General features: G+C 44.3%; 1 protein-coding gene across 1 annotated transcript; it reads left to right on the forward strand.

Annotated features, from left to right (window-relative positions):
- Positions 1–4568: 4568 nt before the first annotated feature.
- On the forward strand, positions 4569–38801 carry LOC122925174 (gastrula zinc finger protein XlCGF26.1-like). Its single transcript, XM_044276684.1, has 5 exons — positions 4569–4617; positions 22458–22600; positions 22731–22910; positions 22994–23117; positions 36406–38801. Exons 2-5 carry the CDS (start codon positions 22529–22531, stop codon positions 38022–38024), a joined length of 1995 nt encoding a protein of 664 aa, XP_044132619.1. The 5' UTR covers positions 4569–4617; positions 22458–22528; the 3' UTR covers positions 38025–38801.
- The last annotated feature ends 33288 nt before the right edge of the window (positions 38802–72089 follow it).

Here is a 72089-nt window from a genome sequence, read left to right on the forward strand (position 1 = left end):
AGTGTGTCTGTTGCAGGTAAGTGTGTTATTGGTTTCACTTACCTGCCATCTTCTTATGCTGTATGTGTTCCCCTCTCCTTGCAGCCTGGCCTCAGATAGAGACTCCTGTTCCTCCATGACTGGGATGAACAGGTCATCTCTTCCCTGCTCCTTGGTGAGATACTTAGGGTCTCTAGGAATCCAGAGTATGAGCCGTCCTACCATCGGGGTCCGCTCATACGGTGAGGAGTCAGGGAGAGGATTAGGGACGCTGTAGGAGGTGACCTGCTCCCTTATTACTCCTTTTGGCCAGGCTGATCCCCTTTTACCCCCCATCGTGACAGCTGCATGTTGTACCGTTTAAGCTGAACATAAGTTGATAAATCAGGCGTAATATACGCCAATTTGGTAGCCCCACCCACTTTACACCAGAAAAGTGTTTTGAATGTCATTTCATTCATTCTGGAGAAAAATAAGGAGAAAACAGTTTGTATACAGTGACGTACCACCAATGGAGCCTGCTATGGGGCGCGTGGGGGAAAGGGGCCCGGCCAGGTTCAATGGCCCGGTACCTTTGTGACCGGCTAGACCAGGTCTGAGAGGTGAGCAGCGCTGCGCAGTGAGGTGCACAAACATAATCTCTTCTAATGGAGGATGCTCTGTGCGGGCAGGAACAACGCTGGAGACATTAGTCTCTTTGCTAACTCAGACTCCCATCTTTTAGCCCCACCCCTGTCTGCTAGCTCCGCCTCCCGTCTCCATAGGCACAAAAAACATGCTGAATCTGACCACTGACCATGTGTCCTCAGAAGAGTCTTGTTTTCTGAGCTCTTAAAGGATAACTGTCGTTTGGGACTTGAACTTTTGGGGGTATATTCCTTTACAATGCATTCCAATACTTCTGTATTGGAATGCATTGGCTGTATGAGTAATACAGTGATTATTACTCATACAGCTTCCGGGCTGTGAGATCCAGGGGGCTGGATCTCACAGGCTCGTCACCGGAAGGCGGCGCTGATGCCTAAGGAAGGCCTTGCGCTGCCTTCCATGCCATCGGGTCCCCCACACAGCCCCTTGGGAACCCGATGACACCTAAAAGCCGCAAACCGCAGGTCTGAATTGACCTGCGGTTTGCGACGATCGCCGACACGGCGCATTTAGCCGAGGTGCCTGTTCAATGATTTGAGCAGGCACCTTGTTCCGATCACCGCCCCCCTGACACTAGCAATGCCCAGATGTGCCCCCTCACAGTAATATGCCCAGATATATGCCCCCTCACAGTAATATGCCCAAATATGTGCCCCCTCACAGTAATATGCCCAGCTGTGCCGCCAGTATTATGCCCAGTTATGTGCTCCCAGTAATATGCCCAGATATATGCCCCCTCACAGTAATATGCCCAGATATGAGCCCCCTCACAGCAATATGCCCAGCTGTGCCCCCAGTATTATGCCCAGTTATGTGCTCCCAGTAATATGCCCAGTTATGTGCTCCCAGTAATATGCCCAGCTGTGCCGCCAGTAATATGCCCAGTTATGTGCCCCCTCACAGAATTATGTCCAGCTGTGCCGCCAGTAATATGCCCAGTTATGTGCCCCCTCACAGAATTATGTCCAGCTGTGCCCCCAGTATTATGCCCAGTTATGTGCTCCCAGTAATATGCCCAGTTATGTGCTCCCAGTAATATGCCCAGCTGTGCCGCCAGTAATATGCCCAGTTATGTGCCCCCTCACAGAATTATGTCCAGCTGTGCCGCCAGTAATATGCCCAGTTATGTGCCCCCTCACAGAATTATGTCCAGCTGTGCCGCCAGTAATATGCCTAGTTATGTGCCCCCTCACAGAATTATGTCCAGCTGTGCACCCAGAAATATGCCCAGTTATGTGCCCCTCACAGAAAGTAAAAAAATAAATAAACTCCACATACTTACCTTGTTTCTAGCAGCAGCAGCAGCAGGACTAACTGCCGGCCGGTCCTGCCCCTCACACAGACTAGAGGCGTAGAGAGCCGGCAGGGGTGAGGAATGATGAAGCCATTAGCGGATCCGGGGGGGGGGGCAACAGGGCAATTGCCCTGATCCGAGAATATCGTTTCCCGCTGGCTGATTCCCCTTTAGCGCTGGCCGCCGCCGCAGTCGTACTTTAAATTACAATACCTGCGGGGCGGCTGCCGGCGGCTAAGTTCACATAGGGGGGCAGACCCTGCGGGGCCGTCTGGGCGGCACAGTTGGAGGAAGGAAGAAGAGCCTGAAGTTGCTGCGTGCCGGCCCGCGCACCTGCTAGTGAGGTGAGGGCTGCCAGCGGCGGCGCGATAGTGTTCGTGCCCAGCTGCTCCCCTAACTACAAGAACTGTCTCTGTTCTGCCCTGGCTGAGACCCTCTGTATAGGTTATATATAACAGTAAACGCATATAAAGTATGTACCCTGCTAGGCTCCTACCCCTCCTCGGTTCTATTACCCCTGTATAATGTACCCTGATACCCCTCCTCAGGTATATAATCTAACTAAGGGGTATTAGGGGATATTATACAGGGGGTAATATAACTGGGGGGTATCAGGGGAGATTATACAGGGGGTAATATAACTGGGGGGTATCAGGGGACATTATACAGGGGGTAATATAACTGGGGGGTAGCAGGGGAGATTATACAGGGGGTAATATAACTGGGGGGTATCAGGGGACATTATACAGGGGGTAATATAACTGGGGGGGTATCAGGGGACATTATATAGGGGCAATATAACTGAGGAGGGCTATCAGGGAGATTATACAGGGGGTAATATAACTGGGGGTATCAGGGGACATTATACAGGGGTAATATAACTGGGGGGTAGCAGGGACATTATACAGGGGGTAATATAACTGGGGGGTAGTAGGGACATTATACAGGGGGTAATATAACTGGGGGGTATCAGGGGACATTATACAGGGGTAATATAACTGGGGGGTAGCAGGGACATTATACAGGGGGTAATATAACTGGGGGGTATCAGGGGACATTATACAGGGGGTAATATAACTGGGGGGTAGTAGGGACATTATACAGGGGGTAATATAACTGGGGGGTATCAGGGGACATTATATAGGGGTAATATAACTGAGAAGGGCTATCAGGGGACATATATAACTTATATTACCCCTGTATAATGTCCAGGATAGCCCTCAGTTATATTACCCCTGTATAATGTCCAGGATAGCCCTCAGTTATATTACCCCTGTATAATGTCCAGGATAGCCCTCAGTTATATTACCCCTGTATAATGTCCAGGATAGCCCTCAGTTAGAGCTGTACCATAGTCTGTTCTATAAGCACCACATTATTTTCTGTCCGCCGCCAGAAAACAATCTGGAAGTGCCCGTCCTGAGACCAGGCTCTGGACCCGCCACTGGATGAAGCAGCTGCCCGAGAGCGAGACATACCTCCCCGTACCGGGACAGCCACTGAAATCACGGACTGTCCTGCTTTTTCCGGTACGGTTAGGAGTTAGGCATACAGATCTATACATGCGCATTACACATACACAGCTCTGCTGTACACAGACAGCATAACTACATGTACATTACACATACACAGCTCTGCTGTATACAGACATCACAGCTACATGTACATTACACATACACAGCTCTACTGTATACAGACAGCACAACTACATGTACATTACACACACACAGCTCTGCTGTATACAGACAGCACAACTACGTGTACATTACACATACACAGATCTTCTGTACAGCACAACATATACAGCTCTGCTGTATACAGACAGCACAACTACATGTACATTACACACACACAGATCTGCTGTATACAGACAGCACAACTACATGTACATTACACATACACAGCTCTGCTGTATACAGACAGCACAACTACATGTACATTACACATACACAGCTCTGCTGTATACAGACAGCACAACTACATGTACATTACACACACACAGCTCTGCTGTATACAGACAGCACAACTACATGTACATTACACACACACAGCTCTGCTGTATACAGACAGCACAACTACATGTACATTACACATACACAGCTCTGCTGTATACAGACATCACAGCTACATGTACATTACACACACACAGATCTGCTGTATACAGACAGCACAACTACATGTACATTACACATACACAGCTCTGCTGTACACAGACAGCACGACTACATGTACATTACACATACACAGCTCTACTGTATACAGACAGCACAACTACATGTACATTACACATACACAGCTCTGCTGTATACAGACAGCACAACTACATGTACATTACACATACACAGCACTGCTGTATACAGACAGCACAACTACATGTACATTACACACACACAGCTCTGCTGTATACAGACAGCACAACTACGTGTACATTACACATACACAGATCTTCTGTACAGCACAACATATACAGCTCTGCTGTGTACACAGACAGCACAACTACATGTACAGCTCTGCCGCATTCATCCTGACACATGACTTCAGCTTATCCAGCACAGCAGAGTCCTGTATATACACACACACACACACACACAGAGAGCTGGACACGTGACTCTTGACTCCTCCCACACACGTGACTGATCACATGACAGTGACATCACCACAGTTCCTGTCACCACACCGCTCCTCTACAGGTGGAGGTGAGTGGTCCCGATTACTGGGGCAGATTTACTATTAACCCCTTCACAACTTCCTGATGCTCTCCTCATTGTCAGTCATACTGTGTGTGGGCTCTAGGGGGCGCCATGCTGTGGAGTCAGTGAGTCAAAGTTCTGACTCCGACTCCTTCAGAAATGGCCAATGATTTGGTGATGGAAAAAAAAAATGTCCTGTAGTAAAATGGTGACATTGGGCTAAAATGGAACTTGAACCATATCGGTCGGAATACACTCTCTGGGCTTCCTGTAGATGACTGTGTGCGGTGGATTTAATCGCGGTGATGCTTAATAACTGGAAGAAATCTAGGAATCTGTTCTCGAAAGGTTCAGAACAGGCGCGCTCAACCTGCGGCCCTCCAGCTGGTGTAAAACTACAACTCCCACGATGCACTGCTGTAGGCGGTTTGGGCATGCTGGGAGTTGTAGTTTTGCAACAGCTGGAGGGCCGCAGTTTGAGCGCGCCTGGTTTAGAACATCTCTAAATGTATCTGCTGGTGAGAGGCCTCATTACTGCCTAGTGGAGACCGCCCGGATCCGTCATGCCGCCCATAGGCTTCTATCATCCCTGCTCATTACTGGTGTTGAGCGAACTTGTGTTTTAAAGTTTGGCGTACAAGGTCCGGGTTATCTAAGAATTCCGTTACCACGGACCATACCTTATGCTCCGTGGTAGCGGAATCCATAACGGATTTCTTAGATACGCCAAACTTGAAAACACAAGTTCACTCAACACTCATCCCTGCTCATTAGCGCTCCACTTGTTTCTGTATTGTGTGAGGGTCTTCGATAGAAACTCGTTCATGCTCGTTTCCTTTGGAATATATGGGATTATATGTATCATGTGTTTATCTGTGTGTATATATGTGTCCGTGTGTCACTATGTGAGTGTTTGTGTATCTATGTCAACATCTGCTTATTGTGTCTATAGGAGATATCTGGATATGGGTAGCAGTGTGTGTGTAGATATAGGAAGAATTAGAGAACTACTACTCCTATCCAGATATTTAGGACACTGATACTGAGACAATATGACTATTGATGACCTGTCCTCAGGATAGATCATCAGTATCAAGGGAGGGGGAAGGGGGCCTGTAGAAAATGAGCTGTGGGGCCCAGTCAGTTCTAGCTACGCCCCTGTATGTATGTCATTGTATCTATGTATGTAATTGTATGTATGCATACCTCCCAACTGTCCCGGATTGCAGTGGCTATCCCGCTGTCCCGGTACGGGGGAGGTATGTCCCGCTTTCTGGCAGCTGTCTCTGCGTCCATAGGAAGCAGAGACAGTTGCCTGTAATGATGAAGCAGAGAGCCGGCATCGGCTCCCTGCTTCATCATCCCTCCCCCCTGCCGGCTCTCCACTCCTCTGGTCTGTGCGGGGAGCGGGGCCGGCCAGCACTCAGCCTCGGGCACAATGTGGGCATATTACTGGGGGCACAATGTGGGCATCTTACTGGGGGGCATAGCTGGGCATATTACTGGGGGCACGTAACTGGACATATTACTGGGGGAGGGGTACAGCTGAACATATTACTGGGGTCACAGCTGGGCATATTACTGGGGGCACAATGTGGGCATATTACTGAGGGGCACAATGTTAGCATATTACTGGGGGGCACAATGTGGGCATATTACAGGGGGCACAGCTGGGCATAATTCTGTGTAGACACAATGTGGGCATAAATACTGTGCGGTGGCATGAAGGGGGAATAATTACAATGTGGGGGCATTAAGGGGTCTGGATGGGATTAGGTGTATAGTTATGTATTGGGTGGAGTTAGAGGCGTGGCCTAGTGCGGAATAAATCTGTCCCTCTTTATTCATTTACAAAGTTGGGAGGTATGATGTATGTGATTATACTCATGTTTTCCGCTCCTTGCCTGCTACGATGAAGGTCAATGACTATGAAACTACCTCGGTAAGGTTCGGCGCGCATCACTTCCTGTGATGTAAGGGTTTTGCACATGTGACCTGTGCGACCAATCCCAGCCATCCTGCACCTATTTTAGTGGTCCAGCCCCCTTCCCAGGTGCCTGAGCGTCAAAGGTCCTTGTGTCCTGCAAAGGTTGCTGTTGTCTGTGCTTGTGTTCCTGTATACCTGACCCGTCACTCCGCCCGCTACCTGTTTGATCACTGCACTGTTTCTCCTGGTTACGACTCGGCCTGCTGACTACGTCTGTACCTCTGGTACCCCCTGGTCCATCTGGACCAGCTGCCTCGTGTGCCAGTCCTCCTCAAGAGGTTGCGAACTGGTGTTCCCCTCGGGTAAGTCTATCCCCACCATCAGGGGTACTGCGAAGAACGAGGGGTTCATTTAATCAACGCCTTTAGAGGAGATTGGCCATGTGGCACAGTAGGTTGACACCCGCAGGTTCGTGACACTTTTACATGAGTTCCATCATCATCCGTCTTACACACGACTCTCCGAGACAACGATTAACCCCTTTTTCACGCGGCCTTACTTTCGTCACTGTGTTCAGTAAAGTTGGAATCAACTGTTGTGTTGTGCTTTGATTCTCCGAGTGGCTCAAACTCACATGATTGCTTCATTTTGAATCTGGGTTACATAGAAGGGGCTGATTTCATCTACAGTGAAAATGCAGAGAATCATGTGCAAGTGAAAAGAATCTAAGTGGGAATAAAATAAAAATGGAAAAACTGCAGCTTCTTTTTTAGTGCTTCACTTAAAGGGGTTGTCTGGGAATAAATGGCTTTTCACATGAGCCCACAGCCTGTCTCCCCTATGGAAAGAATCATACTTGCCTGCTACCCACAGTTCTGGCTCCGGTGTGTCCATCTTCCTCTCCGACACAAGCAGGATCATTTGCTCCTCTGCAGCCCATGACCGGATTCAGCGGTAACATCACTGCTGAAGCCAGTCATTGGCTGCAGAGAAGCAGGTGACCATGACAGACACATGAGAGCCAGCAAGCAAAACCGGAGAGGCAGGCTGCGGGCTCCTGTGAAACGTTACCTATTCTCCGACAACACCTTTAACAATGTCCTACCATTCTGTCTAGCAGTTCTGAGATGACTGCAGACAGGCCCAGTAGTAAATTTAAAGAGAATCTTTCATGGGTCCAGACTTTATAAGATAAGTAGCACGTTAGGTAGGGCATAAAGCCAGGATCCTATAGTGCTTACTATTATTCCTGGGCACCGCTCCGTTTGCCCGCTATGCCCTCCGGTATTTTTCCCGCTCAGTATGCTAATTACTAGCATCGGAACAGGGAGGAAGAGACAACAGGGTTTCACAATGGGTGTCTCCTTCTCCCTGGCTGTATCGTTGTCCAATTGCAGTGCAGAGCGTCACAGCCAGGGAGAAAAAAAACTTCCTGGCTGTGACGCTCTGCGCTGCGATTGGACAGGAGAAGGAGACGCCCACTGAGAGAGACTCAGTCTCCTCCTCATTGTTCCAATACTCCTCATTATAATACAAGGCGCCAAAATCAACAGGGGGCCACAGCGGACGAACGGGGGGGGGGTCTTTTGAAAAAATATTCAGCCCAGTTTCAGGCATTGTATCTAAGGGCCTTGGAGCAGCACTTAGAAACCTAGTATAAGGACAGGAGAGGGGAGAACTGATTATCTATCACCACTAGAACACCCTGCTTATGACTGTATATAAGGGAAAGGAAAGGAAACAGGAGAGGGAGAAATGATCTTTACCACTAAAACAACCTGCTTATTACTGTTTAAAGTATAAGGACAGAGGAGAACACAGGAGAGGTGAGAACTGATTATCTATCATCACTAGAGCACCCTGCTTATCACTGTGTATAGTATAAGGACAGGAGAAACCTCAGGAGACGTGAGAACTGATTATCTATCATCACTAGAACACCCTGCTTATCACTGTGTATAGTATAAGGACAGGAGAGAACACAGGAGATGTGAGAACTGATTATCTATCACCACTAGAACACCCTGCTTATCACTGTGTATAGTATAGGGACAGGAGGGAACACAGGAGAGGTGAGAACTGATTATCTATCACCACTAGAACACCCTGCTTATCACTGTGTATAGTATAAGGACAGGAGAGAACACAGGAGAGGTGAGAACTGATTATCTATCACCACTAGAACACCCTGCTTATCACTGTATATAGTATAAGGACAGGAGAGAACACAGGAGACGTGAGAACTGATTATCTATCATCACTAGAGCACCCTGCTTATCACTGTGTATAGTATAAGGACAGGAGAAACCTCAGGAGACGTGAGAACTGATTATCTATCATCACTAGAACACCCTGCTTATCACTGTGTATAGTATAAGGACAGGAGAAACCTCAGGAGACGTGAGAACTGATTATCTATCATCACTAGAACACCCTGCTTATCACTGTGTATAGTATAAGGACAGGAGAGAACACAGGAGACGTGAGAACTGATTATCTATCACCACTAGAACACCCTGCTTATCACTGTATATAGTATAGGGACAGGAGATGTGAGAACTGATTATCTATCACCACTAGAACACCCTGCTTATCACTGTGTATAGTATAAGGACAGGAGAAACCTCAGGAGACGTGAGAACTGATTATCTATCATCACTAGAACACCCTGCTTTTCACTGTGTATAGTATAAGGACAGGAGAGAACACCGGAGACGTGAGAACTGATTATCTATCACCACTAGAACACCCTGCTTATCACTGTGTATAGTATAAGGACAGGAGAGAACACAGGAGAGGTGAGAACTGATTATCTATCACCACTAGAACACCCTGCTTATCACTGTATATAGTATAAGGACAGGAGAGAACACAGGAGACGTGAGAACTGATTATCTATCATCACTAGAGCACCCTGCTTATCACTGTGTATAGTATAAGGACAGGAGAAACCTCAGGAGACGTGAGAACTGATTATCTATCATCACTAGAACACCCTGCTTATCACTGTGTATAGTATAAGGACAGGAGAAACCTCAGGAGACGTGAGAACTGATTATCTATCATCACTAGAACACCCTGCTTATCACTGTGTATAGTATAAGGACAGGAGAGAACACAGGAGACGTGAGAACTGATTATCTATCACCACTAGAACACCCTGCTTATCACTGTATATAGTATAGGGACAGGAGATGTGAGAACTGATTATCTATCACCACTAGAACACCCTGCTTATCACTGTGTATAGTATAGGGACAGGAGAGAACACAGGAGAGGTGAGAACTGATTATCTATCACCACTAGAACACCCTGCTTATCACTGTGTATAGTATAGGGACAGGAGGGAACACAGGAGAGGTGAGAACTGATTATCTATCACCACTAGAACACCCTGCTTATCACTGTGTATAGTATAAGGAACAGGAGAGAACACAGGAGACGTGAGAACTGATTATCTATCACCACTAGAACACCCTGCTTATCACTGTGTATAGTATAAGGACAGGAGAGAACACAGGAGAGGTGAGAACTGATTATCTATCACCACTAGAACAACCTGCTTATCACTGTATATAATATAAGGACAGGAGAGAACACAGGAGACGTGAGAACTGATTATCTATCACCACTAGAACACCCTGCTTATCACTGTGTATAGTATAAGGACAGGAGAGAACACAGGAGAGGTGAGAACTGATTATCTATCACCACTAGAACAACCTGCTTATCACTGTATATAGTATAGGGACAGGAGAAGTGACCACCCCCTGCTTATCACTGATTGTAGAATAAGGACAGGAGGGAACACAGGAGAAGTGAGAACTGATTCTCCATCACTACTACAACTCCCTACTTATCACTGCTTGTGATAAAAAGGAGACTTATGGTGGATATACACTGTACAATTGTGACGACAATTGTCAGGAAACAACATTAGTACGAGCATTCTTTCCCATAATAGCCCTATGTAAATTTGCTGCTGATCAACTGATAAACAAGCTAAACGCTCATTCATCGAGGGAGTTCATCTTTTATGGACAGCACATTAAATCCTCACATCTGGGCAGCAGATTGTGCTTTAGTGATTCTCTGTCCAAGAACAATTAATCTGTATGAGGATGAGTGATTGCAGGGGAAATATGGAGGAGATTGCTGCATGTATGAGGAACAGTCCCCTCCCAATAATTACCTTCTTTGTCTGCACATGTAAATGCACCTTTATATTGATAGAAAATAGAATACATACTGTATATGATCAGCATTTCTATACTGTTCTAAATTCCTATAAAGCTTAATAAATGAATTACACAAAATTAATAGATAATTTTTCAAAGCTGAAGTTGGAGTCAATACTTTTCTTTCAACTCCACCCAAAACTAGCTTCGACTCCACAGCCCTCTGTGTGGGGTCACTAAGGAGGTATCATACTAGGACAGCGGCACAGTACTGTGCCAAAAACACTAATGGGGCATCATACTATGTAAGTGACACATAAGGGGTATCACCACTGTTTGGTGGCACTAAAGGGGCATCATACTGTGTCATGGGCACATAAGGGGACACCATACTGGTTCTTTGGTCACTTTCAGCATCTTTCCAGCAGCCTCGGTTTCTATTATTGCCTGGCTAAGGCTGAGTTCACACTTCAGTTATTTGGTCAGTTTTTCCATCAGTTACTGCGAGCCAAAACCAGGTGCGGGTCAAAAGCACAGAACAGAAGGAAATATTTCCATTATATCTGATCTCACTGGAGGCTTCACTGCTGGCTTTAGCTTACAATCACTGATGGAAATATCTGACCAAATAACTGAAGTGTGAACTCAGCCTTAGGCCTCTTGCACACGACCGTATGTATTTTGTGGTCCGCAAAAAACGGATCCGCAAAAAATACAGATGACGTCCGTGTGCATTCTGTATTTTGCGGAACGGAACAGATGGCCGCTAATAGAACAGTACCATCCTTGTCCGTTATGCGGACAATAATAGGACAAGTTCTATCTTTTAGCGGAATGGAAATACAGAAACGGAATGCACACGGAGTACCTTCCGTTTTTTGTTTTTTTTAGGACCCATTTAAATTAATGGTTCCGCATACAGTCCGCAAAAAAAACAGAACGGGTCAAGGAAAGAAAATACGTTCGTGTGCACTTAAGGTGGATTCTTGTACCCAAGTTCTACTGATTCTCAGTAAATCAGCACCAGTTTATTATGGCACCCTGGCTTTCGTGGATCTTCAGGGTACATCATATATCTGGTTGGGAACCAATGTGTTAGCATTGATAAGACGTCTGTGTTGATGAGGTCAGATTGTCCAGCAGTCCGAAAAAATTAATGTGTGCTGAATCCTCCACCACTAAAGCTCCAATACTGGTGGCCTCCACAGCAGGGGTATCGCCCTCCACCACTAAAGGACCAATGCTGGTGGTCTTCCACAGCAGGGGCATTGCTTGGCATCTCAAATGATCAGGGGTGCAATCCTAAAAGCATATGTGCCCCCCCCCTTTAGGGTACTTTCACACTTGCGTTTTTCTTTTCCGGCATTGAGTTCCGTCATAGGGGCTCTATACCAGAAAAGAACTGATCAGGATTATCCGAATGCATTCTAAATGGAGAGCAATCCGTTCAGGATGCATCAGGATGTCTTCAGTTCAGTCTTTTTGACAGATCAGGACAAAGAGACTAAGATAAAACCGCAGCATGCTACGGTTTTATCTGCGGCCCAAAAAACTGAAGATTTTTTCCCATAGAAATGTATTAGTCCTGGATCCGGCATTCAAAATATCAGACCGAACAAAAGGTGAAAAAAATAAATGCTGGATCCGTTTTTCTGGATGACACCGGAAAGACGGATCCGGCATTTCAATGCATTTTTCTGACTGATCAGTCTTACAAATGCCATCAGTTGGCATACGTTTTGCCGGATCCAGCAGGCAGTTCCGGCGACAGAACTGCTTGCCGGATCACTCTGCCGCAAGTGTGAAAGTAGCCTTACACTCCCAAAAATGTATTGAAAACAGTATAGCTATAAAACAACGTGACCAGAAATCATGGGGACAAGTCATCGCTGTGGCCAGTCTTTGGCTGCAGCAGCACATGTGACCCCCGTCAAACAGAAATGTGGCAGCGGGGGACCAGAGGGCATCAGTGGCAAAAGGGGATCAAAGAGGCCGTAGCCCAGCTGTGGGAAGCAGGTAAGTATGTTTCCATCTGCAGGTCCAGCAAGGTGGGGCAGAATGGCTCCCAAAGGTGGACAACCCCTTTAAAGGTTTTTTCTGAGTTAAAATTTGCAGGGAGGTTCAGCAGGGAGCCCCAAAGAATCGAACTCAGAACACCTCTTCAAGCTCAATACATAGATACACTAATAGAGGTATTAGGTATTATAGAGGTAGAGGTATTGCCATGTTTGAAAATGTGTCGCAATTTTTTGGTCTTGTGCCCCCCCCCAAAAAAAAATCGAATAACGGTGATCAAAAAGTCGTACATGACACGAAAATGGTATCAATAAAAACTACAGTTCGTTATACAAAAAACAAGTCATACAGCTCTCTAAACCGAAAAAAAAAATGTTATGTCTGTCAGAATATGGCGATGCAAAGAAAATTTTGATTTTTTTAATCAAAGGTTTTTATTTTTTTTAAGTAATGAAAAAACTAAAATAAAAAATATACAAGTTAGGTATTGCCGCATTTGTATTGAGCCGCAGAATAAGGACGTCAGGTCATGGTCAACGCCGTGATATCAAAACCCCAAAAACCTAGGCGCAGTTCTTCTTTATTTTTTTTTCAATACAAGACATAGTAAATTAAATGGTGGCATTAAAAAACGCATCTTATCCCGCAAAAAATAAGCCATCATATGGCTATTTGAATGGAAAAATAAAAAAGTTATGGCTATTGGAGGCTATGTCGGGAGGAAAAAATGAAATTGCAAAAATGAAAATATGCCTGGTCTTTAACCCCTTAGGGACCCATGACGTACCGGTACGGCATGGATCCCGAGTCCTTAAGGACCCATGACGTACCGGTACGTCATGAGTTTAAATTGAGATTGTGGCGCCCCAGGGGTTAATCCGCACAGGATGCCGGCTGAAATCATTCAGCCGGCATCCTGTCACAACGCCTAGGGGGGTCATATGACCCCCCCGTATCGGCGATCGCAGCAAACCGCAGGTCAATTCAGACCTGCGGTTTGTTGCGATTTCTGCTGTTTCTGATCGCCGCGGTCCCTGACTGCGGCGATCAGAAACCTTAGTGTGGCACAAATCTATAGTTATCACCCCCCCCCCCCTGCACCCCTGCATGATTTTAGCCTGGTGGGAGGTGCAGGGGGGGGTGTTGCGGGCGGTGTGGGCGGTGCGTGAGGCGGGCGGTGCGGCAGGCGGGATCGCGATCCCCCGCCCGCCTCCCGCCGAATAATCGTTGGCTTCTAGTGGGTATAGCAGGGTGCCAGCACATTGCTGGCACCCTGGTATAAACGGCTGACATCTGTGAATGGATGTCAGCCGTTTAACCCTTTCCATACAGCGGTCCGTACGGACCGCTGTATGGAAAGAGTTAACAGTAAGATGCGGCTCCCTCCCTCTCCCATCGGGGGGCTGCTGTGCCTTTGCAGCCCCCCGATGGAGAGGGAGAGAGCCCCCCGAAGCCCCAGTCCTTACCCTTCCCCGTCTGCGAAGTTGTGGCAGACGGGGAAGGTTCCCATGGCTGTCCATGGTGCTGTCCATGGTGCTGAACAGATCTATGCTGAAAGCATAGATCTGTTCAGTGTAAGTAAAATACAGTACAGAAACCTATATAGGTTCTGTACTGTATTTTACAGACACCAGACCCACTGGATCTTCAAGAACCAAGTGGGTCTGGGTCAAAAAAAAGTAAGAAAAAGTGAAAAAAATGTGAAAATCAAAAAACACATTTATCACTAATTAAAAATGAAAAAAATTAAATTCCCTACACATGTTTGGTATCGCCGCGTCCGTAACAACCTGATCTATAAAACGGTCATGTTACTTTCCCCGCACGGTGAACGCCATAAAAATAAAAAAATAAAAACTATGAGAAAATTTAAATTTTGCCCACCTTACTTCCCAAAAAAGGTAATAAAAGTGATCAAAAAAGTCGCATGTACGTCAAAATAGTGCCAATCAAACCGTCATCTCATCCCGCAAAAAAATGAGACCCTACCCAAGATTATCGCCCAAAAACTGAAAAAACTATGGCTCTTAGACTATGGAAACACTAAAACATCATTTTTTTTGTTTCAAAAATTAAATCATTGTGTAAAACTTACATAAATAAAAAAAAGTATACATATTAGGTATCGCCGTGTCCGTATCGACCGGCTCTATAAAAATATCACATGAGTTAACCCCTCAGATGACCACCGTAAAAAAATAAAAATAAAAACGGTTTAAAAAAAGCTATTTTTTGTCATCTTACGTCACAAAAAGTGCAATAGCAAGCGATCAAAAAGTCATATGCACCCCAAAATAGTGCCAATAAAACAGCCATTTCATCCCGCAAAAAATGAGACCCTACATAAGATAATCGCCCAAAAACTGAAAAAACAATGGCTCTTAGACTATGGAGACACAAAAACTTTTTTGTTTTAACAATGAAATCATTGTGTAAAACTTACATAAATAAATAAAAAGTATACATATTAGGTATCGCCGCGTCCGTGACAACCTGCTCTATAAAATTACCACATGATCTAACCTGTCAGATGAATGTTGTAAATAACAAAAAAAAAAAACTGTGCCAAAAAAGCTATTTCTTGTTACCTTGTCGCACAAAAAGTGTAATATAGAGCAACCAAAAATCATATGTACCCTAAACTAGTACCAATAAAACTGCCACCTTATCCCGTAGTTTCTAAAATGGGGTCACTTTTTTGGAGTTTCTACTCTAGGGGTGCATCAGGGGGGCTTCAAATGGGACATGGTGTAAATAAACCAGTCCAGCAAAATCTGCCTTCCAAAAACCGTATGGCATTCCTTTCCTTCTGCGCCCTGCCGTGTGCCCATACAGCAGTTTACGACCACATATGGGGTGTTTCTGTAAACTACAGAATTAGGGCCATAAATAATGAGTTTTGTTTGGCTGTTAACCCTTGCTTTGTTACTTGAAAAAAGATATTAAAATGGAAAATCTGCCAAAAAAGTGAAATTTTGAAATTGTATCTCTATTTTCCATTATATCTTGTGCAACACCTAAAGGGTTAACAAAGTTAAAATCAGTTTTGAATACCTTGAGGGGTGTAGTTTCTTAGATGGGGTCACTTTTAGGGAGTTTCTACTCTAGGGGTGCATCAGGGGGCTTCAAATGGGACATGGTGTCAAAAAACCAGTCCAGCAAAATCTGGCTTCCAAAAACCATACGGCGCACCTTTCACTCTACGCCCCGCTGTGTGGCCGTACAGTAGTTTACGGCCACATATGGGGTGTTTCTGTAAACGGCAGAGTCAGGGCAATAAAGATACAGTCTTGTTTGGCTGTTAACCCTTGCTTTGTTAGTGGAAAAAATGGGTTAAAATGGAAAATTAGGCAAAAAAATGAAATTCTCAAATTTATCCCCATTTGCCAATAACTCTTGTGCAACACCTAAAGGGTTAACAAAGTTTGTAAAATCAGTTTTGAATACCTTGAGGGTGTAGTTTATAGAATGGGGTCATTTTTGGGTGGTTTCTATTATGTAAGCCTCGCAAAGTGACTTCAGAGCTGTAGTGGTCCCTAAAAATTGGGTTTTTGTAAATTTCTGAAACATTTCAATATTTGCTTCTAAAGTTCTAAACCTTGTAACATCCCCAAAAAATAAAATATCATTCCCAAAATAATTCAAACCTGAAGTAGACATATGGGGAATGTAAAGTCATCACAATTTTTGGGGGTATTTCTATGTATTACAGAAGTAGAGAAACTGAAACTTTGAAAATTTGCAAATTTTTCAAAATTCTTTGTAAATTAGGTATTTTTTTATGCAAAAAAAAATAAAAAATTTTTTACTTCATTTTACCAGTGTCATGAAGTAGTGTCATGAAGTACAATATGTGACGAAAAAAACAATCTCAGAATGGCCTGGATAAGTCAAAGTGTTTTAAAGTTATGAGCACTTAAAGGGACACTGGTCAGATTTGCAAAAAATGGCCAAGTCCTTAAGGTGAAATAGGGCTGAGTCCTTAAGGGGTTAAGGGGTTAAACACATACAGTAATAGTAGCCATCAAATGAATCTGCAAGGTGCACTACAATCATATACGGTAATAGCATTGATATGATATTTGAGCAGTGCACTGCTCATTTACATTATATTAGATTGGCTAGGTGACTCTAGTCAGTTGTGGCCAGGAATAAACAATTGTTTATAGCAATAAAGGTTCATTTAACACTTTCTACAACTATAGTTCTACATATGCAGGCAGTCTTTTACACTCATACTTCTACACAAGCAGGCAGTCTTTTACACTCATACTTCTACACAGGCAGGCAGGCTTTTACACACATACTTCTACACAAGCAGGCAGTCTTTTACACTCATACTTCTACACAGGCAGGCAGGCTTTTACACACATACTTCTACACAAGCAGGTAGTCTTTTACACTCATACTTCTACACAAGCTGGCAGTCTTTTACACTCATACTTCTACACAAGCAGGTAGTCTTTTACACACATACTTCTACACATGCAGGCAGGCTTTTACACACATACTTCTACACAAGCAGGTAGTCTTTTACACTCATACTTCTACACAAGCAGGCAGTCTTTTACACTCATACTTCTACACAAGCAGGCAGTCTTTTACACTCATACTTCTACACAAGCAGGCAGTCTTTTACACTCATACTTCTACACAAGCAGGCAGTCTTTTACACTCATACTTCTACACAAGCAGGTAGTCTTTTACACTCATACTTCTACACAAGCAGGTAGTCTTTTACACTCATACTTCTACACAAGCAGGTAGTCTTTTACCCTCATACTTCTACACAAGCAGGCAGTCTTTTACACTCATACTTCTACACAAGCAGGCAGTCTTTTACACTCATACTTCTACACAAGCAGGTAGTCTTTTACACTCATACTTCTACACAAGCAGGTAGTCTTTTACACTCATACTTCTACACAAGCAGGTAGTCTTTTACCCTCATACTTCTACACAAGCAGGCAGTCTTTTACACTCATACTTCTACACAAGCAGGCAGTCTTTTACACTCATACTTCTACACAAGCAGGTAGTCTTTTACACTCATACTTCTACACAAGCAGGTAGTCTTTTACACTCATACTTCTACACAAGCAGGTAGTCTTTTACACTCATACTTCTACACAAGCAGGTAGTCTTTTACCCTCATACTTCTACACAAGCAGGCAGTCTTTTACACTCATACTTCTACACAAGCAGGTAGTCTTTTATTTTAGTAATCAATTTTTCTATCGATTTATCCAACGATGAATTGAGTACTCTAATAAGAAAAAAAACTAATTAAAAATAATGTTTTCCTTTATAAAAACTCATCAGACATCAGCAGATCCTCCTGTCATCAGTCCTCAGCACCCTCCATGCCATCGATTTCCCCCTATGCCATCAACTCCCCCCAGTGCCATCAGTCCTCTGTGCCATCAGCTGCCCCCATGCCATCAGTCCTCTGTGCCATCAGCTCCCCCATGCCATTAGTCCTCCGTTCCATCATCACCCATGCCATCAGTACTCTGTGCCATCACCCCCATGCCATCAGTACTGTGTCATCAGCCCCCATGCCATCAGTACTCTGTGCCATCAGTCCTCTATGCCAGTGGTCCCCAACCTTTTTTGCACCAAGGACCGGTTTCATGCAAGACAATTTTCCCAGGGACCGGGTGGGGGGGGGGAAAGGGGGAGGGGGTTCTGGGGCGGGGCTTAGGGGGTGGGCGGGGCTGACCGATTCACGCGCATAACAAAACACAAGGTGCATATTAAAATATATAACACTATATAAACTGACTATGGTCTGTGCTGCACTGGTCTCTGCTGCACTGTACCGTATTTTTCGCCCTATAAGATGCACCTAGTTTTAGAGGAGAACAATAAGAAAAACATTTTTTTCATTACACCTCAGGTCAGACCAGCAATCAGACCCCCAATGTTAATCAGACCTCAGATCAGACCCCCAAACCTTTAGCCATCTATTAGCCCCCAATGTCAGCCATAAACCCCCCAATGTCAGCCATAAACCCCCCCAATGTCAGCCATAAACCCACCCAATGTCAGCCATAAACCCCCCATTAGCCCCTCATGTCAGCCATTAGCCCCTCATGTCAGCCATAAGCCCCTATTAGCCCCTCATGTCAGCCATAAGCCCCCATTAGCCCCTCATGTCAGCCATAAGCCCCCATTAGCCCCTCATGTCAGCCATAAGTCCCCAATTAGCCCCTCATGTCAGCCATAAGTCCCCCATTAGCCCCTCATGTCAGCCATAAGCCCCCCATTAGCACCTCATGTCAGCCATAAGCCCCCCATTAGCCCCTCATGTCAGCCATAAGCCCCCATTAGCCCCTCATGTCAGCCATAAGCCCCCCATTAGCCCCTCATGTCAGCCATTAGCCCCTCATGTCAGCCATAAGTCCCCCCATTAGCCCCTCATGTCAGCCATAAGCCCCCCATTAGCCCCTCATGTCTGCCCAATGTCCCCCATTAGCCCCTCATGTCTGCCCAATGTCCCCCATTAGCCCCTCATGTCTGCCCAATGTCCCCCATTAGCCCCTCAGGTCTGCCCAATGTCCCCCAGGTCAGCCATCAGCCCCCAGTGCAAAAAAAAACACTTACCTCTCCTGCTCCTGGTCACCATCGCGATCCTTTTAATTTATTCTGCTGTTGGCTGTGTATCGCGGCGCACGGTGTGAGGTCACAGAGCGACCTCACGCTGTGCGCAGCCCTGCACAGCCGATAACCGAGCCGTGGACCAGGAAGTGGTGATTACAGATCCTTCACCGCTTCCTGGTCCTTCTGTACTAATGAAGCGCTTCCATAATGGAACGCTTCATTAGCACAGCGTTAAAGACTGCCCTGATCGCCGCGGCCCGGCAAACTATCCGCCAGGGCCCGGTCCTGGGCCGCGGCCCGGCGGTTGGGGACCGCTGCTCTATGCCATCACCCCCCATGCCATCAGTCCCCAGTGCCAGTTTATAGGGAACCTGTCACCGGGATTTTGTGTATAGAGCTGAGCACATCAAAATGAGAAGAAGTAATCCAGCTCAGTTCAGGTGAAGTAACGTTTGTCATGAAGAAGGACCCATATATTTGAAAGGTCTGAAACGCGTAGCTATACATTTGTTGTACGGAGATTTTAGTCGCTGGAATAAAGTTAACATTACTTTACCTGAACTGAGCTGGATTACTTCTTCTCATTTTGCTGGACTTTACCTCATCCAGGTGCGGCATCCGTGCACAGAGGGTGATTGAACTATCACAGGAGAGAGCTGCCTTACAATTTAGTTATCTAGAGCTGAGGACATGGGTTGCTAGATGGCCGCTAGCACATCCACAATACCCAGTCCCCATAGCTCTGTGTGCTTTTCTTGTGTAAAAAACCCAATTTGATACATATGCAAATTAACCTGAGATGAGTCCTGTCCCTGACTCATCCCAGAGACAGGACTCATCTCAGGTTAATTTGCATATGTATCAAATCAATTTTTTTTACACAATAAAAGCACACAGAGCTATGGGGACTGGGTATTGCGGATGTGCTAGCGGCCATCTAGCAACCCATGTCCTCAGCTCTATACACAAAATCCCGGTCACAGGTTCCCTTTAATATTTACCTTTCTTGTAAGGGCGGCGCCGCCGACACTATACAGCTATACTATACTATTTCCTAACAATGTGTCAGGATCCAGTGCAGGGTGGTGCGGGCCACTGGGTGACCATGGAGCATGAGTAATAGCAAGCTCTTCACTCAAACTCCATGATCACATGACACAAACAAATCCTCAATGCAAAAAATTTGCATCGAAGATTTTTTTTTCTGTAGAGTTACGCGATTTAGGGTACTTTCACACTAGCGTTATTCTTTTCCGGTGTTGAAATCCGGTAAAGGGTCTTAATACCGGAAAAAAACGCTGCTGTTTTGTCCCAATGTATTCTGAATGGAAACCAATCAGTTCAGTATGCATCAGGATGTCTTCCGTTCCATCCCTTGTACGGTATTTGACCGGAGAAAATACTGCAGCTTGTCCCGGAAATTGTCGCATCGCCGGATCCGGTTCTCTGGTCTGAGCATGGGCAGTTCTTTCTAGCTTTGAAAAAAATTAAATACTAGATCCGTTATTCCAGATGATACCGGAAAGACGGATCCGGTATTTCAATAAATAAGTCTAAAAAAAGATCCATTTGCATAAGATTTCCGGATCCGGCAGGCAGTTCCGGCAACGGAACTGCCTGCCAGATTCTGACAACGCTAGTGTGAAAGTACCCTTAATTGAGTAATTGTTGTAGCCCTACTACACATGCAGGCAGTCTTTTATAAGCATACTTCTACACATGCAGGCAGGCTTTTACACATATACTTCTTTACATAAAGGCAGGCTATAAACATGAAAGCAGGCTTTTACATGCATACTTCTACACAGGCAGGCAGGCTTTTACATGCATACTTCTACACAGGCAGGCAGGCTTTTACATGCATACTTCTACACAGGCAGGCAGGCTTTTACATGCATACTTCTACACAGGCAGGCAGGCTTTTACATGCATACTTCTACACAGGCAGGCAGGCTTTTACACTCATACTTCTACACAGGCAGGCAGGCTTTTACATGCATACTTCTACACAGGCAGGCAGGCTTTTACATGCATACTTCTACACAGGCAGGCAGGCTTTTACATGCATACTTCTACACAGGCAGGCTTTTACATGCATACTTCTACACAGACAGGAAGGCTTTTACATGCATACTTCTACACAGGCAGGCAGGCTTTTACATGCATACTTCTACACAGGCAGGCAGGCTTTTACATGCATACTTCTACACAGGCAGGCAGGCTTTTACATGCATACTTCTACACAGGCAGGCAGGCTTTTACATGCATACTTCTACACAGGCAGTCCGGCTTTTACATGCATACTTCTACACAGGCAGTCCGGCTTTTACATGCATACTTCTACACATGAAGAAATTATTCTGCAAAGTAGCCTTAAAGGGGTTCTGCACCTTCATTTAACTGATGATCTATCCTCTGGATAGATCATAAGCTTCTGATCGGCGGGGGTCCGACACCCGGGACCCCCGCCGATCAGCTGTTTGAGAAGGCAGCGGCGCTCCTGTAGCGCTGCTGCTTTCTCACTATTTACCGCCGGGCCGCCCGCCCACTGACGTCACGACTTGTATCAACTAGAGTGGGCGCGGCTAAGCTCTGTTCACTTGAATGGAGCTTAGCCGCGCCCACTCTAGTTGATACAAGTCGTGACATCAGTGGGCGGGCGGCCCGGCGGTAAACAGTGAGAAGGCCGCGGCGCTGCTGGAGCGCCGCTGCCTTCTCAAACAGCTGATCGGCGGGGGTCCCGGGTGTCGGACCCCCGCCGATCAGAAGCTGATGATCTATCCAGAGGATAGATCATCAGTTAAATGAAGGTGCAGAACCCCTTTAAGCTGCTATGTTGACAGAAAAAATAAAAATTCATGGTTCTTGGAGTGCAACATGAAAAACAAATTGGTCAATAAAAAAAAAAGTCTGGTCCTTAGCCCCCTGCATTGTTTCAGTGACAACATGCTGTATCTGCATTAGTTACAGCAATGATGCCAGTATGTTCTTCACGACCACTGTTGACTCAGGTAGAAGAACATAACCAAATATTTCCTCGAATGTTTTCAGTTTTTATCTCAAGTTAATCTATTTTATGTGATTTAGTTTTGGTTTTTACATTGTCTCATCTTTCCTTTCAGGTTCTACAGTATAGAACCATCCCTGTTGATATCTTCTATATAAGAGACCTTTCCTGATTCACCTATCAAGGATGGACAGAGACAAGATGGCAGAGAGAATAATAAATCTGACCCTAGAGATACTCTTCCAACTTACTGGAGAGGTGAGAGAGTCTGATGATGTCACATTATATCATTCTTATCTATGGTAATAACAGATGGACATGGCTGTAGAGGTGACGGACTCTGGAAATGTCAGTAGTGATATTTATTGTTGTGTCTCCCCATATCCAGGATTACACAGTGGTGAAGAAGACCTCTAGTGAGCGCTGTCAGGCTCCTGTGTCTGAAAGATGGCGAAGAACCCTAAGCCCAATCACGGGGCCTTCACCTCACTACCTGATACATGAGGAAATCAATGCACAGAAGATCCTAGATCTCATCAACAGAATGATTGAGCTGCTGACTGGAGAGGTGACACTGCTGGGAATGCTGGAACATTATACAGTAACAGCACTGGAGGGGTCTGGGTAATGACGGTGTAATTGTGTTGTCAGGTTCCTATAAGGTGTCAGGATGTCACTGTCTATTTCTCCATGGAGGAGTGGGAGTATGTAGAAGGACACAAGGATAAGTACAAGGACATCATGATGGAGGACCACCAGCATCTTACATCACCAGGTAACAGGACTTTGCCAGGAGCAGTACAGAAAAAATCTAATATAAAAGTTGTGTGCAAGGCTCAGATGGCTGTGCTAAAAAAAAGTTCAATCTAACATACCCAAATAAAGAAGCAAGTAGCAGCACTCCAAGAATCTTCTCAAGACACTGAAGTGATTTATTTACCCAATGAACAGCAATGTTTCAGCCCCTCTGTGAAACCATTGTCAAGCCCTTAGAAATGGTTCCATAGAGAGACTAAACCTTTTCTGTTCATTGGCTGAATAAATGGCTTGAGTTTTTAAATATATTTTTGGATTCTTTATTTGGATAATAGGACTAGTCCTTTCATCTCTTTTTGACTTTCAGGACCGCAGAATTTTAGTTTTTGTATTGCTGTGTTTAGTGGAGATTACCATTTTTTCCTCTGATGTAGCTGTATGAAAGCTTTATGAAGGCTGTTTTTTGTGGGACAAATTGTATTTTTCACATGCACCATTTTGGGGTTCATGCAATTTATTGATTTACTTTTAGTAACTTTTCTTGGGGCAGCAATTTTCCCATTGTGTTCTTACTTTTTTAATTTTCTCCATTCGCCATACATAACGGCATTAATTATGTGAACACCAAAACAAATTAGGCCATAAAGTACCCAAAATAATGTGTAGTCTTACGTTAACAAACATCCAAACTCTAAAGGCACACATATACACAAAATAATCTTTATTAAATCATGATTTAAAAAAATTGCTGGATAAGAACATACAATATGTAGAAATAGACTTACAGTTCAGCCACAGACACCCCCTGGGCAGAGGAATAATTATAATTCATTAATATGGTTATATAGCTATCATGAATGTTATAGTATCCACAATATGGTCACAGTGGATACCAGTCTTGCTGTTATGGGCAGTTGGTGTTGACCCACTGTAACAATATACCAGATTGACTTAGGGATAACTCTAAGGACATTATCCTGTCAGTTCTCTAGTATTCACCCTTTAACCCCTATACAGGGACGTAAACTTTACTGTAGAGGAGCCACCAGGCCGCTGCCTCTTAAAATAGTCTTAATCTGGTTGGCAGCTGACCCACAGAGTTAGAGATACTGGTGTGAAGCACTGAGGGGTCAAGCAATATGAAAGATCACGGCAAGCAGAGTGCATGTGAATCAATGAGACAAGTCCAAGGTCAGGACAAGTGGCAGAAGAGCAATCAGAGAAACAGGCTAAGGTCAGGGCAGGTGGCTAGAAGTCTGTAGTCAGGCTGGAGTACGGTATACAGGTAATCAGACAGAGAATAGACCTTTGCTAGTTGCCAGAGACTTGGAAATCTAATGCTCAGGCACCCTCCTACTGGAAAATGTGTCTTAAATACCTAGGGACAGCCAGCCATTGGCCGAGGAAACATTTGGACATGAATGCACAGGCTCTTTAAGATGGCCGAGAGCGAGAGCATGTGCCATATATACATGTAGAAAAAATCCTAGGCCACTACTACTGGTAATCAACAAAACACTAGACAACAACGGGTCAAAGGCAGAGCAAGCAGAGTTTCCAGTTATCAGGCCACAGGTCATGGCAGGCAGTACAGAATCAATATGAGAGTCAGGCATAGGTGTGACAGCGAAGAGTCAAATCTGGTAAGAAAGCAAGGGTTGGGCATGGGAGGTTAGAACATGGGCATAAATCCAGAGGGAAAAAAATCATCAGTCTGGTTTGAAGTTGTCTGGGAGCAGCGCCTATACAAGCAGACAAACAACGTGAGTTTGTGAGCATTCGCTTGTTTGATTTCAAATGTGTGTTTGAATTGTGTTTGTGTGAGACTTAAGATTAAGAGACTTTAGATTCAGGGACTTTAGGAAGAGACTACATTCAGTTCAGTCAGTTGTTTACCATTTAATCGCACTGTATTGCGTATTTTTTCTCTTTTCTTGTGAAATCCCCATTAGTATGAGTTCCATAATTGACAGCGCAGTCCAGTGCACATCTTGTCTAATGTATACAGTCCTGGAACAGCCGTTTAAGGGTGCATATCTTTGTTCAAAATGTGAGCATATTTCCCGTTTGGAATCGCACATCATGTATCTAAATGAGCGAGTTTCGACACTGAGAAGCATTGACAATTTGGAAGAGAGTTTGCTGCTCGCAGAGCAGACACTCTATTCGGTAGATGCGGTGGAGGGTGGTAGCATAGAGGCTCAGGAAAGCAGTGTAGAGGGAAGAGTGCCAGGGAGGCTGGTCCTGATATGACACAAGATGAGGGTGATGTCAGTTAAGGGATGGCACTGCTGCTGCAGAACCCTTCCTCTGCCAGTCAGGAAAATGTCAGCTCCAGTAAGCGGAGACCAGGAGAGCAGGGCAGGCCAGACAGGTGCTGGTAATGGGAGACTCAATTATTAGGGGTACAGATAGGGCGATCTGTCACAAAGACCAGGAGTGTCGAACAGTGTGTTGTCTTCCTGGCGCTCGAGTTCAACATATCGCGGATCGGGTTGATAGACTTCTGGGAGGGGCTGACGAAGACCCAGCAGTCATAGTCCACATTGAAATGACAAAGTTAGAGGCAGGTGGAGCGTCCTTAAAAATTATTTCAGGGACTTAAGTTGCAGTCATAGGGCAAGGACCTCAAACGTTTTCTTTCTTCTGAAATACTACCGGTACCACGTGCCACACCAGAAAGCCAGCGGGAGATTAGAGAGATGTCACGCCCTGCCCTGTGAGAGGCTGAGAACATCTAACAGACTTGCTACTGCTACTTGCAGATTGTTCTGTTTCTCTTTGTTGTGGTTTGGGGCAGGATCCCACCTCCCCACAGGTTCTGCTTATTAGCTATTTAGTGGTGCTATTTATACCCCCCCTCACTATAGCCCTTGTGGTTTATATTTGCTTCTGTTCTCAGCTGGTGTTTGGTGGCTCTCCTGCTCCCCGTTCGTCTTAAGCTAAGTCCTATTCCTTCCCTTTTGTTGTGTGTTCTGGCTAGGCCTCAGGAAGACGCTGGTTCCTGCACCAAGCGCTAGGAACCGGTTGTCTATTTTCCAGCTCCCTAGCTGAGGGTTTGTTACAGTTTCAGCTAGGCTTAGGTTCCAGCGCATGAGCACTTCCACCTTTAGGATTTGCTCGTGTTTTCAGCAGTCAGGGAAAGACTCAGGGATTGTCAGGTGGTGACCTTTCCCTGTTCCCTAGCTTTGGGGCCTAGCCTGGTGTTTTGTTGCTTTAGTTGTATTTGGTTTGCTTCCCTTCCCTCACCTACCGTGACAGGAGATGAACAAATGGCTCAAGAACTGGTGTAGGAAGGAGGGGTTTGGGTTCCTGGAGAACTGAGCCGACTTCTCTGTTGGCTACAGGCTCTATCTTAGGGATGGGCTGCACCTTAGTGGGGAAGGTGCAGATGTTTTGGGAAGAAGACGGCTAGAAGGTAGGAGTAGTGTTTCAACTAGGGACTGGGGGGAGGGTATTTACATTACAGGAGGGGAAGATAGTGCAGATAGAGACCTGGAGTGAGGTAGTGGGACTGGGGGAGGAATGGAAGGAGGGACTAGAACAGTTCATAAGGAAAGTTGTAGGGTAAAAAATATAAAAAATCCTCTTAATTGTATGTATACTAATGCCAGAAGCCTGACTAATAAAACTGCTGAACTGGAATTAGTGATGTGTGAGAAGGACTATGACACAGAGGGAATAACTGAAACATGGCTAGATTATAGCTATGACTGGGCGGTTAAAATACAGGGTTACAGTCTGTTTAGAAAGGATCGTCAAAAACTGAGAGGGGGAGGGGTTCGCCTTTATGTAAAATCATAAAATACTAATAGGAGTTTATTATAAACCATCTAATATATCACAGTCTACAGAAAATCTACTTTTAAATGAGATAGATGAGTCGGCAAATCATGAGGTGGTTATTATGAGGGACTTCAACTACCCAGATATAGACTGGGAAACTGAAACCTGTACATCTCATAAAGGAAACAGGTTCTTGGCAATAAACTAATTCAGGACATTTCCCAACTGGTTCAGGACCCGACTAGAGGGAGGGCCATACTGGACTTAGTAATAACCAATAGACCTGACAGAACAACAGATGTGCAGGTTGGGGGAAACCTGGGAAATAGTGACCATAAAATATTAACCTTCCAATTGTCATTCAAAAAGTATTTCTTCAGGGAGGAACAAAAATACCAAACTTCAAAAAAGCACAATTGGACCAGCTAAAGGAGTGCAATTAGACTCACTAACTGGGACAACGTCCTCGGGAACACAAATGCAGCCACAAATTGGGATTTTTTTTTAAAGGCAATCCTAAACTCTTATTTTGAGAGGTACATACCATATGAAAATAAATGGGTAAGGAACAGGAAAAAAACTATGTGGATAAATAGAAATTTAAAGGGAGCTATGAATGACAGAAAGCATTTAAATCCCTAAAACAGGTAAGTAGCGAGGAAGCACTGAAAAACTATAAGGAAAAAAATTGAATATGTAAAAGACAAATAAAAGCAGCCAAGCTGGAGACAGGGATTCATTGCCAAAGAGAGTAAAACAAACCCTAAAACGTTCTTCAATTATATAAATGCTAAAAAGTTGAAACCTGAAAGTGTTTGCCCCTAACAGAGTAATGAAGGAGGAGTTGAGAGCAATGAGGAGAAAGCGAAGCTACTAAATATTTTTTTCTCCACTGTATTCACTGAGGGAAATGAACTGTCAGATGAGATGCAGAGTGTCAAAGTAAACTCCCCATTAAAAGTGACCTGTTTGACCCAGGAAGAACTGAAGCAGAGTCTTAATAAGATTAAAATAGACAAATCACCGGGTCCAGATGACATACACTCCTGTATCCTAAGAGAATTAAGTAATGTCATAGCCAGATTCTCTTTTCTGAAATTTAAGGACTCTATACTCACAGGATTTGAATTCTAACATCTCTTGTGGGTAAACTGTTTGAGGGTTTTCTGGAGTATCTCAATGAAAATAAGTGTATAATACCATATCAGCATGGCTTCATGAGGGATCGGTCCTTTCCAACTAATTTAATCAGTTTCTATAAGGAGGAAAGTTCTAGACTTGACTGCAGCAAATCAATGGATGTTATATATTTTGACTTCTCCAAAGCATTTGATACTAACATAAAAGGTTAGTACATAAAATAGGAATGCTTGGACTGGGGGAAAATGTGTGTATGTGGGTAAGTAACTGGCTCAGTGATAGAAAACAGAGGGTGGTTATTTAACGGTACACACTAAGATTGGGTCACGGTCACCAATGGGGTACCACAGGGGTCAGTAATGGAAAGGCTTGCAGAGTAAAATATAATTTGCAGATGACACTAAACTGTACAAAGTAAACACAAAAGAGGCAAATATACTGCTACAGATGGATCTGGATAGATTGGACGCTTGGGCAGAGAAGTGGCAGATGAGGCTTAACACTGACAAATGTAAAGTTATGGACAGCAAACAAAATACGTATGGCAGCACGCTGTTATACATGCAAACAAAAGAACTAGGGATTATTTTAGATTACAGTGGTACTAAAACTACTATACATGAAAAATGTCAGGGTGGCTATTGCAGATGGGTACCTAACAGAACTGCCTCTCCTGGGTCTAACATAAACCTACAATGTTCAGGGCAATGTAAGAACCAGCTATATTTATACTCTGCTTAGAAGCCCTGGGCAGATGCGAAGGCCAATGGGTTCAACTGATTTTGAGACGAGCATTCTGGCTATAGGTCAGGTTTTCGTGGTAGGTATAAATAACAACAGGATGACTGGAAACCTCTAGATGATGTCTTCACTTTTCTATTGACAACTTGATGGCAAGCAGTTCTCAGTCTTCAATGGAAGAGGATAAATATTTGGAGCAAAAACACAAGTGACCATTTTTCCCTGCTAATACTTCCTCAGCTCCCACAGAAAAAGCACCCACTTTTTTTGCACTGGCAAACTTTATGAGGGGGTATTTTTTGCACTGGCATTATAAGGGGGCATATTTTATACTGGCTCACATTAGAAGGAGGCATTTTTTGTACTGGTGCACATTATAAGAGGGTATTTTTGTACTAGCACACATAAGGGGGCACAGTATTGGGGGTGGCAGGATGGTGTGTTCAGAAGGTGGGAGGATGTGGGAAAAGTAGGAAACTAAGATGTCTTATTGTCAGACTCTGCAGAGACAAAAGATGGCTGAAAGAAATCATCATGGTGGTCTGGTCTGAATGGAGAAGATAAAGTAAGAGAACATCTACATCAGAGAAGACGTCTCTAGATGAAAGAGGTTTGTTAGAAGCGAGGGGGTTAGGTTGAGAATTTGGGATGGGGGAGGGGGTGTTTCAATTTTCACCTCATGCAGCAGAAAGGCTAGGTGCACCCCTGAGAACAGGCTCCGTGGCAATAATGTGCACCCTACTGACTTTTTTTGAAAAAAGGCTGCGGGATACATTTGGTCAAAACAATCGTACACTGCTGTTTGCAGTAAAAAAGCATTACCACTGGACCCCCCCCTCCAGGCCAGTACTGATCAAATTGTTGCATTATAGAGACAGAGGAATTATACTCCAGCTAGCCAAAGAGCGTCAGGAGGTTACGATTAATGGATGTCGACTTACCTCATTTCCAGACTACTCTTCTGAGGTTCAGAATGAACTAGTGCAATTAATGGATGTCAAGTGGAGACTACACTCTATCCCATACGTGATGTTATATCCCACTAGGCTTCATGTGGTAGATTTGGGGAGCACATATATTTTGGTTCACCGACAGAGGCGTTAAACTGGATGGATGTGTTAAAACAACAACTGCGTCAAGGCCCAGCGAGGAACTCGCCAAGCTGAAGATCTGAAACTGCCATAATGGACTTACCAGGTTTTTCAATGTCTGCTAAAGGGTCCTGAGCTGGATCTGTCTTTTGTTTGAGTAGACTCTGCTTTCTGTTGCCTAGTTATGGCTTCTTTGACCTTTTCAAATATTGTTGTTTCTGTGACGCCAGCTGAGATTGTGGACGTGAAGAGTCTAGTGGGCAAGCTGTCTTGCGTTATTGAATTAGTTTGCCATATTCCATTCCAAATACCAATTTATTTGCTGGCGAGAGTCGTTTGAGGGCTTTTTAAAAGCCATTTTTTTTGTTGCCCTGCCTTCCTCTTGTTTTGAGGTGGGGGGTTTGAAAATGTTTTCAATGTCTACTTTATTTTTGGGGCGTGGGTGGGATTCTTCCGTGCAGATGTGCTACCTTGGAGGGCCTTCTGCTGCTCCTTGGTCCCTTGTTATGTGGCTTAATTTTTTTACCTATTTTACACTATGGAAGTCAGGATAAATCTTCTGTCCTGAAATGTAGTGTAGGGGGATGCGAAAAAAGCCTTATTCACACGTCAGAATTTTGGTCAGTGAATTTTGGTCAGCTCTCCGCAAAGCCGAATTTCCTTATGCTCCATATTGGCTTAGAATAATTCCAGAGGATGCAGTTACAATTACTCACAAAAGGTTAGGGATATTTGGCTTTTGGGTCAAATTTATGGGAAATTTAAAAAAGTTCACACTACAGGGATATTATATCATGAAAGTACGGCATTTAAGTAGAAGCAGCAATGGTGATTTCCTCATCTCAAACAATTTATTGAAACAAAAGCCAACACCAGTGCTGGGTATACCCCCACAAAAATGTTACTGTCTCAGTAACTTGTCATGTGGCCTTGAGCATCAATTACAGCTTGACAACAATGTCTCCTGCTGTTCACAAGTCGACTTATTGTCTGCTGAGACATGTCATCCCACTTTTCTTGACGGGCAGTCCTCAGGTCATTAAGGTTCTAGGGTACAGAGTTACGGGCCTGTACATGGCAACTAAGCTGATCCCATAGGTTTTCAATGGGATTCAAGTCTCGAGAAAGTGCAGGCCACTACATTTGAGGTGCACCAGTCTCCAGCAGCTATTCCCTAATGATATCACCTCGATGAGCTGGCGCATTGTCATCCATGAAGATGAAATTAGGCCTTAGTGGATTAAAGATGTTTTAAGTAGTATGGGCTTGTCACTGTAGTTTAGGGCAGGTCAGGTAGACCACGATGATGTAAACGGTTTTAAATGGTCTGATGTGACACTTGGGTGCATCTCACCTCCCTTAAACGTGCCTGGAGTTGTGTGGCATTTGGCATCTGGTTCCACAGGGCATTGTTCACAATAAAGCAATCATCAGTGTGGGATGTGGCCAAAGGATGTCCACTTCTTTGCCTTTCTGTGACTCTTCCAGTCTCTCTGTATCTCTTATACAACCTGCTGATCGGGGCCGGCTCCAGGTTCATGTGGGCCCTTGGGCGATAAAGCCTCAGTGGGCCCCCCTGTGCTAAGGCCCCTTGCAGACGAGCGTTCCTCCCGCAGCGAGTCCGCATCGCAGCACCCGACCTGACCTCCCAGCACTGACGGGATTCACATAGCATTATATTGATTTATGATGCTATGTAACCCTTACAGTCCTGGAATGTATTAGATGACGCTAACAGCATTATGCCAGTGTTATCCAATACATTCCAGAACTTTAAGGGTTAGATCATAAATCAATATAATGCTATGTGACCTTCTGCAGCTCTGGGAGGTCAGGCGGGTGCTGCGATGTGGATTCGCTGCAGGAGGAACGCTAGTCTGCAAGGGGCCTAAGGGCTCTTTCATACGAGTGGATGCCGTGCGGGTAATCCACTGCGTGAAAGAGTGCCAAGCCCTGTCCCGGACAGCAGAGACACGGAGCATTAACATGATTGATAATGCTCTTTGCCTCTCTGTGATCTTTTTACTACAAAATCATGATGACAACTGTATCTCACTGTGATTTTGTAGTAAAAATGTCACAGAGAGGCACGGAGCATTATCAATCATGATTGCAACACTTTAACTTCTTGGTGACTACCAATATGCCTTTTTATGGTGTTCACTAAGGGGCTGTCACGGATGGTGTAACAGAAAACAAGAAGTTACAAATAAGGATCCGACTGGCCTGATCCGAAACTAAGGAACAAAAGGGTGACCCCTATTAAAGCCCTGAGGCTCTCCCTGTCTTCTCAGCCCATGCAAAGATCTCTATGATAGATAATTGCATGCCCTCGTGCCTCGACTGTATGACACCTGAACACCCTATAATAGTAAGGGGACACGACCACCGGCTCTCTACACTTAATACGGAGGGAGTCAGGGTCACCTAGGATCAAGGCAACAGGAAAACACAAATAAATGAACAGACTTATCTGTAGAAGCATCAGTTGCAGTTTGCAGCATGAGCACACTCCAGGAAGTTGTATAAACCGCAAGGTGAGGCAGTATGGGGAGAAGATATATAGGGAGGCAATCACTGCTAATAGATGACAGCTGGGAGAGGGAGGAGAGATGTCAAAACGAAAGCAAAACAAAAGAGGATCATGCAGGAGGTACTGAAGAATGTCTATCAGAACTTCTCAAAGATCTGGTGGTGACAGGTGCCTTAGGCTGGGCCACCACCTTTTTATGCCAGCCCTGTCTAAGTGCTGCATGGCTCTCTCCCTTGCAGTGGTCAGTGGGGGCTCGGCTCTCAAATGAGAGCCGCGCTCCTTCTCTAATGGGCCGGACCGCCAGGAGGCACTGTCACGGTCCCCTCCGTGACAGAGGTTAGAAGATCTGAGAGATTGGCTGCACGTTAGGTCATCTGACAGCCTATCTGTTTTCACTTCTTGCAGTGTTGTTGGTAATGACCACACCTCTTGTCTCAGGAGTAGCTTGTGGTCATTACTGCTTCTCTATTTAGTCTGGACTCACACTTCTTACCATGCGGTTGATATTCTCTGCCTGGAGTTGGAAGAGCTGGTTGTGGTCCTCATCTGAGTTCCTGCTTATTCATTTTCTATTGAAGATAAGTGTACTTCTCTTGGTATTTTGTGCTCCCATTTGCTCATTGTTTACTAGGCCTCAGGGAGACACTGGTTCGTTCATCTGGGAAGGAACCAGTAATCTTAAACCCTGTCACTAATCCTAGCGCTTTTCAGGATTACTAGGGCCTGTGTTTACGGTGTATAAATATTCCCACCTTCAGGGTCTATTCATACTGACAGGAGTCAGGGCTAGGTTTAGGGTTTCCTTAGGTGGTCACCATTTCCCTTTCCCTAGCCTTGAGGCCTAATTCCTGGTCATTTTCCTTCTGTTGTCATTCTGGTGTTCCTCTCCTCCCCTCCCCCTACATTGTGACAGGGAGGAGCACAGATTTAGGGCGTTTAGCCTCTTATATGTCACAGGCAATGGTGCCCGCCACATGTAAGTGGTTATAGAAGGAGCAGACTCTGTCTCCCATCGGCACCCCGCAAATTAGATTGTGGGGTGGCGATGTCAGTGCATGCAGGCCAGGGCCTACTGTAGGCCCCAAGCCTGCCTCCAGCATTACTCAGTAGGCTATATATCGCCTATTACAGTCCTCTTTGTGGGACTATTAAATCATAAAAAGTGGGGAAAAAATTATTCAAAAAAATAATTCCAATAACCCCCCCCCCCATATTCAATCGCTTGCCCACTTATGCTGCCTGCACCTCAAAAACATCTGTAGAATTTGCCCCTTTCGTACTGTAGAAACAACAAAGACTCTCATTGTTGCCTTGATCCATTCCTGTCTAAATTACTGTAATTCAATACTAATTGGCCTCCCCTCACCAGACTCTCCCCTCTCCAATCTATCCTGAATGCAGCAGCCAGGCTCATCTGTCTAACTGTTACTCCAATGCCTCTGCTCTTTGCAATTCAGTACTCCGATCCCTCTGCCAGTCACTACTCCGATGCCTTCACCCTGTGCCAGTCACTACTCCGATGCCTCCGCCCTGTGCCAGTCACTAATCCGATGCCTCCACCCTGTGCCATTCATTGCACTGGTTGCCCATATAGTACAGGATTCAATTTAAGCTGCTAATGCTCACCCACAAAGCTCTCCACAGTGCTACACCCCCTAGATCTCCTCCCTTATTTCTGTCTACCACCCTACCTGTGCTCTCCGTTCAGCCAGTGACTTACAACTAACCTCCAAGATAATCCAGACCGTCACTCTTGTTTCCAGGACTTCTCTCGAGCTGCACCAATTCTCTGGAATGCCCTACCCAAGCAGCTGGGTTAATTCATAACATCCACAGTTTTAGGCGCTCCCTAAAAACACATCCTTTTAGGTTAGCCTGTTACATCCCCTGATCTAACTCTCCTCCATTCACCGCCCCACCACACCCTCTTTCAGCATCATTCTTATGAACCTGATCCATCATCAAACATCTACACTCAGAAGCACTACAGCTACTGCTGGTGACTGGCTCATTAATTTTTATATGTACTCCCCTATTGTGTTAAGATGCCCGACCATTGTACAAATCAAGCACTTAGTACCTTCTGTGCCAGCCCTGTCTCCTCATAGATTGTAAGCTCTTGCGAGCAGAGCCCTCTTTCCTCTTGTTTTAATTGTTGACCTGTTAGTTGATATGTTATTTTTTGACTGTTTATACATGAACCACCTGATTGGATTAATATTATAATTATTATTTTCCATTTATATTTTGAATAGAAAAAAAATTACAGAAATAAATTTAAAATCTCCTCATATTTGGTATCATAGCGGGTAACTCCATAAAAAAAAAAACAACATACAAAATTCCAAAACTGATGCTTTTGACTTGGGAATATGGCTGTTGCAACTTATGCATAAAGTACGGGGGAAAGTTAACCCCTTAAGGACCCATGACGTAGCTGTACATCATGAGTCTGATCCCTAAACACGGCCCCCTCTCGCGCGTGCAGCGGGCGCCTTAGCCGCGGGGTCTCTGCTATTTTAAATCGCAGAGACCCACGGCATATGTATGTGATCAGCCATAAGGCTGATCGCATACATCTTACCTTTCAGATGCCGTGGTCAAATATGACCACGGCATCTGCGCAGACCAGAACCGGAAGTTGCGCGCTTCCGGTCTGGTAACAGCGTTTCCCGGCTGAGATCAGAGGACCTGTTACCTCGATCTAATTGACCAAAGCCCCAAGCCGACTTCAGAGTCAATTAGATGTATATATCAATACAGGCCACTAGGTGGCAGCCTTGATATAGTGCAATTGATGTCTTCAAAAGTATTTAGCCATCACTGAATACTATGGGCAATCGAATGATTGCCAGTTATTGTCACTCAAAAAAAATGTAAAAAAGTTTTTACAAATATATAAAAAAAAAAAAAAGTTCAAATTACCCCCCTTTCCTTAAAGCAAAAATAAAAATACTTAACCAATAAAAAAAATAAACATCATGGGCATCGCCACGTGCGAAAATGCCCATACTATTAAAATATAACAATATTAATGGCATACGGCAAATGGCGTAGTGGAAAAAAATAAATAGCCAATTTGCCATTTTTTGTCACTTCAACTACCCAATAATTTTTTTATAAAAAGTGATCAAAAAGTCGCACACACTTAAAATTGGTATCACTGAAAGAACAGATCGTGCCACAAAAAATGAGCCCTCACACAGCCCCATACACATAGCTACAAAGAAGTTTGGTATTGTTGGAACCGTACTGACCCGGAGAATGAAGATAACAGGTCAATTTTACCGCATAGTGTACAGTGCAAAAAAAGATAAATAAAAACCTTTATCAGAATTGAGTTTTTTCCCAATTCTAGCCCATTTGGAATTTTTTTCCCGCTTCCTACTACATGGTATGCAACCGTAAATAGTGCAATTAAAAAGTACAACCTGTCCCGCAAAAAATAAGCCCTGATAAGGCTATGTGAATGGAAAAATAAGAGTTAGGACTATCGGAAGGCGGGGAGTGAAAAACGAAAATGCAAAAATGGAAAATCCCAGGGTCCTGAAGGGGCTAAGCTACTGTTGGGCGTAACTGGCTGTTTGCCGTGCATCCCACTGTGGGAGCATGAAATGCTCCGATGCTCATCTCAGAGGGGCTGCCTGAGTGAAAAAGGGGATATGTCCGGGTTCAGCTCTGAACCCGAACAACCCCTTTAAGTGCCTGTCCTATGGACAACTCTGGTTGGACCGAGAAGTAGCAGATGGATTCTAGTGATTAGATGGTATCTCTATACTTTTGTGGCTTGTACATGTTTATACTCTTTTTATTCTTTCTGCATGGAGGAGTTGGAAGATGTGGGGAGAGAGGGAACGGGGAGGTTATTTGTGCTCTTTTGTATGGTTTGTGGTATTTTAGAGTAATATGTTTTATAAAATTGGTAAAAAGCTAAGAAATTGTATCAAATATCAATATAATGTTAAGTTTACAGTATATTATTGAAAAAATAATAAAATCGGTTTTATTCGTGGCAGACTGTACCAGGAGCTCAGAGGGACATCTAATATCTTCAACTCTCAAAGCAGATGATGGTGGTGTCACAGAAGACACATATGAAGAGCGTGCCGTTATCTCAGATGTACTATTAGCCATTGACAGCAAAGATCTATCATTTGATCCTTTGCAACATCTCCCATCATCATCAGCTGATTCATCACAGGCTGTAAAGCAAAACAGAAGGAGCGATACACATCACAGAGCTCACAAAAGGAAGAAGACCTTTTCATATTCAGAATATGGCAAATGTTTTAACCAGAAATCAGATATTAAGAGACATCAGAGAATTCACACAGTGAAGAAGCCATTTTCATGTTCAGAATGTGAGAAATGTTATACTCAGAAATCACATCTTCGTGAACATCAAAGAGTGCACACAGGGGAAAAGCCATTTTCATGTTCAGAATGTAGGAAATGTTTTAGCAAGAAATCAGTTCTTGTTAAACATCAGATAATTCACACAGGGGAGAAACCATTTTTGTGTTCGGAATGTGGCAAGCGTTTTACTCAGAAACCAAATCTTGTTGTACATCAAAGAATTCACACAGGGGACAAGCCATTTTCATGTTCAGAATGTCACAGATGTTTTATCAACAGATTAGATCTTGAGAAACATCAGAGAACTCACACAGGGGTGAAGCCATTTGCATGTTCAGAATGTGGAAAATGTTATAGTCAGAAAGCATATTTTGTTGCACATCAAAGAGCACACACTAGGGAGAAGAGTGAGAAGAGCATTTCATGTTCAGAAAGTGGGAAATATTTTAACCACAAATCAGAGCTTGTTAACCATCAGAGAAGTCACACAAGGGAGAGGCCATTTTCATGTTCAGAATGTGGTAAATGTTATACTCAGAAATCCCATCTTGTTGTACATCAGAGAGCACATACAGGGGAGAGGCCATATTCATGTTCAAAATGTAGGAAAGGTTTTGCACAGAAAGCATCTCTTGATCGACATCTCATAATTCACACTGAAGAGAAGCCATTTTCTTGTTCAGAATGTGGCAAATGTTTCAAACAAAAAGTAGCACTTTTTGATCATCAGAAAATTCACATGTTGGAGAAGCCATATTCATGTTTAGAATGTGGAAAAGGTTTTAGTGCCAAATCACATCTTTTAAAACATAAGAGAATTCACACAGTGGAAAAAACATATTCATGTTCAGTGTGTAACAAATGTTTTTACCAGAAATCTGATCTTTGTAAACATCAGAGAATTCACACAGGGGAGAAGCCATTTTCATGTTCAGAATGTGGGAAGTGTTATACTCAGAAATGCCATCTTGTTATACATCAACGGGAACACACAGGGGAGAAGCCATATTCATGTTCAGAATGTGGGAAACGTTTTAAACGAAAATCAGCTCTTGTTCGACATCTCACAGTTCACACAGGGTTGAAGCCTTTTTCATGTTTAGAATGTGGCAAATGTTATATTCTGAAATCGGATCTTGTTAGACATCAGAAAATTCACACTGGGGAGAAACCATTTTCATGCCCAGAATGTGGGAGATGTTTTACTCAGAAATCACATCTTGTTGGTCATATAAGAAGTCACACGAGGAGAAGACAATTTCATGCTCAGAATGTATGACATGTACTACTTTTAAATCAAATCTTATTGACCAAAATTAAAGTCACACAGGGAGAAGACATTTAATGTTCAGAATGTGGGAAACTGTAAGGCCATCTGAATGAGATCTTACAGTTAAAATAAAGTCACATACATAGATGGTTAAGAAAAGTATACAGTTACCAATGTTAGCAATCCTTTTTAAGTTTTGCTTTTACAACTTATGTTTGTTCCTATAGAATTAAATTTCCGAAACATAATTTACCTCGTGCTAGCCATTAATCACAGGTTCTGGTAATGCCGACAGTTATGGCCTTTTGGAAACTGGTCTCTCCTCTTCTAGATAATGGGTACCAAATATGGAGAGGATCTGTGGTTATCTATTTTCCATCATGAGGGCCCTTCGGTGCCCTCACCGTTGGCAGCCAAAACATGCAAATTGAAACCGTAGATTTGTGCATGACACCTGGGATGGGATTGCTGGTGGAGGCATCAAGGAAGCATATGATTTTGGAGAACCTGGAAGTTGAAAGGGCACGAGGAGAACAGGGAAATCTTCTGATAACAATTAGGGATACATACTGAGAAAGTAATTTCAGAGAAAGAAAGACAAAATTGGACACCACATTTCTTCAACTTAAGAGGGTGTTGAAAGCTGGATTAATAAAAAAAAAAATGTAAATGATAAATTTGAGGAGGGGTGTAAAGGGGTCGTTACCCAAGCGAGAGATGGGGCGGAGAGGACAGAGAAAAAGATATTCATATTTATATATATTTTCAGCCATTTTACGGCTATGATCTAAACTGTATTTTGTGTTTGACTTTAAAAAAATCCAATAAAGTTTGCATATAAAAAATGCTGTTGCTTCAGACGACAATGTTTCTTTGTCCTTAAGATGTTACATACTGCCTTAGAACCTATGGAGTTGAGGGCTGGTAGGTATTTTTTGTATAAAAGTTCTCATTTGAAAAAGTCTGTTAAGCTGAACTCTTCACATCTGATTGTATTTTGTTTATGGCAGTAAAGGGAAGATTAATTAGTATCAAAAAGAGCTGATCCACTTCTTCTACGTGTATAGAAATTGAGAACTTTCTGGACATCTTCTATGAACAATCGTATTAACCATATTACACCACTGTGCCAGATTATATAGTCTCCTATCCATCTATCTCGGCACTATAGATTTGTGTGCTAGGAAATGAGACTCTTAGCAGTGATTGGCTAAGTGACAATTTCCTGTCTGTTTAGAGGGATCAGGAAATAGAGACCAGGGAAATACTGACCTGGGAGGCATCAGAACAAGAGGGAAAAGGAAGAATCAATGAGCTTGGTATTGCTTTTATTCTTTAACCTATTTTTTTTTATTATTTTTTTATTTTCTAAATCTTTTTATTGATTTTATGACAAAGATAATGGTATTCAAAAACAGTGTTGCAATAATGAAAGTTTGTACATTGGTACACAAGCGAGTCTGTACAAAATTTGAAGATATTAAAACTGGGATACTAGTTTGTTACAGTGTGAAGCAGGTCAGAAACTGGTGTGATGATACACAATAGTATACAATCAGTAAAATCAAATGTAACCCAGCCCTTGCACCCTGCTATCTGGTACCTTCATGTCAGCGAGGGAGAAAACCGAGAGAGCATGTCTTCTTATGGACAGTACTTGCATGGGACGCGATCTTATGCAGGTCTTTAATATAGCTGCCATAATTCCATGCAATCCTTTAACCTATTTTGCCCCTTTTGCAAAAAAAACTCATTCCGTTCTTTCCTTGTGAAGGAAAGGATGAGCTTCCTCCATCTATTTTTCACCCACAAATATGTATTAATGGACACAATGAAATGGAAGTACATTATCTGGGTATTACAGCAGTGGGTGAGGAACCAGTATGTTAACCAACAGATGTTACTTTGGGCTAATCCTAAGGGCATTATCCCTATACAGGGATTTTGACTTCGCTACAGGGGAACCAAGAGGCCACTATTTTCCATAGTAGATTATGTGTGGTTGACAACTAACCAATAAGGGTCATAGACACCAATGTGAGACACAGAGGGGTCTGGCAAAATCATTGGCCAAGGTTAAGGCCAATTTAGTACGTGCAATATAGTAAACCATCCAAGCTGTGTAGGGGCGGCAGTGTAGGGTCAACACGAAGATCAGGTTAGGCAGTGAAGCTTCAGAGTCCAAGAATCGGGTAGAAGTCAGTACACGGACAAATGGCTACAGCACAGCTTTGCAGGAACTAGCAAGCTAAATTACTTATTGCTCAGGCCCCTTCCCATTGGGAAAGGTGCCTTAGGAACCTTGCAGACGCGATTTCACAAGCAAGTTCATTCAGTTTGGTCTGCGATCGCGTTCAGTCGTTCAGTTTTTATCGCGCGGCTGCAATGCGATTTAATGCGTTTTGCACGCGCGTGATAAAAAACAGAATATTTACAAACAACATCTCTTTGCAACCATCAGTGAAAAACGCATTCACGTCTATGGGGCCAGCGTTGCGTGAAAATCGCAGAATATAGAACATTCAGCGATTTTCACGCAACACACAAGTGATGCGTGAAAACCAACACTCATGTACACAGACCCATTGAAATGAATGGGTTAGGATTCAGTGCGGGCGCAATCACACATTGCACCCACGCGGAATCCTCGCTCGTGTGAAAGAGGCCTTAGGTACCCTAAGATGACAAGCCATTGGTTGGTTTGAATTGGGGTGCGCATGCTGGCCCTTAAAGAGTCTGAGGAAGCGTCCACGCCCTACGGGCAATGGGGAGTTAGAGCACCGTCTATGTCAAAGCGTCATACTGCCTAAGCGCCTGGCAGTTACATCATGGCAGTTGTATAACATGCTTCTCTCCTCTCCGTCTCCACACAGGTATGTCTGCATTGAAGAAAACTGCTCCACCCCGCTTTCCCCATATATAATTGTGAGGCTTCGATCTTTCCTCCTCTTTGTTTCCCTGATGCATACCCCTGCATATATTTATCCATCTATAATGTTTCATACAAGTATGGTATCATTGTGCCTAGTACTATGGGCGTTCTAATTGATCTGATGTTATTTATGTTACTGTTGTATGGCCAAAATAGAGTGGTGCCGTGTTATCCAGAAAAATCTATGTGATGTTAAATACTTTTGAGTTAAAAAAGACAAAGGTATTTAAAGGGTATATTAGACGGGCAATTTTTCTGCCCGATGATCGCTAATGAGTGTTTGTAGTAACGCTCGTTAGTGATTATCTGGCGGTCTAATACTGCCGCCGATTGCAAGAGGAACGAGAAAACTCATCAGGAAAATCCAGATCTTTCAGCATTTGCCGCCGGCAAGTCGTGCTGTCTAATTATGCTCTGACGTAGGCAAACCACTAGACAGCATGGAGACAAGCGATGGCATAACGATCGCTCCTCTCCACGCTGCGGTGAGTAGGCGATTGCTGGGAGGGAACACTTCCCACCCGACAATCGTCTGTGTGATCGGGGTGTCTAATACACCCTTATAAGAGCATTAATACCTTTATTGGCTTACCAAAAAACTAATTGTTTTCAAGCTTTCAAAGCACAGAGGCTCTAAAATGAATGACTGTGAGAAAGGCACAACACACACAAAAGTGGTGATAAATCAAGATAAGAGAGCAATAAAACTGTGGTTATTGTAGATGGACAGGCAACAGGGGTTCAGACTGAAGGGTCCTTTACACTGGTCGGGAATCGTTCAGATAATCACTAACAAGTGCATAGGAATGCTCGGTAGTGATTATCTGGCAGTGTAAAGGTACTGCCGAGCGAGATGCTAATTTATCCAGTAATCGCACCTTTCATGCAGTCACCTAAATTGTTGTTTCCCAGCAGCAGAGTCGGTTTGGGGATGAGCAATGGCATTAGCGATCACTCCTCCCCATACAGAGGAAGATAGTCAATAAGCCTAAAGAGGCAAACTTTGGGATGCAGTATATTTGGCATGGTCAAATTAGTCTCCATAAACTCCAGAACTCTCTCCAAAACGCCTGTAAGGCTATACATTACCAAAACATGTGTGGTATCGTGCCATCCACCATACGGCATCTGGGACACTCAGCAGAGGACAATACACCTAGAACATAAAGTCTATGAGGGGTATAATAAATCCTATGTGTAAATATAACACATATTAACTTGTCTCTTGCACTAATCAGTGGAGGCGCTGAAGCAGTCAAGAGAGCTTTACAATCATCCTCATCCAAATCTGGGATGTCCCCTCACCATTTCTGTAATATTTTATTTTGCATGGGTGTAAAACTCAAGAGTGGTATATATGGTATATATAACATAAAAGGCTGCCAGTGGTTTCCTGAGGTCCTTATTGCTCACCGTGCCCTCAAGGAGTGGAGCAGTGAGAAACAGATCAAGACCCCTAACCTGTGCCCGATAGGCATGCTTCAGTTGATAGTAATTATAAAGCACATTAGTGGAGAAGCATAAGTAGCCTGAAAATATGTGCAACAGTAGTAACACCATGCCTCCTCCATATCTGCATATTAGGGGACCTCACAAAATGGGGAAGTTGTGGGTAAAGCCTAAAACGGGGTGTGTGAAGACCATCTTCACTCCTCCTCTGGTACTAATTTAAATGAACGGTCCCACAATTTGAGTTACCGTCATAGGTTGAGGAAGAGAAAGATGGTCCATAGTAACCCCCCTCAGAAGAATTGTCTGGAGGGATCTAGCCGGGCCAAGTACTATGCGTTTCAGACGTACAGCCGGATTGTAATCAGTTGCCGTCAGCCACCAATTGGCATAGACTAGCTGCCTGGCCAAATCTCTCTCTATATATAAATATAAAAAGAAGGACGTATATATATATATGTTGTATGTATGTATGTTCCGCAATCATTTAAAAACGCAACCATCGATTTCAACTAACCTTGGTATACACATCCCTTGCTACCTGGAAAAAATCTTGCGGGGTCTCAGCTCTCTAGGACGTACCGTTCCTGAGATATTCAAAAAAAATTACCTGCAGTAGCCAATACAAGCCTGCCAGCCTTTCACTTAAATCCGAGCTGCCGCTTACACAGTCACATGTCCCTCGTCAGCCAATAGAAGCTCGCAGGTCCTACTCCAGGTTGCCAAAACAACTGATCACAGGTGTTAGCAGTTCGCAGGTCCTGAAATATTTAGTCATATGACGGCACAACTATACTGCTACATGCATGGGGGGCAGGGGCCACTATTAAACGGACGGGCTCTGTGGAGTTCACTGTTAGGGCACCGTGGAGGTCACTGTTAAAGGGGCAGTCTCTGTTAAAGGGCCGGCCACTGTGAAAATCACTGTTAAAGGGGCGGTCACCGTTAAAGCGGCGGCCACTGTGAAAGTCACTATTAAAAGGGTGGTCACTGTTAAAGGGGCGGTCACTGTTAAAGGGGAGGTCACTGTTAAAAGGGGCGGCCACTGTAAAAGTCACTGTTAAAGGGGCAGTCACCGTTAAAGGGGCGGCCACTGTGAAAGTCACTGTTAAAGGGGCGGCCACTATGAAAGTCACTGTTAAACAGGCAGTCACTATTAAAGGGGCGGCAATTGTGAAAGTCACTGTTAAAGGGGTGGTCACCGTTAAAGAGGCGGCCACTGTGAAAATCGCTGTTATTTCATATAAAATTGCAATAAATAAATACCCGAGCAACGCCAGGTCATCAGCTAGTCTATATATATATATAAAGAAGGACATATATATATATATATATATATGTTCTGCGATCACTCAAAAATGCAACCATCGATTTCAATGAAACTTGGCATACACATCCCTTGCTACCTGGAAAAAAATCTTATGGGGGTCACAGCTCTCTAGCACGTACCGTTTCTGAGATATTCCCAAAAAATGACCTGCATTAGCCAATACAAGCCTGCAAGTCTTTCTCATATCCCAACTGCCATACACACGGTCACATGTCCCTTATAAGCCAATAGAACCTCGCAGGCCCTTAGTCTCCACATACACACAGTTTTACTCTAGGTTTCCATACCAACCCAGCCATTTTTCTTCACTGCTGTAGGAGACCTTTAAGCTAGGGCTACAGGACGACAATAAGTAGCATGACACATAGGGCACAACTACACTGCTACATGTGTCGCGCGACATTGATGTCGCATCAATGTTGCGCGACAATTTTTATAATGATAGGCTATGGTGTTGCACTGCGACATGTGACATGCTGCTACTGCGATGCGACAGTCGCAGAAAAATCCATCTTGGATGGATTTTTTTGCAACTGTCGCAGTCGCAGCATGTCACATGTCGCAGTGCAACACCATAGACTATCATTATAAAAATTGTTGAGCCAAAATGTTACGCGACACATGTTGTCATGTAGCCCTAGCAATAAAGGGGTAGGTCAATGTGGAGGTTACTGTTAAAGGGGCGCACACTGTGGAGGTCACTGTTAAGGGGGCAGGGGCCAGTATTAAAGAAGCAACTGCTGTGAGGTCACTGTTAAGGGGGCGGGCCCCTGAGGAGGTCACTGTCAAGGGAGTGGGGTGCTGTGAAACTCACTGTTAAAGGGGCGGGCTGCTGTGAATATCAAAGTTAAGGGGATGGGCTGCTGTGGAGGTCCCATTTTAAAGTGGCGGGGCACTGTGGGGGGGGTCAGTGTTAAGGGGTGGGGGACTGTGGAGTTCACTGTTAAAGGGGCGGGGTGCTGTAGAGGTCACTGTTATGGGGGATACTGTCGATATCTTTTAAAGACACACAAACATTAAATTAAATAGAGGAAATATATCCGTGCAAAGCCGGGTCCTGCTAGTAATAATTATAAAATTGATGCAGTGCTAATCCTCCCCAATCTGCTGGAAGACAAAGAGTCTGTAATTTAATCCTAGGGACGGAACCTGACCAAAAAATGTCCAGTAAATATCTTCGGAGAGAAAGGAAGAATCTACAGGGAGTTAGGAGAGCCATGGAAAAGATACAGAAATTTGGGGAGCAGATTCATTTTCAGTAAATTGATTCCTTCCACCAGAGTAAGAGGGAGGGACCTCCATTTCTGGGCCATGTCCGTTACCGACTGCAATGGGGGTAGATATTGTCCACATAATAAGTGCTTACTTATCTACTTACTCACACCCTCAAATAGTCTGTTTGGTCTACCCAGCGTAGTGGAGGTGGAAGCATCACGTCACCTGCCTGCACATCCAGAGCCAGAAGAGGAGTTTTATCCCAGTTAACCTGAACCCCCGAGAAGGACCTGAAGGACTCAAACATCTGGAGGACTTCTGCAAGGGATCCCTGGGGGTCATGCAAAAACAGAAATGTATCATCTGCATAAAGGGCAATTTGTTCTTGGTGATTCAATAATTTAGGGCCCACTATTCTAGGTGACACACATGTTGTTATGTCTAGTTTGGTGTTCTACAGTCAGGTCCATAAATATTGGGACATCGATACAATTCTAACATTTTTGGCTCTATACACCACCACAATGGATTTGAAATTAATCAAACAAGATGTACTTTAACTGCAGACTGACAGCTTTAATGTGAGGGTATTTACATCCAAATCAGGCGAACAGTGTAGGAATTACAACAGTTTGCATCTGTGCCTCCCACTTGTTAAGGGACCAAAAGTAATGGGACAGAATAATAATCTTAAATTAAACTTTCACTTTTTAATACTTGGTTGCAAATCTTTTGCAGTCAATTACAGCCTGAAGTCTGGAACGCATAGACATCACCAGACGCTGGGTTTCATCCCTGGTGATGCTCTGCCAGGCCTCTACTGCAACTGTCTTCAGTTCCTGCTTGCTCTTGGGGCATTTTCCCTTCAGTTTTGTCTTCAGCAAGTGAAATGCGGCTCAATCGGATTCAGGTCCGGTGATTGACTTGGCCGTTGCATAACATTCCACTTCTTTCCCTTAAAAAACTCTTTGGTTGCTTTTGCAGTATGCTTTGGGTCAGTGTCCATCTGCACTGTGAAGCGCCGTCCAATGAGTTCTGAAGCATTTGGCTGAATATGAGCAGATAATATTGCCCGAAACACTTCAGAATTCATCCTGCTGCTTTTGTCAGCAGTCACATCATCAATAAATACAAGAAAACCAGTTCCATTGGCAGCCAGCCACACATGCCCACGCCATGACACTACCACCACCATGCTTAACTGATGAGGTGGTATGCTTAGGATCCTGGGTATGAGCCGTCCTACCATCCAGGTCTGCTCATACGGTGAGGAGTTAGGCCGAGGATTAGGGATGCAATAGGAGGTGACCAGATCCCTTATTCCAGTCTCTGGCCTAGTTGCTTGTCCGTCTGCTTTACATTGTCTAAATCTGTGTTAGTGAGCACTTCTCCTTTGCCGAGATAATCCATCCCACCTCACAGGTGGGGCATATCAAGGTGCTGATTAGACAGCATGAATATTGCATAGGTGTGCCTTAGACTGCCCACAATAAAAGGACACTCTGAAATGTGCAGTTTAATCACTCTGTGCAATTGGCATGCTGACTGCAGGAATGTCTACCAGAGCTGTTGCCCATGCAATGAATGTTCATTTCTCTACCATAAGCCGTCTCCAAAGGAGTTTCTGAGAATTTGGCAGTACATCTAACCGGCCTCATAACTGCAGATCACGTGTAACCACACCAGCCCAGGACCTCCACATCCAGCATGTTCACCTCCATGATCGTCTGAGACCAGCCATCCGGACAGCTGCAGCAACAACCGGTTTGCATAACCAAAGAATTTCTGCACAAACTGTCAGAAACCATCTCAGGGAAGCTCATCTGCATGCTCGTCGTCCTCATCGGGGACCTGACTGCAGTTCGTCGTCGTAACCGACTTGAGTGGGCAAATGCTCACATTCGATGGCGTCTGGCACGTTGGAAAGGCGTTCTGTTCACGGATGAGTCCTGGTTTTCACTTTTTGCTGACGTCAACGTTGTGGATCGAGTGGCCCAGGGTGGCGGTGGGGTTATGGTATGGGCAGGCGTATGTTATGGACAATGAACACAGGTGCATTTTATTGATGGCATTTTGAATGCACAGAGACACCGTGACGAGATCCTGAGGCCCATTGTTATGCCATTCGTCCATCACCTCATGTTGCAGCATGATAATGCACGGCCCCATATTTCAAGGATCTGTACACAATCCCTGGAAGCTGAAAACATCCCAGTTCTTGCATGGCCAGCATACTCACTGGACATGTCACCCATTGAGCATGTTTGGGATGCTCTGGATCGGCGTATACGACAGCGTGTTCCAGTTCCTGCCAATATTCTGCAACTTCGCACAGCTATTAAAGAAGAGTGGACCACCATTCCACAGGCCCCAATATTCCACGCTAGGCAACGTGTCCGGAATGGAATAGAGAGTAAAAAGCGAAGCAGATCCCCATCAGAGCAGGTCAGGACAGAAGGGTATAGATGCTGGTAAAAATGAAAGAACACAGCATTGGATTTGAGAGAGCTGGTCAACCAAGGAACCAGAAGGGGTCTGCATGAAGAAAATATTTTCCTCTCGCGCAAGATAAGCTAGGAGGCGGCCAATTTTACCTCCCTGATCTAAAACATGCTGTTGACTACATAGAAGTTTTTCTTAGTAAATTCCGTCAGCAATAATGTATACTCCCGATGGATCCGCTCTAATGAGGAGCAGACAGTTGACTCTCCACTGAGAGCCTGGTCGCCTGAATGCAATCTCTGAAACTCTGATATCACCAAAACATAGGAGCCCCTACTGAAGGCCTTGAAAGCCTCCCAAACTACAGGTGGAGATGCGGTCTCAACATTCGCCTCCCAATAAGAATCTGCCTCCCTTTCAACATAACCCTGTACCTCAGCTTGAGCTAATTATTGGGGACTCAATCTTCAAGCGGGACGACTCCCTACAGGGCCAAAATTAAGTACCAATTGCAGTGGAGAATGATCCGAGATGCCTCTTGGGAGATAAGATACATCCTGGATTAGAGGGAGACAATCCGCTGAGCCAAAACACAAATCTATTGTGCTAAGTGTATTATGGTAGAGAGAATGACAAGAACATGCTACAGCCTCTGAATAGGTTGATGCCCAATCTGCCAAGGGGGTGGCAGGTGAGCCTGCTCCTACCAGACGATCACGGGTGGGATCCATAAGTAGATTGAAGTCTCCACTCATAACAATGGGGGCAGGGTACAATTCCGTCAATCAAAGCATTATATTATGCAATACCTGAGTACTAGCGGGGGAGGGTTGTATACATTAATCAGGGTGAGCATCCGAGTATGGAATGTACCTTGCAGGATAACATAACGACCTCCAGGGCCTATAAAAACCTTACTAAAAGTAAATTGCGCCCTCTTAGCCACCGGAATAGTGACCCTTCAGGATGGTTAGAATATGTAGCATGGTAGGCAGAAGATACAGATGCTCTCTTGAGGGCTAGTAATTTAGAACCCTGAAAATGGGTTTCCTGAAGAAAGATCACATGCGGGGTGTATGAGAGTAAAAAGTTGGAAACAAGGACTCTCTTGACTTTGTCATTGAGACCGCTTACATGCCATTACACTAGTTTGAATTGTAAATCAGCCATTTGGACACATAGGGGAGAAAACACTGCCACACTTACAGGTCAGGGGAAGACAGTTGCACTAGGGGAAAGAGAAAAGAGGAAAATACAAACAGTAAGCAAAGCAAATACTTCAGAATATTTATCAGACTAACATCCCGAACCTATCCCACCCATTCTGAGATAGGTTTATATCCAATAACCACAACATTAAACTCTCAGGGCCCCCCGAGCATACAACATGCTTCACAAAAATCAATAGGGGGTTAGGTATGAAATTGCAACCCCTCCACAGTAAAAAAAAAAAGGAAAGGGGGAAGCAATGAATAAGTAAACAAAATGCATAAAACAGTAACGGGCTAAATGTTCAGTGCCCCTCGGGCAGCCCCCCAAGAAAGCAACCAACATTGTCAGTGCACTACTAGGATCTAACCAAGAATAATGACCAGAGGGAGGAACGCCAGGAACACCAAGTAAGGCATATAGAAGTAGCTAGGTTGTTTAAACAACACAGGATCAACTGCGCTCCAGCCAAGAGATGACATCCTCAGGTTTTTCAAAGAAATGCCAGTGGTTGTCCTTGAGAACCCAAAGTTTAGTGGGGTATAACATGGCGTATTTAAAGGGGTTCTCCGGGAATCAAGAAAATGAAAATACTTAAATATTACTTTATAATAAATATATTACCAAAAACCTTTCATTAGTTATAATGGCGCGTTTTGTCTGGGGAGCATTCATCGGGGGGAAACAAAATGGCCACAATCCTATAAGTACACACAAAACCTGTCCTAATTACACAGAAGGACAAGTTACCTCACAGCACTGAGGTAAAGAGCTGCCTCATCCTTCTCTCTGCCCTACTGGTCAGGGATTATGATCCTGAATACAGCTGATAAGAACTTTAGCCGTATCTCTGGGGAATTTCATACAGAGAGGATGGACAGGACAGACTATGGTAATGTGGGGCTGTGGTAATGGAGACTGCATACAAGTGCTGCTGCTCATTATCCACACCTCACCCTCCTCTCATGTCTCCTTCATCATCTGCAATCCCACAGAGATTCACCTGTATTCAGGATCATAATCCCTGACAAGCAGAGCAGAGAGGAGGATGAAGCAGCTCTTTAGCTCAGTGTTGTGAAGTAACTTGTCCTCCTGTATAAATAGGACAGGTTTTGTGTGTACTAATAGGATGGCGGCCATTTTATTTCTCCTAATGATTGCTCCCTAGACAAAAGGAGCCATTATAACTAATAAAAGGTATTTGGGAATATATTTATCATAAAGTAATTTTTAATTTTTTTTTTTTTCATTTTCTTAATTCCCGGAGAGCCCCTTTAAGCTGTTTGGCTCTCAACAGCCGTTTTGCCTCTGTGAATCTCTGACACTTCTTCTGAACCTCCAGAGAGAAATATTTTGACTTCCTTCCGCCCAGCACAATGGGATGACTGCGACAATTGAGTTCTAAGAGTTTAGCCCGATCCCTGTAATTTAGCAGCTTAGCTATGAAGGTATGGGGTGGTGCTCCAGGCGGCTGGACTCCAGGAGATCATCCAGGAATGAGCAGGAGTCAGACCCTTCTGCACCCTCAGGCAGACCCACCAAGCGGACATTGCATCTCTGCAGATGGTTTTCTATGTTGTCAATCTTCCTCTGCTGGGTAGCTGAAGTGTCATCCAGCGCCTGCAGTTGGGCCCTAAAGTGAGTCACTGCAGCTTCCAAGTCAGATATGCGGGATTCTGTGCCCATAGTGCGTTCCCGTAGAGTTTGTACATCAGCCCGGATGTAGTGCATCAATTTTCCCAGTGAGAATAGATCGGGGGCCCATCACAGCCTTAAGTCAATTTGCAAGAGTAGGGCCACTCTCCTTTTTAGTATGCTTTTCTGATGTTTCAGCAGTAGGTGCAACGGGGTCTTCTGTTGACCACAATTTGGGGTCTGGAGGTGCAGTAGGCCGCACATATTGTTCAATTTTTATTCTGCTTGGGGGGAGCCAACTCTACAAATAAACTGATACTGTATGTGCGAGTCAAAAAATATGTCAGAAAGTATCAGGCAGAGTTTGAAAGTATTGCTAAAGCAGGAAAGGTGTAGAGGCGCAGTCACAGATATTAGATTACCATATAGAGGGGCACATTACACTCCACTCAGGGCATCGTGGGGTGACAGAAGGATCTCCTAGTGGAGGGGTGACCCTCTATAGCAGGCATGCAGACTCTTGAAAAAGGGAAATATAAAAAATAAACAAATAAACAAAACCGTCGCAATGACGCGTTCGGACACTAGATGGTGATAGAGGTCCAAGCTCAAAATCCTGAAATGTAGACAGGTATAGTGGCAGTGAGCATCAATGTCACCCCAGTTATATGCTCCAAGTCCAAATATTAAGTAGCAGGCTCTCTCCCTCAAGATTGACTCCGTGCAGGTGAAGGCCGGGGGGTGGGGACACAATTACAACCAATGAGACTCCCAGCAGCCAGACAATCAAGTTCAGGTCCCGCACCTCTCCCACTGCCCCTGCTCACCACTACACCATATCTCCTCTGCCCACCGCCTACCCTCTGATCCACCGCAGACAGCGCTCCAGGCACTAGGGAGGACAAATCCTGGGGTGCAGCAGTATCCAGGGTTCGTCTAGGGCCAAGCAATGTGTAAAACCGGGCTGCTCCGGCACTTCCGGCCGCCTGAGAAATTGAGGTTGTGGCTTGAGGCTTACAACAGGCCGCACGTCCTGTTGTGGCCCAGAGAGCTCAGAACCACTCCGGTCTGGCGCCGCTGAAGCCAGGGGAACCACGGCAGGTAAATGGGGCCACCTGAGCAGTATATACCGGGAGGATGGCCCTGGATTCCACCCGGTTAGACGGAGCTCCAGCTTTCACCTCCTGCTTGGTCAGCAGTTGGCTCTGCCCCCGCTCTGTCCAATTTTAATGAGAGAGTTGATTCAGCTCACCTGCCTAGTGTACGAGTAGGACGTCTCCTTTGATAATCCACCAGTAGAAAACTCAGCACTTTTCCAGCCTTTAAAATCGTTCACTTCATTGAGCAACTTGCCTAAAAACAATGTACAGCAGTACAGTCCACTTAGCAGTATATTAGCATGATGATCCAATTGATACGTTTCGGATCCCAAATCATTCCTTACTCATAACCTCAGGTGGGCGCTCCTCTGCAGCAAGTCCAGATCCCTGTATAGGGGGTTATTGAGTGAAAACCAAAGGACTGCCAGGATGAGACCCTCAGGATTATCCCAAAGTTAAATCTGATGTTTTACACCCACTGTCCATAACACTCAGACACCCTTCCACTAAGAAAGGTGCCTTAAATACCCGGGGAAGGCTCAGTCATAGGCTAGCAGATTAGTATATGCATGCTAGACCTTTAAGAGCTTATAGGCAAACAGAGACATAGCAGGCAGGGAGAAGGTTCAGCCAGCATGGTGTAGTACAACTCTGGCTGCCATGCCTGCCAGGATGGAGCAGAGACGCTGACTGGCATAGACAGACAGAAAAACAGGGTGTGCATTACAGCAGTCGTGCGTTGCCGGAACAAGAAAAATGCTGGTGGGCATTGATCATTGATGTTAGAGGTGTGCGGTCCACTGTTAGATTGTTATCTCTTTTGACATTACTGTCTTAGCCAATTAATACATTTTGCTATATGCATTGCAATTAATATGGATTTTTTTTTTTTTACTGAAAAAGTATAAAATATCTATATTATTGTAGGTTATATTATTCAAAAATAGTAACATTAGTTTTATTTTGGCAGATGGCTGTATCTGGAGCTCTGATGATGGTGGTGTGACACAAGGTACATATGAAGAGCGCGCCGTTATTCCAGAAGTACCCTCAGCCCTTATAGTAAAGATCTATCATCTGATCCTTTTAAACATCTTCTATCTTCTGATTCATCACAGACTGCTCAGCAAAACAAGGAGGGATATAGATCACAGCGCTCACAAAAGGAAGGCGACGTTTTCATACTCAGGATGTGGGGAAAATTGTATACAGAAATCTGATATTGAGGGACATCAGAGAATTCACACAGGGGAACAGCAATTTTTATGTTAAAGATGTGGGAAATATTTTAACAAGAAATCAGGTTTTGTTAAAGGGGTTGTCCGAGTTATATCTATATATGTTACGGTGGCTTATAACATTATTAAAAATACATTTGTAATTTACTAAAAAAAAAATTTCTGCCGTGTTTCTGAACGGCCGATGTGGGTCACGTGACCCCTGACGTCATCCACCAGGCTCCGGCGGTGACGTCTCATGTACAGGTCCTTCTAAAAAATTTGCATATTGTGATAAAGTTCATTATTTTCTGTAATGTACTGATAAACATTAGACTTTCATATATTTTAGATTCATTACACACAACTGAAGTAGTTCAAGCTTTTTATTGTTTTAATATTGATGATTTTGGCCACAGCTCATGAAAACCCCAAATTCCTATCTAAAAAAAATTAGCATATTTCATCCGACCAATAAAAGAAAAGTGTTTTTAATACAAAAAAAGTCAACCTTCAAATAATTATGTTCAGTTATGCACTCAATACTTGGTCGGGAATCCTTTTGCAGAAATGACTGCTTCAATGCGGCGTGGCATGGAGGCAATCAGCCTGTGGCACTGCTGAGGTGTTATGGAGGCCCAGGATGCTTCGATGCGGCGTGGCATGGAGGCAATCAGCCTGTGGCACTGCTGAGGTGTTATGGAGGCCCAGGATGCTTCGATGCGGCGTGGCATGGAGGCAATCAGCCTGTGGCACTGCTGAGGTGTTATGGAGGCCCAGGATGCTTCGATGCGGCGTGGCATGGAGGCAATCAGCCTGTGGCACTGCTGAGGTGTTATGGAGGCCCTGGATGCTTCGATGCGGCGTGGCATGGAGGCAATCAGCCTGTGGCACTGCTGAGGTGTTATGGAGGCCCAGGATGCTTCGATAGCGGCCTTAAGCTCATCCAGAGTGTTGGGTCTTGCGTCTCTCAACTTTCTCTTCCCAATATTCCACAGATTCTCTATGGGGTTCAGGTCAGGAGAGTTGGCAGGCCAATTGAGCACAGTAATACCATGGTCAGTAAACCATTTACCAGTGGTGTTGGCGCTGTGAGCAGGTGCCAGGTCGTGCTGAAAAATTACATCTTCATCTCCATAAAGCTTTTCAGCAGATGGAAGCATGAAGTGCTCCAAAATCTCCTGATAGCGGCTGCATTGACCCTGCCCTTGATAAAACACAGTGGACCAACACCAGCAGCTGACATGGCACCCAGACCATCACTGACTGTGGGGACTTGACACTGGACTTCAGGCATTTTGGCATTTCCCTCTCCCCAGTCTTACTCCAGACTCTGGCACCTTGATTTCCGAATGACATGCAACAGTCCAGTGCTGCTTCTCTGTAGCCCCGGTCAGGCGCTTCTGCCGCTGTTTCTGGGGAATGCGGCACCTGTAGCCCATTTCCTGCACACGCCTGTACACGGGGGCTCTGGATGTTTCTACTCCAGACTCAGTCCACTGCTTCCGCAGGTCCCCCAAGGTCTGGAATCGGTCCTTCTCCACAATCTTCCTCAGGGTCCGGTCACCTCTTCTCGTTGTGCAGCGTTTTCTGCCACACTTTTTCCTTCCCACAGACTTCCCACTGAGGGGCCTTGATACAGCACTCTGGGAACAGCCTATTCGTTCAGAAATTTCTTTCTGTGTCTTACCCTCCAGCTTGAGGGTGTCAATGATGGCCTTCTGGACAGCAGTCAGGTCGGCAGTCTTACCCATGATTGCGGTTTTGAGTAATGAACCAGGCTGGGAGTTTTTAAAAGCCTCAGGAATCTTTTGCAGGTGTTTAGAGTTAATTAGTTGATTCAGATGATTAGGTTAATAGCTCGTTTAGAGAACCTTTTCATGATATGCTAATTTTTTTAGATAGGAATTTTGGGTTTTCATGAGCTGTATGCCAAAATCATCAATATTAAAACAATAAAAGGCTTGAACTACTTCAGTTGTGTGTAATGAATCTAAAATATATGAAAGTCTAATGTTTATCAGTACATTACAGAAAATAATGAACTTTATCACAATATGCTAATTTTTTTAGAAGGACCTGTACAGTCTTCTCCCTGCCTTAGGGAGTGGCCCAGCTCTGTACATGAGACGTCTGAGCCTTGTGTGCCCGCCCCCTTCTCTCTCCTCTGGCTGCCACAGCTCCTGTGAGGGATCGCGCATGTGCGATCCTTACCAGTGCCGGTAGCGGGGCGGAAAGATTCAATGTTGTGCAGGCAACCTCCCTAATGCCCGTTCCCCTGCCTCTGCGTCTGGCAGCCTCAGCAAGTTACCATTGCCCTACTCCTACTACTACTGGCCATCAAAAAAAAAAAAAAAAACATCACCAGGAACATCACAAGGTAAATCATTGTCTCTCATATAGATATACCTGTCATATAGCTTAGATACATATCGCTGTCCTATAGCTTAGATACATATCGCTGTCCTATAGCTTAGATACATATAGCTGTCATATAGCTTAGATATATGTAGGTGTCATATAGCTTAGATAGATGAAGGTGTCATATAGCTTAGATACATATAGCTGTCATATAGCTTAGATACATATACCAGTGATATAGCTTAGATAGATACAGCTGTCATATAGCTTAGATACATATAGTTGTCATATTGCTTAGATACATATATAAATTGGAAAGACTGGAGGTAGTTATCTATTAAAACATAATGTTTATTTTTTTGTCAAATCTTTATTTAGAATTTTAGTGCTCATACATATCCAATGTTACGACATTTGCAGATAAATACAAACAACAATAAAATGAACAATGAAAAATATACTCCATATCCTTAGTTGTCTCAACTCGGTCAAGTGTTATTTCTTACTAGTGCTGCTACAATAGCCCTACTATGAAAATGTATTACACATTCTATGGTTTGGCAGCAACAAATTTTTGGTCAGCTTGTAGTGACTATTTGGTAAATTGAGAAGCACTACTTGCGGAGTAAGGGGCGATTTTATCTTACAGATCTTTTGGATTTCTTTCGATATCACATCCCAATATCTAGTGACTTGCGGGCATGACCACCATATATGTTGCATGTTGCCGTATCCTTGCCGTGGGTGAGGAGTACAGAGACAGCACAGCGGTCACAAACTGAGCAGGAAAACCAAACCTATGCAAAGTAGCTTCCATAAACTGCCAGTCTACCCTATCAAAAGCCTTCTCGGCATCACTCAGGAATGTGAGCCCTTCCCCTCGAGACATAGCATACTGTTGAGCCTGTATTACCCGAAATGTGCTGTCTCTGCACTCCCTGCCTCCCACAAACCCCGACAGCTCAGGCGATATTAGACTTTTGAGCAAGGGCGCGACCCTGTGAGCTAGGATCTTGGCCCATAGTTTGATATCTGCATTAAGCAGTGATATTGGCCTATAGCTAGCCGGAATGGCCAGGTCTTTACCCGGTTTGGGCAGCACTGTAATATGGGCTTCTAGTGACTGTTTGGGCAAAGGTACTCCTTGTAATAGGGCGTTAAAAGAGATACCAAATGAGGGCCTAGCGTAGGGAAAATTTTTCTATAATAAGCAACCGTTAAACCATCTGGTCCCGGGCTTTTACCCTTAGGAATGCTTTTTAGAACTTTCTCTATTTCGTCTACAGTTATGGGAGCTGTCAATGATTCGGTATCTCCTCCTGACATTACTGGTAAGTTGAGGTTTTTTAAGTAGACCTTAGTCCTATCACTCCTGGCCTGGCTTTCCTCTTTGGGTTCATTTTCCTTATGTTATATAGCTCATGGTAGTAATTTGTAAACACCTCTGAAATATCCTCAGCTTTCGTAGTCAATGAACCATCCGTTTTTCTTATTTGTTTAATAAACGCCTGTTCTGTTCTCTTTTTAATCATTGCAGATAGGATTTTACTACCCCTGTTCCCGTGTATATAATGTTTTTGTTTAACTCTTAAATACGCTTTTGCGGATTTAACATTAAGAAGCGATTTCAAATCCTGCCTAAGAGTAACTAACGATTCGAAATCTTTTACTGCTAGAGACTTTTTGTGTGTCCTCTCCAGTCGAGAGATTCTCAACAGTAAATCCGTCAACTTTTTTGTGCGTTCCCTTCTTGAGATGTGATCCTAGAGCTATGAATTCTCCTCGTATAACCGCCTTATGCGCTTCCCACACTATAGTAGGCGATATATCCGGGGACTTATTTATATCAAAATATTCTTTTAGTTTCTTAGAGATACCTTCGACATGCTTTTGTGTATCCAGTAATGTGTGATTTAGTCTCCACGACCACTCCTTCCCTGATATCCCTGGGATCATAATGGTGCGATGCATCCATGGCGTGGTCTGACGTTGTTATGCTATCTATTTCAGCTGATTTGACTAACGTTAAGTAGTGATCTGGAATTAGGAAGGTAGTCTAGCCTCTGATAGGACTTGTGTGGGTTTGAATAGAAGGTATAGTCTTTTCTATCACCATGGATTGATCTCCATACATCAACTACATGAAGGTCTCTCATACGCGTTTGCAATGATTTAAGCGCTTTGAAGGAGATAACCGATCTCTGGGATGAGGAATCCAATAAAGGATTTAAAGCTTAGATTAAGGTCGCCTCCTATGATCAACCAGCCCGTAGAGAATGCAGGATATCTTGTCCAGAGTCTCCATTAACCACTTCACTGGTTTAATATTTGGTGCATATAAGTTACATAGAGTGAATTTTGTGTGACCTATTTCACAAGTTTACCAATAAGTACCTGCCGTTCTGGGTCTACTTAGTTGGGAATGAATAGTGAAAGGTATCCCTTTTTTCAGCCCTATACTAACCCCTTTAGAAGCCGACCTATCCGAACAGGCATGAAACCAGTTATGAAATGAGGTATTACCCAAGTTGGGCAATCTGCAAGGTGTAAAATGAGTTTCCTGCAGCATTATTATATCTATCGCTGCTTTCTTAATTGTGCTAAATATACGGCTCCTTTTAACAGGGCCTATGCAACCATGAACATTAAAGGTTGCTATTTTTAGTATCAGTGGCGCCATCTATGTGCCATGCTCAGAGCAACACGTGTGCCGTATGACCAATGTGACCAGACATGGAGATTTAACATATACAACAAATGGAGTGTATAACAACATTCAACCAAATAGGAACCACCTGACATAGTGGACGACTGCATTGTCAGTGTGCAGTTCCCTTTGGCCGGGAAGAGGAGGGGGTGATCGGTTGTCAACAGTACACCCTGATCGGCCTAGAACTCTCTCAGCCTACCAAGGTAGCTACCAATAGCAGCCACACACCCGATTATAGTCCATAAATCCAGTATCAGTTGGATTGAATTCAACTATATTAGAGTTCAATTGCTTAACTGCTAAGGAACCCTAAAGGCACATTAAACCTATTACAGGGTAAGTTTTGCCCCATGATAAAAGTGCTAAAAGCAATATGAAATAAGATTAACACGTCAGACTGCTTGTAGGCATGAGGTAATTGGTAAGAAGATACATCAGGCATAACCCTTTCACCCGTCCAACTGGTGATCAGATATCCATGTCTCTGTACGTTGCTTTCTTGTTCCGTCCCATCCTCTGATGCTTTGGTTTAGACCAGGACGACGCTTTTGGCAATGGCGGCAGTTCTTCCTCAGATGCTACCGGCAACCATGATGGAATGTCAACAGGAGTTATGTCCGTCATTTCCCAGAACGGTTTCAAATCGTCTGGAGTGCGTATTGTGAAGCGACGATTCCCTGCTGAGACCAGGAGGCCGAAGGGAAACAGCCATCTATAAGGGATTTTTGCTGAGCGCAGTGTGTCAGTCAGCGGTTTTAGCAGCCTTCTCTTTTGAAGCGTAGAGGCAGCTAAGTCCTGGTATATGTGCACGCTCTTGTCCTGCACTAATATCTCTTTTTTCTCTCTTGCCTTTTGTAGAATATCTTCTGTGTCTCTGTAACTGAGCAACCCACATATTATATCTCTGGGGTTTTCAGATGTTCCTGGTTTAGGTCTAAGTGCCCTATGCACCCTCTCAATTGTAATGCCTTTGGCACTATCAGGGCCCAGCAGTATATTGAAAAGTGAGTCCATCACTGTAAATAGATCTTCGCTGGTCTCAGATTCAGGAAACCCTCTTATTCTTATATTGCACCTTCTATTTCGGTTTTCCTGATCCTCCATTTGAAGCAGTAAGCTATTCATGGCTCTGGTGTGTGAGCTTAGGGAGCTTTTAACCGCTGAATTGAAGGTGATTATGGCATCTTGTGTTTGCTCTAGCGCCTCCACTCTGTCCCCAATATGGCGGACCTCTGCTTTTATGGTGGTTAAATCGGCTGCTATCGGAGCTAAAGCCCGTTGCAGGGCACATTCTAGAAAGTCCCTAGTTAGAGCTGTCGGGTCTTCCCCCATATGTTTTCTGCTCACCTCGGTCGTAGCTTCACACACCGCTGCACCGCTAGCATCGTCTGCTCCTTCTTCCTCATCTCCTCGTTTCGGCGCCATCTTGCCAGGACGAAAGGATGTCTGAGATGCCGGCTTCTGCAAGTATTTGTCCATGTCGGACTGCTGTGGAGGATCCTTTTTTAGGTCTGCAATGGTTCTGTACGAATCCTTAGGTTGAATCTTCATGCCACAGGTCGGGTGGTGCTTAAACTAGTGCTGAGAGAGGTTCTAGTGGCAGGAGCTCTGATCTCAAGCTGCCGCCATCAAGCTCGGTCAGGCCACGCCCCAAAACATAATGTTTATTACATTTTTAGTTGAGAGTACAATCAAAAAATATAGTGCTAGGTATGTGCACACCACCAACCGTGCAACAAAAATCACCAACAGAAAACAGACAATATTACCATGGGTGCCCACAGTTAACAGCACCAACCACACGGCAAAGTTACAAAACTTCCCAATCAGGTATGAATTCCTGTCACGGCTGAGGATGGGGAAAACCCTCAGCCGTGCGATGCCAGAAGATGTTATTGGCTGCTCGGCCAGGACGACAGAATTATGGAGCAGGTCACCTCCTATGGCGTCCCTAACCTGACCCTGACTCCTAACCATATGAGCCAACCCTGATGGTGGGAGGGCTCATACACCGGAACCTAATAGTCCCTGCTAGCCCTCAGGGTGGCCCTGAACTAGGAGCAGGGTAAGACGACCTGTTCCTCCTAGGCAGAACAGACCTATGGATATGGCAGACCTATGGATATGGCAGACCTATGGATATGGCAGGTGGCAGCTACCTGCCACAGCCTTGCTGACTGGATCCCTGTGCTGACACGCTGATGTCCACAACATACTTAAATGGACACAGCCAACATACATACACACACAGGAACCCAGATCCATAGCTGCATTAAATAACAAAAGGAATACATCAACTGAACATATAAACATCTATGACCACAACGGTGGCCCCCACTGGCAGATGAAAAATAAGAAGGAGGATGACTCCAGCTTACATAGCTGAAGTACCCCTCAGACTTCTGAATCACAGCAGAAGCTATATAGGCCCAAGTAGCCACACCCACACTCAGACACACCCAGTGCACACACACTAGGAAGGAAGTTAACCCTTCCAACACCAGGGAAGGGAAGACAGCAACTTAAAGGGGAATACACACACAATAAACCCCGTGCACACCAGACAAGGAAAGTGCACACATATAAATACACGTTGCCAAGTGCAACTGCATGCAGATTGCAGCAAGCTGCCTAGCAACAGCTCAGGCTGCTATACTGCCAAGTACAAACATGTTGCCAGCGGCAACCACATGTGAGGCATCAATCCAGCCGCCCTCACAATGTGATTGACAAAAACCAAACCGCAGGCAACTGCATGCGGATCAGGAGTCACGACCATGACCATGGTCGTGACAATTCCACAATATGTAAGGAACGGTCTTACCGGTAAATGGGAGTAGTCTGGATACCGTCTTGAAGTTCCAGTGGTCAATCTTTCAGCAAAGGCAGGGTCCTAATAAAAACCTCTGTCCCTGAAATGCCCTATCAGGTCTAGAAGTCCCTGATGACCTCCTAATACGGAGTCATCTCCCTGACAAGAGCGGCCCCGTCCGGAACCTCTCCCTAAAATATTAGAGGCCCAGGACATCCCTGCCTCAGGATACTAATAAGTAAAAATCTACAATATTACTAGCCCTAGACTCATCAGGGGATTAAGGGCTGAGAAAGGGTTGGCTGTCTACAACTGGTATATATTTAGAGTGCCAACCACAATTAAGGGTAGATAAAAAGGATGGTGCCTAATGTAGAAATACTAGATTAAATGGACCTATAGATAGACTATGTAGAGATCAAGAGGGGTTAATTGGGGCATATGGCTCCCTAAAATATTCCCACCAGTGGCTCCAGCCGCAGTCTTCTATCAGCTGGAGGACAGCGTATGGCCTGCCCTCTGCAAGTGTAGTGTGTCGGCGTGTGTAGCCGCTCGGCCTGTAAAAGTGCACAAGGAAGGCACAAACCCCTCCTGCCCACCGGGAGTCCCCATGACGTCATCGGAGTTTCATGGGCAGAGTCGGGGAAATCGCTTAAGGGGGCGCGGCTTCAGCGATGTGCAGGGAGCGCTGTATTACTAGCGCTTAGAACTACACATCGATGTAATATTAGACAGTTACTCAACTTTGAGTTTCACAGGCGAAACGACGTTGAGCATGGTGTGACCGAGGGGCCGACATGCAGCATCTGGTAGTGCACTTTTATTCTCTTTTGTCAGTCAGCTTGTGGATCCTTGTACCTAGTTTCTTTGAAACAGGTTGAATTAAACTTGTTTTTTTTGCCTCTTGCTGGCAGTCTTGTTTATTACTATTATTACTAGAATTATTTTCACTTTATTTTTAGCCAGAATCTTTGCTGTGGCCGATCCCTTGGCCCTCCCCTGGGTTCATCAGTCCTTTACTGTCTGTTCTTATCTGCTGTAGTATTTAATTATGCTGTTCTATAAGTGAAAACAGCTGCCCTATAAGTTCAATGCTACAGAAAGTACGGAACAAGACCAAATCTACTCTGTGGGTAACGCATGCCCAGGATTTCACCCCGTTATGGGATAACCCTTTCTTAAATGAATTTGCCGCTTTAAACGATAACAATTACTGGACCCGGAGAGGAATTACGATGTTGTCACATATTTGCACTTTTGGTAAACTAAAACCTATAGGGGAAATATTTCACGAGACACCAATCACGGCTTTATGCCATTATAGATATGCTCAACTTAAACATGCATGCTCATATATGCGAAGTAAAATTTCTCAAACACCTGCCACACAGGCACTGTTAGGCTTTTGTTACACTTCTTACGGGAAAAAAGTTAGGGTTTCACAAATTTATTTTAGATATAGAAAATAATTAAGTAATGTTCTTAAATTCAAGAGTGTCGGGAAATGGGAAGCGGATCTAGGGGTAGGTAATTCACTACAGTGGCGAGAGGTATATCAAAATATAAAAAAGGCCTCCTTCTCGCGCCAACACCGGTTGACACAATTCAAAATAGTACATTGGTTATTCCTCACGCCGGGCCTTCTCTCCAAAATGTATAGAGAAAAAGAAAGAGAAGTCTGTTGTCTGAAATGCAAATACCCTGCAGCCGGATATGTTCACATGCTGTGGAACTGCCCGGCAAAGTATACTCCATAGCATGGAATTAGTGGCTGAGAATAGCCCCCCTCTAACCATTGAATTTGCCATACTCGGGATAATCCCCTCGGAGCTCAAATCTAAAGTATCAAAAATGCTCAGAGATGTTGGTTGAGGGGACTCTTGGTGGCCAAGGTATTAATTTTGAGGAACTGGATGATGGATAGAGCCCCCACATTAACAGAGTGGGAAAGACTAATGCATAGAGTAAAGGAATTTGAGAATATTAAATGCAAGGGGGAGAAAGAGCGGGCATGAGTGAAGGGTGTGCTATTGGAGCAGAATTGAGAATTAACAATACTTTGCCAGAATTAACAATATAGGGTAACCCCAGGTGGAAACACCCCCGTACATATAGTGAGAATTGTACGCCTTATAGAAGGAAACAATTACGAACGGTGGTGGAAGTCGCCCGCCGCACCCGTGACAGCCGTGGCCTGGCCTGGGAGGTAGGGAATGGGTGGTGGGGGGGAGGTAGGGTTGGAATTATTTGTTTTCTTTTCTCTCTTGTTATGGAAGGAGGGCGATGAGTACCCACTCCGGGTCTATTATCCTGTGGGTGTTTTGTTCTCTCTGTCATATGGTGGTTTGACCGATATTTTTTATGATATCATCTTTAACCCCTTAAGGACACAGGGCGTACAGGTACGCCCTTGTGCCCTGGTACTTAAGGACACAGGGCGTACATGTACGCCCTGTGCATTTTCAATCACCGCCGCGCGGCCGGCGGCGATCGGAACCCCGTGCCTGCTCAAATCATTGAGCAGGCACTTGGGGCAAATGCGTCGGGGGGTCCGGTGACCCCCCCATGTATGCGATCGCAGAAAACCGCAGGTCAATTCAGACCTGCGGTTTTCTGCGTTTCCGGGTTATTCGGGTCTCTGAAGACCCGATAACCCGGAACAGGATGGTGATGGTGGTGTGATTTCACTCCACCAATCACCATCCAGCGATCCTGAGTGGTGATGGTGACATCACCACTCAGGATCGCTTTCTGATTGGTCTGTGGGCGGTCCGGCGGCAGATTCAAAAGAGGCAGGCGCCCCTCTCCTCCTCCTTTTGTGTTCCGGAGCCGGAGGAGAGAGGAGCTGCCTGCACGTGTCTGCTGCCACCGCTGCACCGCTGCCTGCACCCGATCTGTGCCCCCCAGGACCCGATCTCTGCCCCCAGCACCCCATCAGGTACATAGGGACAGCTAGGGAAAGTTTGGTTTAGGCAGGGAAAAAAAAGGGAAAGGTAGTTTTTTTGAACTTTTATTGCATCACCCCAGTTAGGGTGTCTGGGGTCCACAGCACAGCTGTGTGACCCTAGACCCCCCAGGGGTGCTGCCACTTGCCCCCCTCCCCCTGCCACTTGCCCCCCCCCCCCCACCTTTTTTGGGGTGCTTTTTTTTTTTTTTTTTTTTGAGTTACGCTGACTGTGGCCGGCACTTAGCGTCCGGCCACTGTTAGCGCATCGCACACCCCACCGCTGATCAACTTCGGACGGTTGATCAGCAGTTTTGAATTTTTTTTCCCCACATTTTTTGCCCTTTTTTTAGTTAGTTTATTTATTTTTTCTGTTAGTTTTAGGGTGAGTTCGTGAACACCCGTGCCCCCTCACACACGCACACCAAATAAAGAGTTACACACACGCACATATACACGCAGACACACACTCCCCTATGGCCCGCCGGACGTTCTCGGCCGAGGAGGCATACGCCCAGCTTGCCTCCGAGTCCGAGAGTCCCAGTGAGGATGAGGATGACCCCACATTCCTGTTGTCATCCGCATCCTCCTCATCATCTAGCGATGATGATGAGCCCCCAAGGCGGCGGAGACGCCGCCAGGCGGAGCAAGGGGACCGCCATGTTAGGGACCCTGTGGCCCACACTAGTACGAGCAGCTCTGGGGCTCGTACTGGTTTCCCGGCCCACCAGTTAAATCCACCGGAGCACCCTGCCGGTGAACTTGTCTGGTGTAGCCCAGAGCGATACGAGCCCGTGATTCCTGATTTCGTAGGCCAATCAGGAATCCAGATTTCCACAGTGGGCTACACTGAATATGACTTTTTTTGTCATTTTTTCAGTGACCCACTGGTAAATCTGATGGTGGAGCAGACGAATCTGTACGCCCAACAGTTCGTCGCTCAACACCCGGGCTCCTTTTTGGCCAGGCCCGGTGGCTGGACGCCGGTCAGTGCAGCCGAAATGAGGACATTTTGGGGCCTCGTGCTGCATATGGGCCTGGTCAAGAAACCCAGTGCCAGGCTGTACTGGAGTGGGGACGTCCTATATCAGACCCCACTTTACAGTACGGTTATGACACGCTCCCGGTTTGAGGCCATCCGGAAATGTCTGCATTATTCCGATAATGCAGCATGTCCACCCCGAGGTGATCCTGCCCATGACCGTCTGTACTAAGATACGGCCGGTCATCGATCACTTTGGGGCCAAATTCATGGAGGCCTATGTACCTGGAAGGGAGGTCGTGGTTGATGAGTCTCTCATTGCGTTCAAGGGGAGACTCATTTTCCGCCAGTATGTGCCTTCCAAGCGGGCGAGGTATGGCGTGAAGCTATACAAAATTTGTGAGAGTACCTCAGGGTACACTTACAAATTTCGTGTATACGAGGGGCGAGATTCCCGGATTCAACCCCCAGAATGTCCCCCCACTCTGGGTGTTACCGGGAAACTTGTGTGGGACCTTATGCACCCACTGCTGGATAAGGGTTACCACTTGTACGTGGATAACTTTTATACCAGTATCCCCTTGTTCCAGTCCCTTGCCGCCAGATCCACGTCCGCTTGTGGGACCGTGCGGAAAAATCAACGCGGCCTCCCTGCCCACCCCCTCCAGGTACCTATCCCCAGGGGTGAGACCCGTGCCCTTACCACTGGAAACCTGTTGCTGGTCAGGTATAAGGACAAGAGGGATGTCCTTATGCTGTCCACAATTCATGGTAACGGCATCACCCCTGTCCCTGTGCGAGGTACCGCGGCAACGGTCCTCAAGCCCGATTGTATCGTCGCCTACAATCGGTATATGGGAGGAGTTGATCTCTCGGATCAAGTCCTCAAGCCATATAACGCCATGCGCAAAACCCGGGCATGGTACAAAAAAGTTGCGGTCTACTTGGTACAGGTTGCCATGTACAACTCTTTTGTACTATCCCGAAGCGCTGGCAGCACAGGGACATTCCTCCAGTTCTATGAGGCAGTCCTCAAGGCCCTGATCTTTTCGGACCGGGAAAGAGCAGGCCGGAGTACCTCGGGAACTGTAGGCGCCCGGATCGTCCCTGGCCAACACTTTCCAGGTGTGGTCCCCCATACTGGAAAGAAGGGACGAACCCAAAAAAAGTGCAGAGTGTGTCGCAGGAGGGGGATACGGAAGGACACGACTACTCAGTGCGACACAGTGCCCCGATCATCCGGGCCTCTGCATTGACGGTTGCTTCAGGGAGTATCACACTTCCATGGAGTACTAAATTTATATCCCAATTTAGCACTGACATCGGATAAAAAAAAAATGGTTCTCAGACTTGAGACACCCAAAAAAACTAAAATAATTTATTAAAAGTAGACATAGGTATTGCCGCGTCGGTAATAATCTCCTCTATAAAAATGCCCCATGACCTAACCCCCCAGATTAACACGGTCCAGAAAAAAAAAAAAAAAGGTGCAAAAAAATTTTTTTTTTGTCACCTTACATAATAAAAAGTTTAATAGCAAGCGATCAAAAAGTCATATAGCCCCCAAATTAGTGCCAATAAAACCGTCATCTCATCCCGCAAAAAATGAGCTCCCACATAAGATAATCAGATAAAAAAAAAATAGAAAATGACTCTTAGACTTTAGAGATACAAAATTTTTTTTAGGGTATCAAAAAGGATAATATAGTCTAAAACCTAAATAATTGTAAAAAAAAGTTGACTTATTAGGTATCGCCGCGTCCGTAAGAATCTCCTCTATAAAAATACCCCATGACCCAACCCCCCAGATTAACACAGTAAAAAAAAAAAAAAAAATAGGTGCAAAAAATATTTTTTTTTGTCACCTTACATTACAAAAAGTTTAATAGCAAGCGATCAAAAAGTCATACAGCCCCCAAAATAGTGCCAATAAAACCGTCCGCTCATCCCGCAAAAAATGAGCCCCCACATAAGATAATTGGCTAAAAGAAAATAAAAAAAATGACACTTAGACTTTAGAGATACCCAAAAAAAAATGTATCAAAAAAGATAATATAGTCAAAAACCTAAATAATTGTAAAAAAAAAGTAGACTTATTAGATATTGCCGCGTCCGTAAGAATCTCCTCTATAACAATATCCCATGACCTAACTACCCAGATTAACACGGTTAAAAAAAAAAAAAAAAACGGTGCCAAAACCGCTATTTTTGGCACTTTTCCATTTCAGTCCGTTTTTTCCGGTAACAAAACAAGGGTTAACAACCAAACAAAAGTTAAAATTTATTACCCTGATACTGCAGTTTACAGAAACGCCACATTTGTGGTCGTAAACTGCTGTATCCGTAAAAGGGAGGCCGCAAAAGGAAAGGACCGACATGGTTTCTGGAAGGCCGATTTTGATGGCCTTTTTTATTGACACCATATCCCTTTTGAAGCCCCCCTGATGCCCCCCTAGAGTAAAAACTCCCTAAAATTGACCCCATCTAAGAAACTACACCCCTCAAGGTATTCAAAAATGATTATACAAACTTTATTAACCCTTTAGGTGTTCCTCAACAGTTAATGGCAAATGGAGATGAAATATCAGAATTTCAATTTTTGGTAACCTTGCCTCACAAAAATGTAATATAGAGCAACCAAAAATTATATTTGCCCTAAAAATACTCCCCCAAAAAATGCCACCTTATCCCGTAGTTTCCAAAATGGGGTCACTTTTAGGGAGTTTCGACTCCAGGGGTGCATCAGGGGGGTTGAAACAGGACACGGTGTAAATAAACCGGTCCATAAAAATCAGCCCTCCAAAAACCAAACGGCGCACCTTTCACTCTACGCCCCGCTGTGTGGCCGTACAGTAGTGTACGGCCACATATTGGGTGTTTCTGTAAACGGCAGAGTCAGGGTAATAAAGATACAGTCTTGTTTGGCTGTTAACCCTTGCTTTGTTAGTAGAAAACATGGGTTAAAATGGAAAATAAGGCAAAAAAATGAAATTTTCCAATTTCATCCCCATTTGCCAATAACTCTTGTGCAACACCTAAAGGGTTAACGACGTATGTAAAACCAGTTTTGAATACCTTGAGGGGTGTAGTTTCTTAGATGGGGTCACTTTTAGGGAGTTTCGACTCCAGGGGTGCATCAGGGGGGTTGAAACAGGACACGGTGTAAATAAACCGGTCCATAAAAATCAGCCCTCCAAAAACCAAACGGCGCACCTTTCACTCTATGCCCCGCTGTGTGGCCGTACAGTAGTTTGCGGCCACATATTGGGTGTTTCTGTAAACGGCAGAGTCAGGGCAATAAAGATACAGTCTTGTTTGGCTGTTAACCCTTGATTTGTTAGTGGAAAACATGGGTTAAAATGGAAAATAAGGCAAAAAAAGAAATTTTCTAATTTCATCCCCATTTGCCAATAACTCTTGTGCAACACCTAAAGGGTTAACGACGTATGTAAAACCAGTTTTGAATACCTTGAGGGGTGTAGTTTCTTAGATGGGGTAACTTTTTGGGAGTTTCTACTCTAGGGGTGCATCAGGGGGGCTTCAAATGGGACATGGTGTAAATAAACCAGTCCATAAAAATCAACCTTCCAAAAACCATACGGCGCACCTTTCACTCTACGCCCCGCTGTGTGGCCGTACAGTAGTTTACGGCCACATATTGGGTGTTTCTGTAAACTGCAGAGTCAGGGCAATAAAGATACAGTCTTGTTTGGCTGTTAACCCTTGCTTTGTTAGTGGAAAAAATGGGTAAAAATGAAATATTAGACAGAAAAATGAAATTCTCAAATTTCATCCCCATTTGCCAATAACTCTTGTGCAACACCTAAAGGGTTAACAACATATGTAAAATCACTTTTGAATACCTTGAGGGGTGTAGTTTCTTAGATGGGGTCATTTTTGGGTGGATTTCTATTATGTAAGCCTCGCAAAGCGACTTCAGACCTGAAATGGTCCCTAAAAATTTAGTTTTTGTAAATTTCAGAAAAATTTCAAGATTTGCTCCTAAACTTCTAAGCCTTATAACATCCCCAAAAAATAAAATATCATTCCCAAAATAATTCACACATGAAGTAGACATATGGGGAATGTAAAGTCATCACAATTTTTGGGGGTATTACTATGTATTACAGAAGTAGAGAAACTGAAACTTTGAAATTTGCTAATTTTTCAAAATTTTTGATAAATTTTGTATTTTTTGGTGCAAAAAAAAATATTTTTTTGACTTAATTTTACTAGTGTCATGAAGTACAATATGTGACGAAAAAACAATGTCAGAACGGCCTGGATAAGTCAAAGCGTTTTAAAGTTATCAGCACTTAAAGTGACACTGGTCAGATTTGCAAAAAATGGCCTGGTCCTAAGGTGTAAAAAGGCTGTGTCCTTAAGGGGTTAATAAAATAAAAAAAATACCGGTATGTGTGGAGGTGTCCAATGTCTGTTTGGTTATACAAATAACAGGTGAGGTATAAATAGGAGGCATTTTTTACAAAAGATGTAATATAGTAATAGAACATGCAAGCCTCAGTCTGTGTTGGAACAATGAGTCAATCACACTTTGGTGATGCTAAAAGATGAGACGGCAACCAGACAGGGCTATGTATAAATGTGGGGTAATGTTCAATTAGAATACCCTCCAATGATGGATTAAAAGGTATCGATGTGGTATACTTTCATCACAAAAAGAAAAGGACAGAGAGGGTGGGAATAGATGAATGAATATAATGACAGGTGTCATGTATGTCGTTATAACAATCACAAGACGGAGTGAATATCCACAACGTGGTACAGGGTGGTTACTTTCCCATCTCAGCAGGGAATTAGTTGATGTTGGCTTGCGATAGATACTAGTTTCTATGTGTCCTGTTGTTCCTTTCTGAATAGAAATGTCTAAGAAGGGTAGACAATCCCTCTCAATCACTGATGTAAATCTCAGATTCACCTAATATATGTTAAGACATCCCACAAACTCGGTGAATTCACTCTTGGTACCACTCCAGATGACAAAAATGCGTGACCAAGAAGTGACCATCAGACAAGAAAATCATGTAGGGATTTATTCTGCTTCTAGGGGTCCTTTACCTATTAGTATCCTGAGGCAGGGACGTCCAGGGCCTCTAATATTTTAGGGAGAGGTTCAGGACGAGGCCGCCCTTGTCAGGGCGATGACTCCGTATTAGGAGGTCATCAGGGACTGCTAGACCTGACAGGGCATTCCAGGGACAGAGGTTTTTATTAGGACCATTGTCCTTGCTCAAAGATTGACCAATGGAACTTCAAGACGGTATCCAGACTACTCCCATTTACCAGTAAGACCGTTTCTTACATATTGTGGAATTCATACCTTATTGGGAAGTTTTGTAACTTTGCCGTGTGGTTGGTGTTGTTAACTCTGGGCACCCATGGCAATATTGTGTTTTTTTCTGGTGATTTTTGTTGCACGGTTGGTGGTGTGCACATACCTAGCACTATATTTTTTGATTGTACTCTCTTAACCCTGAATTTAATAAACGTTATGTTTTAATAGATAACTACCTCCAGTCTTTCCAATTTGAATTAGTTGTGGTAGTTGGGGAGATATTAATCACATGATCATTACAGGTAATGCTCAAATGGGACAGGACATGGAGACTGAGCCACAAGGGGCTATACAATGTGGAGATACCTCCTGACGAAGCCTGCGTGGCGAAACACGTGTCGAGGTTGAAGCAGTGGGGGGGAGGAGTCGTGTTACCATTCTACAGAAGCAACATGGGTAGGTAACTTGGTAGCTGGATTAGGGTGGGACGAGAGGTTTGCAGTTCATTGTTATATGCCATCTTTATTAGTAGTACTGCACCGTCCATTGACACCTCACAGCATCCTCGGACAGAGGTTGTGACCAATAGTCAGTAGTTGTTTTATATTAGGGGATTAGCATTTGCACCCGCAACTACACTTTTGCTCACGGCCTCTGGTAAATTGTTGTTCTCTGCTGGGTATGGTCACATTATCCCCCATTGTGATTCTCCACATTGTATAGCCCCTTGTGGCTCAGTCTCCATGTCCTGTCCCATTTGAGCATTACCTGTAATGATCATGTGATTTATATTGAATAAAATGAGATTTTTTACCTTGTAGAAATCCTTGCTCTTTTTTTGTACAGGTTGCAGTAGGTTGGGGAGTGAGGTACTGTTTTTGGGTTATTGTAGGCTCTAGTTGGGGAGATATTCTCAGCAATTTTCTCCCTTGAGGGCAATTTTTGTTTATTTTTAGATACATATAGCTTAGATAGATATAGCTCTCATATAGTTTAGATACATATAGTTGTCATATAGCTTACATAGATGTAGGTGTCATATAGCTTAGATACATATACAGTGGATATAAAAAGTCTACACACCCCTTTCTGTGATGTAAAAAAAATGAGACAAAGATAAATCATTTCAGAACTTTTTCCACCTTTAATGTGACCTATAAACTGTACAACTCAATTAAAAAACAAACTGAAATCTTTTAGGTAGAAGGGAAGAAAAAAAATCAAAAAATAAAATAATATGGTTGCATAAGTGTGCACACCCTTAAACTAATACTATGTTGAAGCACCCTTTGATTTTATTACAGCACTCAGTCTTTTTGGGTATGAGTCTATCAGCATGGCACATTTTGACTTGGCAAGATTTGCCCACTCTTCTTTGCAAAAACACTCCAAATCTGTCAGATTGCGAGGGCATCTCCTGTGCACAGCCCTCTTCACATCACCCCACAGATTTTCAATCGGATTCAGGTCTGGGCTCTGGCTGGGCCATTCCAAAACTTTAATCTTCTTCTGGTGAAGCCATTCCTTTGTTGATTTGGATGTATGCTTTGGGTCGTTGTCATGCTGAAAGATGATGAAGTTCATCTTCATGTTCATCTTTCTAGCAGAAGCCTGAAGGTTTTGTGCCAATATTGACTGGTATTTGGAACTGTTCATAATTCCCTCTAGCTTAACTAAGGACCCAGTTTCAGCTGACGAAAAACACCCCTTGGCATGATGCTGCCACCACCATGCTTCACTGTGGGGATGGTGTTCTTTTGGTGATGTGCAGTGTTGTTTTTGCACCAAACATATCTTTTGGAATTATGGCCAAAAAGTTCAACCTTGGTTTCATCAGACCATAACACCTTTTCCCACATGCTTTTGGGAGACTTCAGATGTGTTTTTGCAAAATGTAGCCTGGTTGGATGTTTTTCTTCGTAAGAAAAGGCTTTCGTCTTGCCGCTCTACCCCATAGCCCAGACATATGAAGAATACAGGAGATTGTTGTCACATGTACCACACAGCCAGTACTTGCCAGATATTCCTGCAGCTCCTTTAATGTTGCTGTAGGCCTCTTGGTCGCCTCCCAGACCAGTTTTCTTCTCGTCTTTTTATCAATTTTGGAGGGACGTCCAGTTCTTGGTAATGTCACTGTTGGGCCATATTTTCTCCACTTGATGATGACTGTCTTCACTGTGTTCCATGCTATATCTAATGCCTTGGAAATTCTTTTGGACCCTTCTCCTGACTGATACCTTTTAACAATAAGATCCCTCTGATGCTTTGGAAGCTCTCGGTGGACCATGGCTTCTGCTGTGGGAGGCGACTAAGAACATTTCAGGAAAGACCAACTTTATTTGAGGTTAATCAGAGGCACTTTAAATGATGGCAGGTGTATGCTGACTCCTATTTAATATGATTTTGAACACAGCCCTCAGTTATAAGAGGGTGTGCTCAC

This window comes from Bufo gargarizans, chromosome 1, assembly GCF_014858855.1.
Source record: "Bufo gargarizans isolate SCDJY-AF-19 chromosome 1, ASM1485885v1, whole genome shotgun sequence".
In the NCBI taxonomy this organism is placed as follows: Eukaryota; Metazoa; Chordata; class Amphibia; order Anura; family Bufonidae; genus Bufo; species Bufo gargarizans.

Excerpts from the sequence above, each read along its gene's own strand:
- LOC122925174 (XM_044276684.1), top strand. The coding sequence starts at position 22,529 with ATGGACAGAGACAAGATGGCAGAGAGAATAATAAATCTGACCCTAGAG. Across the intron at positions 22,601-22,730 it reads TCTTCCAACTTACTGGAGAG|GATTACACAGTGGTGAAGAA; the intron begins GTGAGAGAGTCT and ends CCCCATATCCAG. Across the intron at positions 23,118-36,405 it reads CCAGCATCTTACATCACCAG|ACTGTACCAGGAGCTCAGAG; the intron begins GTAACAGGACTT and ends TATTCGTGGCAG.